The 61831-nt window shown below is 49.9% G+C and overlaps 3 protein-coding genes, 1 long non-coding RNA gene and 1 pseudogene across 4 annotated transcripts; 1 reads left to right on the top strand and 4 right to left on the bottom strand.

The window, feature by feature from the left end:
• Nucleotides 1-8412: 8412 nt before the first annotated feature.
• LOC133757898 (uncharacterized) lies at nt 8413-14958 on the bottom strand. The gene is made up of 3 exons (XR_009865746.1): nt 14891-14958; nt 8868-9135; nt 8413-8778 (listed from the first exon to the last, which is right to left on the bottom strand). It is a non-coding gene; the product is annotated as an uncharacterized LOC133757898 (long non-coding RNA).
• Nucleotides 14959-15222: 264 nt separating this feature from the next.
• Nucleotides 15223-28212, top strand: GM2A (ganglioside GM2 activator). The gene is made up of 4 exons (XM_062188812.1): nt 15223-15393; nt 20539-20709; nt 26045-26227; nt 26594-28212. The coding sequence occupies exons 1-4, from the start codon at nt 15304-15306 to the stop codon at nt 26747-26749; spliced, it is 600 nt and encodes a 199-aa protein (XP_062044796.1). The 5' UTR covers nt 15223-15303; the 3' UTR covers nt 26750-28212.
• LOC133758942 (U6 spliceosomal RNA) lies at nt 25117-25216 on the bottom strand (annotated as a pseudogene).
• A 3220-nt stretch (nt 28213-31432) lies between the features above and the next one.
• LOC133758769 (proton-coupled amino acid transporter 3) lies at nt 31433-48127 on the bottom strand (the record flags this gene model as incomplete). Its single annotated transcript, XM_062189917.1, has 7 exons — nt 31433-33447; nt 38209-38378; nt 42846-43012; nt 43680-43778; nt 45663-45881; nt 46928-47012; nt 48099-48127. Coding segments are annotated over 7 exons (1038 nt in total), but the record flags the coding sequence as incomplete, so codon positions are not given.
• Nucleotides 47632-58024, bottom strand: LOC133758768 (proton-coupled amino acid transporter 3-like). Its single transcript, XM_062189916.1, has 4 exons — nt 57885-58024; nt 55144-55234; nt 53186-53274; nt 47632-48234 (listed from the first exon to the last, which is right to left on the bottom strand). Exons 1-4 carry the CDS (start codon nt 58022-58024, stop codon nt 48132-48134), a joined length of 423 nt encoding a protein of 140 aa, XP_062045900.1. The 3' UTR covers nt 47632-48131.
• Nucleotides 58025-61831: the final 3807 nt, after the last annotated feature.

Genomic DNA, 61831 nt, shown 5'->3' with positions numbered 1-61831 from the left:
CTTGCAATGGTGGTTCTACATCTCTGGGCACACGTGGCAGCTCCCCTCCCAGTTACACCTGCTTGCGTGCTCCGTGTGTTCTCCCTAAATGACCAAGGGTTACACAGCCCTGTCTTCTTCCTCCTCACCCCAGCCCACCCCACCTGGCACGTAGCAGGCAGGGGCCGGGACTGCCAGTCGCCTTACTCAGCTGCCTTTCTTCTCTCTTCCTTCCTTACAGAATCCTCACACTCTGTGGGACTGCGGAGCACTGGGCTAATGTGCTCCTGACCCAGAATCCCTTGCACAGAGGCCACTGATAACACAAGGGGAACTGCTGGGTGGGGCAGCCAGGAAAACTGTTTTCATTTAAAGATCAAATATTTAAAATTTTTTGTTTAATATTTCATTGTATTTGAGAGAGGGGTGGGAGGGAGAGATTTTTCGTCTACTGGTTCATTTCCCAAAAGCCCATAGCAGCTGAGACTGGGCCAGGCCAAAGCCAGGAGCCCGGACCTCCATGTGGGTCTCCTGCGTGGGTGGCCAGGACTCAAGTCCTTGAGCCATCACCTGCTGTGTCCCAAGGTATGCATCAGCAAGAGGCTGGAGCCTGAAGCAAGCTGGGACTTGAAGGCAAGGCACTCTGATACGAGATGTGGGTGTCCAAAGTGGCGGCTTAACCACTGTGCCAAAGCCCGCCCCCAGGAACACTTTTAATAGGGGAATGATTTAGCTGGAAGCAGGCCCCCCCCCCCCCTTCTTTCTGGTCCCTCCTTTTCCCTACCTGGAACAGAGACATGATGGTTAAATCCAGAAGCCATCTTATCACCTTGAACAAAATGATAGCAGGAGCCTTGATCTTTATGGAACCCAATATCAGCCTTGAGCAACTACTTCCAAACTTTTTTACACACTGGAATAAACAACAATGAGATTCTGTCACTAGCAGCACAATGCAATTTCTATCCAATAGAACCATTCATTAAGGTTTGTTATACTGGGGGCCAGCACACACCGTGAGTGAAGCCGCTGCCTGCAATACCAGCATCCCATATGGGCACTGGTTCCAGTTCCTGCTAATGCACCTGGGAAAGCAGCAGAACACGGCCACAAGTATCTGGGCCTCTGACATTCACGTAGGAGACCCAGATGCAATTTCAGGCTCCTGGCTTTGGCCTGGACTAGCCCCAGCTGTTGCTGCCATTTGGGGAGTGAACCATTGGATGGAAGACCTCTCTCTATATCTCTCCCTCTCTCTCTGAAACTCTGTGGAAGATCTGTTACACTGACTTTAGGTAGATCAGCCTCTGTTAGGGACACTGTGTGAAGTGCCAGCTACAGTTCCGGAGCAGGGGAACGAGGGGCTGCCGAGAACGGTCCCCCGGAGTTTCTAGACCTGACAGAAAGGTTGGTTTTGACAGGTTCTTTTTGGAATACACTTAAAGGAAAGAAATCAGAGAAAAGCTGGAATGGCTGGGTCCGGAAGCTCCTGTTGGAACATGTCTCAAGGTCTGGGTATGTTTGCTTCAGCAGCCTCTGGGGCAGGTTGTGAAAATCCGCCTCCCCCCCAGCTCCCTCTTTGCCCTATCCAGGGACCCAGGACCCGAGGACCGCGTCAGAGCAATGCTTGGGCCTCGCTGCTCTGCAGGTGCTGGTCACTCACCGGGAAGTCGCCCTGCGACACTGGTTGGGTTGGACCCGGGTGGGCTGAATTCAGGGCTGAATCCTGGAGAAGGAGAATTGAGTGTGAGTGGTGCTAATGAGCAGGCCGCCACGGCTGCCCTATTCCCCTGGAGGACTGTGGTTTGGGACTTGGGGCTGTCCCAGGAGAGGCGACGAGATTCACTTTACCACTTCCCTCACTGGGGGTCCGCTGGGGCCAGTCGTCACCAGGGAGTGCTCCCTCTGTGCAGTCAGCTCCAGACGGGGTCCTCAAGGGCTGCTGTGGCAGCAGGAGGGGTGCGGGACGTGGCTGCCAGGAATTCTCCAGGGAAACTGCCCCCCTCCCAACTCCTTCCTTGAGCTCTAGGGGCTGGTGGCTCTGGAAGGAACCGGAGAGGACACTGCTCTCCCTCGGAGGTCCTCCAAATGCAGCCCCAGGACCCACGGCGTCAACGTCTCCTGGAGACTCTCAGAAAAGCACTAGAAAATTTCACTGGAAAGTCTGGGGATGCGTGCAGCTGTCTGTGCCTTCCCAAGTCCTGCCCAGAATTCAGATGGGAGCTGGTGCTCCAGAATCTCTGCTTTAGTCCTTCATGCCTTCCTCCCTTAGCCTTTCGGTGGGCTCAGACGTGAGGCACAGAGTCAGATGGGAGCCTCAGCTGGTCTGTGGGCAAGCGCTGTTTTCTGTGTGTGAGACGTCCTTGGTGGGGTTGGGGGCTGGGGACTGGGCCACCCTGACCTGCACTGTCGGGTGAAGTGCAGGGGACTATGAGCTTGTCCTTGAGCCATCCCATGTCTCGGTTAAAGGGCTCTTGCTTTGGAGGTCCTGAAGCTCCGTTGATTCCCACAGGAATGAGTGAGCAGGACTCCAACATGAGCTTGGCTCTTCTGGGACTCGGAGTGAAGCTGGATATTGGCTGGCCTGCCAACACCTGTAATGCACCTGCCCTCCTTACCTGCCTCCTTCAAGGTGCCCCGCAACAGAGCACTATCCGCACATTCTCGTGGTCCCACCTGGCACAGAACTCTCAGCTCCATCCCATTTCAGAGCCCTAACTGCAGACCCCGGGACACGGGAGTTTCCAGCAGCTCACCCCATTTTTCCATTTGAAAAAAATGACAACTCCTCAACCTATGCCATCTGCTATGCAACCACAGTGTAAGTAACCCTTTTCCAATAGACAACATGCCTCAGCCCCTCCCTTCTGGAAAAGCCAGTGTTTCCCAGCCCTTGTTCCACCACCATGGGAGAGGCATACCCACATCAAACACCGAGAAGGGACAGGTGGAGGGTGGTGGGAACAGGTGCTGGCTGCAGCACACGATTTAGCAAAGGAATTCTGTGACTTACTTGTATTTGTGTTGATGGGATTCTATTTGCATAATGCTGTTTGCCAGAACATTGGAATTTCTGGAACATTCTGGTCCAGGAGATAGAATAATGATTGTAAATGGAAGGTTTGATCTAGGTCTGCAGCTTAAAACCCAAATGCCTCCAGGGCTGGGTGGGTGGGTAACCGGGAAGAGGGCAGCTTCAGATGGGGGACAGGGAGCAAACCAGGGCTCATGGACTCATCTTGAACGAGCTTGGTGGTTTTGTGGCAGTGGGTCAATGACAGAAGGAAACGGAGGCCCAGATGCACCTGACCTTCTGCTATGGTTGGGATGTTGTTTGTCCTACAAGGCTTCGGGAGCTGTAAGTTGGGTTCCCAGTGTGGCCACGTTGCGAGGAGGTGGGGCCTTTAAGAGGTGGAGCCAGGTGCAGCAAGGTCAAGGTCACCGGCAGGTCACTGGGGGTGCTGCCCTCAGAGGACCCTGGCTGGTTCTCCGGAGAGTGAGTTGTTAGGGAAGACGGAGCTGTCCCAACACCTTGCCAGCTCCCTGTCTTGTTGCGTGATGCTGTGTGCCGTGAGGCGCTTACCAGAGGCTAAACAGAGAGGGCTTTCCACCTCCCAAAACCGTGAGCTAAAGAAACTTCTTCCCAGAGCGCCCAGCCTCAGGCATCTTGTTACAGCCGTAATATGCTATGCAATGTTTTGAGAGAAACTAGAAACCTTTTTCTCGTTGTTAAGATAGCATCTTTCAGGCGAGCCTGCTGGTGCAGTGGGCTAAGCCCCGGCCTGGGACACCTGTGTCCCATGTTGCTGTGCCAGGTTCTAGTCCCGGCTACTCAGCACTTCCATTCCCGCTGCCTGCTAACACGCCTGGGAAGCAGTGGAGGATGACCCAAGGGCTTGGGTTCCCTGCCATCCACCTGGGAGACCCAGACGAAGTTCCTGGCTCCTGGCTTTGACCTGTCCTGGCCCTGGATGTTGTAGGCATTTGGGGAGTGAAGCAGCAGATGGGAGAGAGAGCGAGAGCGAGCTTTTCAAATAAATAAATAAATCTTAAAAATATAATAAAATTTCTCTCTCTTAAACACACGCACACACACACACAAATCACTATGCAGACTACACAAAATATTTGTAGGAGGCTGCATCCCCTCTGGGTCAGGTAGACAAGGGGTATGGAAAATCACCACAATGCAAAAGGAGTGACTAATTCCAGCGGGGGGAGTGGAGGTCAGGGAAGGCCTCACCGGGGACGTGATGTTTGGGCTGGGCTGCATGGATCAAGCATGGGTTCTTGTCAACCAAGTGGGACCAGTGTTTCCTGTGCGGTGTCACCTGCAGTGTAGTGTGGCGTTCCCAGGGCCCCTGGGGGCTGGCGTGCTGGGTGAACAGAGGGAGTTGGGGAGACACAGATAGCCAGGGAGCTCCTTGGGGCCTGGCCAAGACATTTTTACTTTATCTTGTGGGCAATGGGACTGGCATGGTCAGATTGCGGCTTTACAAGGCCACTGTGGGGCTGCAGGGGAGGAAGGACAGAGAGTGCCGGCCCAGAGCTGTCACGCATCTGCTGGAATGGCTCACCGGAGAGAGCTGGCACGGAGCCAGCCGCCACCCCCACCCCCCACCCCCAGGAACGCAGCCCCGAGGTGCAGCTCCGGGCCTGCCCTTGCTAGCTCCCAGCCTGCTATAATATGGTAACTACGGCCCAGGGCGGAGGGCAGGGTGTCTGAGATAGGCGGGGAGCGGCTTCCTCTACTCAGCCTGGGAGGCTGCAGCTAGCAGCAGGCAGTGTTGTGGTTACCAGGGCCTTGGGTTACAACACATGTTTGTTTTTAAAAAACGTTGCAATACCTTTTAAATCAGAGCCCTGGATAGGAGCCAAGGACAGTAGCAGGAACCAGCCCCCATGGCACTTCTTAAAGAAGCAGCTGCAGAGCGATGGAGGCTTGGGAATCTGGCTTGCTTTCCACCCTGGGTGTAGGCTTGGAGCTGGGGCAGGGCTGGCAGGAGCTGCAGCCTCCAGGTCGCCCCGATCGCCCCCTTCCTCCTTCGAGGCACCTTCAGGAGTGTAGAACATGAGCTGTCATCCAAGATGTCTTAGAAAGCTGGGAGCAGCGGTGGAGGCACCCAGGAAGGTGAGGCTCAGCTCCCTGGTCAAAGATTCGGGGGACTGGCTTGACAGGGAGTGAGTGCCCTGTCGCAGGAGGCATACAAGGGTCTGCTGAGGGTGGGGTTCTGCGGGAATGGAGGCCAGCTCTATTTTGGCTGGGACTGGAAGAGATCTTCATCACAGTTCCTTTTCAGAGGCGCAAGTTATTTCTTAAAGGAGTCAGGACTGGGCTTCAAGAGAATCCCATCCTTGTGCACGGTCAACAGGAATGCAGGCTGGTACAGCCAGTGCTGCCCCGGAAAAAGTAGAAGTGGAATCTCTACGTGGTCCAGCAATCACACTTCGAGATATATCTATCCAAAGGCACTGAGGCAGGGCCTTGAAGAGACACCTCAGCACCCACGATCACACAGCACATTTGCTCCAGCTAAGGTGTGACGTACAAGCTCATCAGGAGCTCCACGGATGAGGGAAACAGGATACACACACAAGGCAACCTGTGATTCAGCCCCTTCGACGGAGGCAGCTCTACCACCTGCAACAACACAGGTGGCCCTGGGGACAGCAGGCTAAGTGAGATGAGCCTGTCGTTCTCCAACTTATGGGTGATACCTACAACAGTGAGGCTCAGAGCAGCACAGGACAGAAGGGTGGCTGCCAAGGGTGGCTGCCAAAGATGGAGGGGAGGGTGGGCGGCGCAAGGGTGGCTGGGGGGTGTGACTGACAGTTGTGCAAAGGGAGTGCATTCTTAAGATGCGATGTACAACGCAGCGCCTATGGTTGCTAGTGCTTTATTGGGCACTTACAAATTTGTTAAGAGGATAGATCTCATATTGAGTATTCTTACCACGAAAAACAAAAAACGGAAGGGAAGAGCACCAGGAAGCTTCAGGAGGTGACAGACACGCGTGTGCCTTGATGATGGTGGCCTTTGCGGCCAACTGGGGAGTGAACCAGCGGACGGAAGACACCCCCCCCCCCCGTGCCTCTGCCTCTCTGTAACTCTGCCTGTTTGCCTTCCAAATAAATAAAATAAATATTTAAAAAAAGATAAGCTGGGGATGGCGCTGTGGCGTAGTGGGTAAAGCCACCACCTGCAGTGCCAGCATCCCGTATGGGCGCCGGTTCAAGTCCCAGCTGCTCCACTTCCAATCCAGCTCTCTGCTATGGCCTAGGAAAGCAGTAGAAGATGGCCCCAGTCCTTGGGCCCCTGCACCCACACGTGCGTCCTGGAAGAAGCACCTGGTTTCAGATGGGTGCAGCTCCGGCCATTGTGGCCAACTGCGGAGTAAATCAGCAGGTGGAAGACCTCTCTCTCTCTCTCTCTCTCACTCTCTCTTTCTCTCTCCCCCTCTCCTTTTCTCTGTGTAACTCTGACTCTCAAATAAATAAATAATTTTTTTAAAAAAGATAAGCTTACTTTGGTACAAAAACTTGAAATCCATACACAGTTTTTTCATGCTATGCATTTCCTGAAGTTTTTGAAGACCCTTACATGGTCCAAGTTTATCAAATTCTATATATTAACTACATGTAGTTGTCTGCTATATCAACTATTCTACAGTAAAACTTTTTGATCCTTGGTTTGCATCGTAGCCTTGGTTCATTCACACACGGCCCCTTCTTTGTCTTCACATCGCCCACCCCAGCTCTCATCAGCTAAGCTCTAACAAAAATTTGCCCGACAAACAGACACTGGATGAATTAGCTGGGGTCAGAAGCTGGACTGAGATCAGAGGGCTTCAGAGGGGCTCAGGGACTCCCCAGATTGCATTCTCAGAGGGTCTCGGGGTCTCCCCAGATTGCATTCACAGTTACGTGTGAAAGAACAATTCTACTTTGGAGCTGGGTAGGTCTAACGCTGTCACTGCCTTTGCCATCACCCATTCAGGATGTATCAGGATGTGCTGATACATCCACACATTGTCTCCTTTCCCTCCAGCAGGGGCCAGGCTCAAGGGCCAAGTGATGGTTACCCTTCCCAGTGTCCTAAACACAGAAGCTCGGGTCGCTTGCCCAGGGTCACACTCAGGGCTTAGAACCCTGGTCTTGGGCCCTGCACAGCCTGCCTGTCACCACCACAGGGGATGACCTCAGTCTCTCTAAGAGATCTGTGCCCCCAAAGGGGAAGGGAACACCTCCTGGTTTCTATTTCTCTGCGGGACCGCGGGGGAATGGGCAGCAAGGGAGCAGGTGGAGGAGACAGCCAGTCAGTGGGGACAGCGCCCACGCCAGCAGGGGCTGCTATTTAGAGCGGCCCCCGAAGCCCCCAGGGAGGATGACCAGGGGCGGGCCGGGAAGAGCGGCTGTAAGAGGAGCCCGGGCGGGGGAGGGGGCGCCTCCTCCCCGCGCCTGCTGCCCGCAGCGCACCCTGTCGCCTGATGTCTAAATAAGGCTTCCAGGCACACGCTAGCGGCTAAAAATAAACTCCCGCTCCCCCTCCTGCCCTCAGGCTCTGGCGACCTCCGCAGCCCCCTCGGGGCTCCCCTGGGCTGGACTCCCTCCCGAGCCGCGCCCTCTGACAGGGGCACCCCAGGCGGGAAGACCTGGCTCAGGAGTCAGGGCGCTCGGGGCCTCCTCTCGGGCTGGGCCCTGACAAACACAGGCAAGCCCCTGCTCCCCAGGACTCTGTAAGATGAGGACTTGAGATAAACGATGCACATGCCCTGATAGGAAGCCAAGACCCCCACATTCCTGGGGTCAGATTCATCAGTTTGCCCACTCAGGTGCATCTGTTCTGCACACCCATTTTTAGCTCACACAGAGGTTTTTTAAAAATATAAATTTCTGAATTAGCTGCCCACCCTTAAAGATTCGGACGGTTTTTTTAAGCGTCTAGATTTGCAGTGTTCCTTGAAAATTAAGATCTGCGTTAGGCTTTATCCAGCGCGTGCAGGACACCCCTGGGCCCACATCAGGCAGCGGCCTCCCCCTGCCGGCGACACGCATGTACTACAGTGTTTGCCCAGCCCTGCCGTCTGCATTGTGTGCGGCGCCCGGAGTGACGACAGCGAGTCCAGGAAGGAGTTTATGACCATGGCGCTGCTCAGCTGAAATGTGCTGCCCGTCCCTGTCCTGGAATCCAGGTCCCAATCCCAAAGAAGGGACAAGATTCTCACACTGTCACCGCCGCCCCCCAGACCAAACCCCCGTGGGAGTCACCAAACAATTAAAGTTCCCTTAGGCACTGTCTGCTGCATCTCCCAAGAGACCAAGGGGGATTGTCCTGAGTTGGAAAACTGCTGCACGAACAGCCTTGAGAGCCACTCAGATGCCTGCAGAGGGGCAGGAAAGGAAGGAGATCCCGCCTCTTCAACAAGACAGGAGCATAACAATTTATTTAGCCTAAGTTTCATGAGACACAGGAGTCTGCACTTGGAAGGCTGAAAGGCCCCGGGGCGAGCTGTCCATTTTTCCTCGGGCATTCAGCGAAGAATGCACAGTGGTGTAGAGCTGTGATTGGGCAGAGGGCTGTGACCTCATGACGATGGGCTTGGAGAGAGCAGCAGAACCCTCCACGGGTTCTCCTGGGCCAACCTGTGCAGCCTCCTTTCTTTTGCAGGGATAGGATTGAGGGCCTGCATCACACAAGGTACGGCAGAGACTTTATGGTCAGCTCGCGGAATGGTAAAGAAGTATTTCTGGGTTTCATGGCTGGCCTTGGGGGACATGGCTTCTGGATTCTATGACCAGCTTTGAGAAGAAGAGTTTTTGTTAATTAATTAATTAATTTGAAAGAGTTATAGAAAGAAAGGGGGAGTGAGAGAGAGAGAGAGAGGTACCTTCCATCCACTGGTTCACTCCCCAAATGGCCGCAACAGTTGGGGCTGGGTCAGGAGCTTCTTCTGGGTCTCCCACGTGGGCGTCAGGGGCCCCAAACACTTGGGTCATCTTCTGCTGCTTTTTCAGGTGCATTAGCAGGGAGCTCGATCCAAAGTGGAGCAGCCAGGACTTGAACCGGCGCCCATAAGGGATGCCAGCAGCTTAACCCGCTGTACCACAATAACCAGCCCTAAGGGGCAGGAGGAATTCTTCATTTCTACTTGTTGCCTGGGGGAAGAGAAAGGGGCAGAGAAGGTCAGATACTTTGTTTCTGAGGCCCCTTCAGCTTCCCACAGTTGAAGGCACTTAGCACATGAGAGGGCCACCCTTTAGGGTATTATTTCTGAGCCCCAACACTACTGACATTGCACGGTGCTCAGACCGGCAGCATCGGCCTCTAGGGAGCTAGCTGGCAATGTGACGTCTCAGGCTCCAAGCAGGTTCGCTGAATCACCGTCTGCATTCTTGCGAGATCCCAGGCGTTTTGCAAGCACGTGTGTTACTACTTTAGAACTGTGGGTCTCATGTCGCTTGCACCAGCGTCCTCTGGAGGATCTTTAGAAACGCCGATGGCTGTGTGCCAGCCTGGGTGCAGTCTCGGCACAGGGATTGAGTAAAGCTCTGCGGGGGAGTCCAGCGTCACCAGCCCCGAGAAGCTCAGCTCTCCGGTGAAGCCCTCATGAGAGGAGAATCTTAGGTCAAAGCGATGCCTGCATGCACAGAGGCCTCCTGTTTTGGGCTGGTGGAGGGGGTGGGGGCTGCACCCAAGGCACCTTGGCGGCCCTGTCTGGCCTGCCCGACCAGTCCAACCCTCGGGCCTCCAGGCGTGTGCTCAGGTTCCCGACTGGTGAGATGAGAAGGTATGGTTCTCCTTTCAGAGGTGTGGTTCTCAACTGGGAGACCAGAAACAGGGACCCTCGTTCTCCCCCATCCCTGCTGGGTAGCCTTGAGCAAGGCAATTTCCCTCTCTGAGCTTCAATTTCTTTCTGTCTAAAACAGGATCATCAGAGGCGATTCCACTGAAGTAAGGCCCAGGGTTCCCACGTACACCCAGATGCTCAGGGCTGCAGGGGCCCTTGGAGAGGATCTCGTTTGCTCACCTTCTCACAGTGGGAAAACAAACCCAGGGAGGTTAGAGACTTTGTCCACAGTCAGAACACGATCAGGGCATAGGGAAAATCGGGGGCTCTGGACTTCCCATCGCCTATGATGTGGTAGATAACTCACGCTGATGAACAATAACTTTTGCCTATAGTTATCTATAGGCAAAATCTCTGTTCTGAGCAGTTGGAACTGACGCCGTTTTCTTGCTATAGAAAGGCCAGTTTGGGCTCTGTGTGCGCATGTATCTCATTATTTCTGATGGGTAGCTGTGTTTGTTCTCTGAATTCTCCTTATACTGACTGTAGCATCGTACAGGTTCCCTCACAGAATGAGTCAAATAAAATCTTTAAGGAGTCATTTTATATCTTTATGAGAATTTTGATTCTCCTTTCCCATTTGTCTTTGAATAATAGGTATACCCAGAATTTAAGATTGGATTCCTTACTAAACTGGGGGTTGAAATCTCACAGGGACCAAGTGATAACGAAAGTGGGAGATGCAAATCGTACATGGACTGTGGAGGCTGGAGAGCCAGGCCCCACCTTAAGGATAGGTGGTAGCTCAGCTGCCGTGGACTGCTGTCCCATGGGAATGCAGGCCAGTGATCTTGAACCTCTTATATCTCAGGGAGTGTAAAGTAGCATGTTCTAACAAGCAGCACACAAATGAGTGAATCATGACGGAAGCTGGCATCACCTGTCTGTAAGCCCTGCACCTGACCCCCAGCCTGCCGCCCCAGCACGTGAGGGGGCAGGTACCATGCATGCATGCACATTAGCCTTTAGATCCACGCTTGCTCGGAACTCCTCCTGCTGGGCCGTGTTACCCCAAGGCCCAGGCTCACTTACTCCTGCCCAAAGCTCACTGTCATTGATGTTAGTAAGCCGGCACCCATTTACAGCTTCCCATCACTCCTAGAATGTGCGTTCCTCAAAGGTTGGAGCCATGTCTTTTAATAATTGCCACTTTTGTGTAGGTGTGCACCACTATGCATGCTGGGTGCTCTACATCCCTATGCCAACCTTGGCTGCACACTGGAGTCAACTGGAATTTTAAAAATTAATTGGTTAATTGAAAAGGCAGAGTGACCCCCCCCCCCAACACACACACACACACACACACACAGAGAGAGAGAGAGAGAGAGAGAGATCTTTCACCCACTGGTTCACTCCCCAAAAGCCACAACAGCCAGAGCTGGGCCAGGCTGAAGCCGGGAACCAGGTGGTCTAGCAGGAGCTCCCACATGGGCGGCAGGGACCCGGGTATTTGAGCATCATCAGCCACCTCCTGGAGCTGCAGATGAGCAGGAAGCTGGATCAGAAGCAAAGCGGGATTCGGTCCCGGACACTCCAGTGTGGGATGTGGGCATCCCAGGCCGCAGCTTAACCTGCCGCGTCACAACACCTGCGCCCACCTGAAATGTTTTAAAAAGCGCCTATGGTTAGGACTTGCCTCTAGGGGTTCAGATGTCTGCAGTGTGGCTCAGGGGCCGTGGTTTAATATAAAGCTCCCAGAGGACTGCAGCGGCCAGCCCTGGCTAGCAACCACGGCCTGAGGCTCTTGACCATGTTGAATCTTCAGGTTGGCTGTTCCACCAAATGTTTCCCACTTATCTCAAGGGCGGGGAAAGCCCACCTCCTCAGAGTCCCTATCAGAGGCAAACGCAGGCCACCCCCACTTGGTATCACTCGACCCTAGTTTTTCATCTTTTGGTATGAATACTTGATGCTAAATCTTTTATTTCTTTCTGATTGCTCTTCAGTAAGACTACAGTTATAGTGGGTTGGGGGTGTGCCCATGGGGTGGAGACAAGGCCTTCGGTCTGTTCAATTACTGGTGAATAGCTTATCACTGAGAGGTAGTTTCATTCTTATTTTTTAAAAAATGAGGAAGCTGAAGCCACAGAGGTTGAGGTCCTTGTCCAGGCTCTCACAGCAGCAGGTGTCAGGGCAGGGTACAAACCTGGGGTCTGTCTGACACGGAGAAACCATTCTGTCCGGCCACTGTGCCATCCCTCCTGCCACCTTGGTTACATCTTACTTTCCAGACACTGGGCCTGTGGACTCCAAGTCCTTCATCTGCACCTGCCAGGTCCCCTCAGCTGCTCACAGAGAAGTCCTCTAAGGCAGCTGGGGGAAGCCACCTTCTCCTGCCCAAGGTCATGGTCCTCTTGGGCGATGATGGAGAGTGGGTCTAAGACTCAGAGAAGTGGGTAATGGGGTGTAGAGGACTTGGCTGCTACAAAGATGGAGAAGGCCTGATGTCGGGGGGTGTGGGGAGTCTGTCCAGCCCCCTTCCTGTCTCCCAGTGAGGCTCCAGGGCCTACGAATGTTGACACTGTGCACCCCACAGGCACAGGGAGCAGACGCACAAAGGCATCTCATCCGGTCTCTGGATCAGCCTCAGGAGCAAGGGCTTCTAGCTTCTCTTCTGCTAGCAGCGTGACACTGGGCAAAGTCTGTGAACCTCAGTACACTGTGGGTAATGAGGGACCGGGCTAGATGGGAGGGGAAGAGCTTGCCGCAATGGGAAGGTCATTAATTGGGAGCTTAGTGACCATTACTGTGTCAACGCTGGGTTCTTAGTTTTGTGTTTCAGATTGCCACAACGTTTTCATTAATATCCAACTGCTAGCGACAGCCTTCCTTAGCCGGGTGCAGAGTGATCCACACTTAAGGATTCCTGACAACCCATCACCCACCACTGCTCTGTCTAGACACCGCACTTGGCAACACCTTCACGAGGACTTTTTCCAGTAACACAGAGCCGCCAGAGCCACTAGTGACGCCCTAGGCCACCTGAGACCCACAGGTGGGGCTCACAAAAGGAGGAGGCAGAGGTGCTGTCTCTGACGCTTGGATACTTCGCTCTTTTTACCTGCACTTTTGTCTTCTTTGACCTGAACATGAAGTGGGACTGAGCTGGACTCCGAAGCAGCAGGCGGCAGGAAGCCACCGCAGCGCCATCTGGTGGGGCGCCCGAGCTCCGCCCGGCCTCCGGGCTGCCACTCTCTCCTCCGGCACACAGCCATTCCCCTCAACCCCTTCTGCCCAGGGATGCCACGGGGATCTCCAAACTGGCCACTGGGAGGCCCAGAGCCTGCGCGGTCAGAGAGCGCTGAGCTGCTGGCCCTGGAGGCAACCAGGAAATGGTGCCATGCCCTGTATTTGGGATCTTTCCTGTGGGAAGCATCAGGGTCTGCGAGGACGGAGCCCTAGGGTTTGTCTGCATCAGGACCATGCAGTGCAAAGCTGGCTGGGGTGTTCCTGACCCGGATGGGCATCAGCACCTGGCCAGCTCCTCCGCCACCACCACGCTGCTCCGCCACTTGCCGCAGACTCAAGGCCAGGAACATTTGCTGGGGTCTGCGTGGCGTGGCGGGGCAGAGCGGGGTGATCCATGTGGGCGCCATGGGAGGGTGGGGCTGCAGCTCAGGTTCCTAGCGGCCTGCAAACTGGCCAGGAGGCAGCGTAGGTTCTCAGCTGTAGCCACACAAAACACATCGGCCTTTTCACCTGGTGGACAAAAGCCAGACTTGTGTCTCATGACAGTGTCTGTCCAATTCGACAGGCAAATAATGCCTGCCGGAGAATTCCAGGAGCTGGCCTGGAGACAGCCGGCTGAAGTTGCCAAGTAACTTGGGGCAGCTCAGTCAGCCCGACCTGAGCTTGGACTGTGACTGGGGCTGAGTCCCCACCGCGATGCCACCCAGCCCCTTCCCACCGGCCGGAGACCCCCGTGCAGCTGGCCCTGTCCAGCGTTCCCACGACGGCAGTCAGGCAGTTAAATCTGTATTTCCTCATATAAATTTCAGTTCTCTCTCCTTATGGGAAAGGATGCATGATGCCCAGGCAATAGCATGCCGCCTCCCCCAATGGCTAGGAGCCTGCACAGACTTGTCTGTTTGCTTCCAGTCCTTGTCCCCTGAATTACTAGGTTCTCTTGTGAGAAGTACCACACTTGGGTTCCATAACAGTACCTGTTGTGATGTTAGCAACAGGGGAGACTGGAGGAGTTCTGTACTACTTTTGCAACTTTTCTGTAAACCTAAAATTAATTCAAAAATTAAAAGTTTGTTTAAAAAAAAAAAAAAGATGATTACAGGGCTGGCGCTGTGGCGAGGTGGGTTAAGCCTCGCCTTGCAGCGCCGGCATCCCATATGGGTGCTGGTTCAAGTCCTGGCTGCTCCTCTTCTGATCCAGCTCTCTGCTATGGCCTGGGAAAGTGGTGGAAGATGGCCCAAGTGCTTGGGTCCCTGCACCCGTGTGGGAAACCTGGAAGAAGCTCCTGGCTTCGGATCAGCTCAGCTCTAGCTGTTGCGGCCATTTGGGGAGTCTCTCTCTCTCTGTGTCTGTAATTCTACCTCTCAAATAAATAGATAAAATCTTTTTTAAAAATAAAGATGAATAGATGAGTTTTAAATTCTGCTCACACATTCGTTTGTTCACAGCCATTGGGTGCCTGCTACATGCCCAACACTGGGAATCTGTTAGACTCAAGTCCGCGGACACACCTCTTGCAGAAGTTAGTCTGGTGGTAACTCTGTCCAAATCCCTTAAAAACACAATCCAGCCTCAGCTAACGCAGTCACTAACCAAGTGCCGGCTGATGGTGTGCATAATCTCGGCCTTGCTCTACCTTCTCCCAGCTGCGTGGCCCTGGCAGAGCTAACACTGTGTATCAGATGCCTAGTGCTAACACAGGCAAAACAACCTGGGTCCTTTCAAAAGACAGTACTTACGGCTAGCTCTTGTAATAATTATCAGGCAGCGCTTCCTCACATGGATGAGGAAGCTAATGTCAACACGCGGCTGACATTTTTGTCAAGAAAGACTTGGTTGCGCAAACACTGAGCTCGTGGGTTCCTAGAAGTGCTTACCGCGGTCACGGTCGCTGAGCGAGGCTCGGAAAACGCCGCTCGGCTGCTTCCTGGCCCGGCGCTCCGCTCCGCCCCTCCTCCGCGCTCAGCCCCGCCCCACCCGGGGCTCCTCCTCCCTAGCCTTGCCGAGCCCCGCCCCTTCTCGGCGCTCCCCGCCTCTCTCCGCCCTTTCCCCACCTCCGCCCGGGAGAAGGACCTGGACTCCCATGCTGGGAGGGGCTCAAGGGGGCGGAGCCGGGAGACTTCCGTCCCACTCCGGGCTCGTCCGGGAGGAGCGGGGCGACCCCGCGAGTGGCTGGGCTCTGCTTTGCATAGCAATACCCAGCTTTGCATCATCCGTGCAGGCAGGCATTTAAAGGCGCAGCCGCCGCCGCAGACCTTGCAGTGAGCGTGGCGCGGAACCGCCCTTCGCGATGCACTCTCGGATGCAGGCTGCTCTCCTGGTCGCCCTGGGCTTGCTCCTCGCCCGCCCCGCGTCCCCTGCGCACCTTCTCCAGAACCAGGTGAGTGCCTCCTACTTTAGGAGTTTGCAAGCAGCCTGCCCGCCCCCCGGGTGTGTGCGGCTCCGAGTGGGTTGAAGGGGTGGCCACTGTTCCTAGAGTTGCTTCTCCGCCGTCGGGGCCCCAAACCGCTAATTCTGGGACTCTGGTCCTTCAGCTGGCCTCCAAGGCCCTGTTCAGCCCCCCGGCTTGTTTGCAGGGGTTCATCTCACTTCTGCTCTCCTGCTCTTTTCTGAGCGCAAAACGAAGGCGCCAATCCCAGGCCCAGAGATTCTGCCCTGTTGCCCTGCTCTCTGCCCGCTTCCCACGCGGTGACTTCAAGTCACTCCAGGATAAGGCCTGGCACCCCGTCCCTCCGCCTGTTCCAGTGCTCCGGGTTTTCCTGAAGTGGGTGGATTTGAGAGCCTTGCAGGCCAGAGGGTCCATGCCGGCCCATCTGGTGACAAAGATCCGGCCCTGAGACCCCCCTGCTCCTTGTCGTGAGACACCACGAGGCCAACCCCAACTCCGCACCGCGCCTCTCGCCCCGCACCACTTCCAGCTTCCCTGTTCACTCCATAGCACCTCATGCTGCAGACCCCTGAGAGAGGGAAGTGCTATCATTTTGAGAACTAAGCAGCTCACTCCCATGTCCTCTTTGCTGCATAGCGTTGGGCAAGACACATCTCTGGAGCAGAGGAGTCTGCTCTAGATCGCTTCCCTCCCTGTACCCTGGGAAGCTTTGAGAGCTAGGAACAGTGCCAGACGTGTGACCCTTTCTCTGCCCCAGTCCATGGAATGCATGCACCTTGCTCTCATCAGTAAGATGGGTGTGATGCCAACCTGCTTCTTAGAGAGTTGTGAATGAAGGGAGAGGCTTTTGTGAATGAGAGCTCTAAAATTGTAAGTAAAGTGATAGAAGCCAGCGGGCTTGGCCTCACCGTGCCTGGGTGGCAGGCTGGCTGTTCTGCCTACTTAATGAAGGAGCAGGGGCCTGAGTGTAGGTTGAGCTTGTTTCTCTTGGCTCCAGGTCAGTCCACCATGAGGTGGGGTTTGCATGCAGGCCCTGCCCTTGCTCCTCTGTGACCTGGCTACGGATGCCATGGCACTCTAGAGGGTCTCCTGCTGGCAGTTTAAGAGAGGTACTGGAGACCCCCACCTCACCCAGGCCCACGGGAACTCAACCAAGCTTCCATAGGAAGTGGCACTTTCTATCCTTCTGTTGTAATCTGTAGTCTTCTCTGGGCTCACATGATTCAGAGCTCTGATCCTGAGACTGTGGGTAGGGGTTAGAGTTTGAGCATCCGGAAACCTGGATTCCAGTTCCTCCTCTAGCTTTTTTTTTTTTTTTTTTTTTTTAAGGAGAGAGAGGTCTTTTATCCGCTGGTCCACTCCCCAAATTGCTGCAATGGATCAAGCTAAACCAATCTGAAGCCAGGAGCCAGGAGCTTCTTCTAGGTCTCCCACATGGGTGCAGGGGCCCAAGGACTTAGGCCACCCTTCACTGCTTTCCCAGGCGCATTGTCAAGGAACTGGATCAGAAGTAGAGCAGCCAGGACTTGAACTGGCACCATATGGGATGCCAGTGCTGTAGGCTGGGGTTTTAACCACCTGCTAGCTTTAACCGGTCTTGTGGCCCGGGCCTGTGCCGAGTGTTAGTTAACAGGGGAGAATGTTTAGCTTCAGGCTGGACATGGAGTACATGCTTAATAGACTCTTTGATATGGTGCTGTATAGTGCATATCATTTAGTGCCACATGCTATATGACGTTCACTGAGCCACGTGCTTTTTTTCCTAGTAAACTTTTAATTTGGGAATAATTTCAGACTTAGAGAAAAATTGCAGAGATATTGTGGCTTCTCTGTAAGACCCCTCACCCATGTTAGTGTTTTTTTTTTTATTTTTTGTTTTGTTTTGTTGTTTTTTTTTTTGACAGGCAGAGTAGACAGCGAGAGAAAGAGACAGAGAGGAAGGTCTTCCTTTGCCGTTGGTTCACCCTCCAATGGCTGTCGCGGCTGGCACACTGCAGCCGGCGCACTGCGCTGATTTGAAGCCAGGAGCCAGGTGCTTCTCCTGGTCTCTCATGCGGGTGCAGGGCCCAAGGACTTGGGCTATCCTCCACTGCACTCCCGGGCCACAGCAGAGAGCTGGACTGGAAGAGGGGCAACCGGGACAGAATCTGGCGCCCCGAGTGGGACTAGAACCCGGTGTGCCGGCGCCGCAGGCGGAGGATTAGCCTATTGAGCCATGGCGCTGGCCCATGTTAGTGTCTTAAATTGTCATTGTGCATTTGTCAAAACTAAGACTCCAAAATCAATGCATGACTATTAGTTCTAGATTTTAGTTGGATTTCCTCAGTTGTCTTTTTTCATTTTTAGCAAGGGTTTAATTATTTAAAATGCAAAGCACAGAGAGACGGAGAGAGAGAGGGAGAACAAGAGATCTGTCATCCACTGGTTATTCCCTACATACTTGCAACAGCTGGGGCTGGGCCAGGCTGAAGCCAGGAGTCTGGAACTCCATCCAGATATCTCACATGGGTGCAAGGCCCCACGTTCTTGAGCCACCATCTGCTGCCTCCCAGCATACGCATTAGCAGGAAACTAGGTCTGAACTAGAGGAGCTGGGACTTGAACCAGCCACTCTGATATAGGAGGCAGGCATCTCAAGTGGTGGCTTAATCCGCTGTGCCACAACTCCCATCCCACTGCCAGTTTTCTGTTAACATACTCTTTCTGTTCCAGGACTCAGTGTAGGAAATCCTGTTGCCATTGTTGTCATGACTCCCGCTCCAGTGGCCAATGAGTTTCTCAGTCTTTCTTTGTTTTTCATGAGCTTAGCAGTCTGGAGGAGTTTGCTTTGTACCTTTTGTGTATGGAATTTTAACCCTCCCATTAGCCCTGTGAGAAGATATAATTACTGCCACTTAGGAAATGAGGACTTGGAGCCACAAGGGGTTAACTTGCGCGTGGTCTCCGCTAGTGAGAGTGGCTGAACTGTCATTTTAGTCTGCTTCTGTGATCTCTATCTGTAAGACCGCCTCCAGAGCTGTACTTCCTCCCACAGGTTGGCCTAGGCTGGAGGTGGCAAATACACTGTGCCGGGCCTGGCCCTTGGTGGCCTTGATGGCTAATCCATCACCCCTCTTCCCATGAGCCTTGACCTAACCGTGAAACTTGTATTGCTGCAGAGATAGCTGGGTGGGCACTGCCATGCGGGAAGCCAGCTGGTTATGAGCCCTCAGGGCCTGGGGAGGTCATTCAGCCTGCTGGGAGGTCTGGCTTTAGTGACTCTGCCACCCCTGCAACCTCAGCTGGCCCCCGTCCAACACACATAGCCCAGTGGCCTCATAGTGCCCCCAGCCGCTCAGCTCCGCCCCGTCACAGCCTGTGTTCTACCTGGCAGGTGATTCCTCTGCACACTCACATGGCTCACTCCTCCTCTTACACGGGTCTTAGTGGAGCATCGCTTCCCCACCACTCTGCTTAAGTGAGTCCCTCCTGTCCGTTTCCTTGATGGCACTCACAAATCCTAGTGGGCAGGGACCGTGTCTAATTGTTTACCACCAGGGACACAGTGCCTAGCCCAGGGCTTGTTGCTCCATGAATATTTGCAGGATGAATGTGGAAGGAAGCATTTACTGGTGTCTACCCTGTCCTGCCTTCCTTAGTCATGGCATGACTTCCCATTCCAAAGAATGGAAACCCATTCTTAGACGCTCAAGTAAAGGGGAAGTTCATTACAGGTACACAAGGAATTTCATGGAACCAATGGCAGGAAGTGGAGGCTGAGATGTCTCATGGCTGTCATTTAGTGAGCCAAGTCATGCTTTGTGCCCGGCCTTGGGTTATGAACCATGTGTATCAGCTCCTTGGACCGGGCCTGGGAGGAAGGGGTAAACTGGCTTATACAGTGAAGTTACGAGACTGGACTATGGTCTTAGCCCAGGTGTGTTTGACCGATGCTCCATTAACTCACCTGTCAGTCCAAAGCCACGCCCCTCGTGCTACCTTGTCCTGCTTTTGTAGGTAGGATAGGGCGACTTCATCTGCTTCCTGTCCCATAGACCTGCAGAGCCCTTCATTCTTGTCTCTTTCAGTGCCATCCTCAGTCTCAGGTCTGGGTGCTCTGGCCCAACTCAAAATTCATGACCCAAGACACCAAGCCCCCGTCCTTGGGTGGCTCAGCCTCTTGTGTCTCGTTTCCAGAACCGGGCAGAGAGAGCCTAGCTGGGGTTCTGTGTTCCTTCTTGGTTCAGTTGCCTGTGGGTGTCTCGAAGACAGAAGTCAACTTGGACCTGTGGGACTGGCGGGTTTTGTTTCCCAAGACAGGGTGTGGGTGGGTGGTGGGAGTGCTGGTGGTCCCTTGGTGGGCAAGGTGTGAGTAGGTGGGAGAGAGTCTGCACAGTGTGGGAGGTGTTGGGTATCCGGAGGCAGGTGGACAGGCTGCTGAGGAGTGCAGAGTGAGTGGCTGGCCAGAGTTGCCCAAGACAGGGATGCAGACGGGAGACCTGGGAGATGTGGAGGGAGAACGGGGGCATTTCTTGGGGACGGTGGAGGGTGACTAATTGGGGGTGCGGTGTGAGTCACAGAGGGTGGTCAGCGAGGCCTGGCGAGGCTTGGGGTTGTTCATCAAGCACGGGGCTCTTGTCATGTGTTCGTGTGAGTCCTGTTCCCCCCAGGTTCATGACACGCCTCCTGAGGGTGGGGTTTTGGTGCTGTACTGCCTCCCACTGTGTTTTGCGTTTCCTGGTCCTGGATTGGAATGATGTGAATGGGGTCTCGGGCAGGGGCTGCAATGGTGACTCCACCAGGACCTTGCCCTGTATTGGTTTTCCAGGGCTGGCTGGAGAGCAGCGGGGAGCAGGGAGGTGGGGGATGGGAGAAGGTAGTGGGCAGAGAAAGATTCCAGGTTCCATGTTTGCCGTGTTGTGCTTTATACTTTACAGCGTACTTTTAGGGGAGTTTCTGTCTTCTGAGTCTTTTAATTTTAGCCTTGCCTATAACACGGTTAGGACTGGCGTTGTCCCAAGGTTCACTGTGAAGTTTGAGGTTCCGGAGGAGGAGGTGCCCCGCCCATGGTCACACGGGAGTCCTTCTGTTGATTCTTCTTATCTGTGGCAGTTCCTTTTGTCCACCTAACCTTTCCTCCCCTTTCTTTCTTGCCAGATTGTGTCGCTGAGCCAGCTCAGTAGCTTTTCCTGGGATAACTGCGATGAAGGGAAGGACCCCGCAGTGATCAAGAGCCTGACGCTGGAGCCTGACCCCATCGTCATTCCCGGGAATGTGACCATCAGCATCGAGGGCAAGACCAGTGTATGCCTCGATTCTCCTCTGAAGGTGAGCGCGGGGGGGTCGGCCGGCAGGGCCCCGCAGGGCACCACTTCGGGGAGCTCGGAAGGGTTTTGGGATCCCAGAGTCCCAGAGCAGCAGAGCACCCCCAGATCCAGAGGCTTCCTCAGGATCACAGGACTGACAGGAATCTCTGATGTCAGCCCCCCACTTCCTACAGACGGCTGACCCCAGTGGCTGACGGCTCTCGTTGGGTAGCTGAGCTTTGTAGTTATTTATGGGACAGACACATCAATTAGTCAGTGATATTTAGTCACTGTGGATAACACAACTGGCTGAAAGAGCAAGAAAATAAACCAATCCCCGGAAATCTTACTGCCGAGTGATAAAGCACAGAGAAGTACTTTTAACATTCTGTAGGATATTCTTTGCCTCTTTTCCCCACAAAATCTTGTTAGCATGTATGTTTATTTTTAATGCATATATATGAAATCAGCAGTGTTCCTTGTCAGTGTCTTCAAGTTCACTCCTCAAGAGATAGTCATTGGTAGCTTTTTATTTATTCTGTGAGATGGTTTAATGCAATTGTAAATATACATACATTTATACTAGTGAGATTATCTTCTGACGCCTGCTTTGAGGTTGGCTTTTTGTTTGCATCATACTATATATTCCATACTCTATGGCGTTGGTCCTAGGTTTACCTAACCATTAAACACTAAATGTTTATTTATTTATTCTCATCTACTTGAAAGACAGAGTGACAGAAAGAGACAGCGACAGCAAGAGATCGTCCGTTCGCTAATTCGTTCCTCAAATGCCCACAGCAGCCAGATAGAGCCAGGAGAGCACCGCATGGGTGGGGGCCACTGTCTGCTGCTTCCCAGGATGACCTAGCAGGAAGCCGGGTTGGAAGCAGAGTAGCCAGGCTTTGATCCAAGGGGAGGCTTAACTAGCTGCATCGCAATGCCAGCCCCAATTCAGTAATTTTTTTACATTAAAAAAATGATATTTACTTGGAAACATTCCGAGTGTCAACAAAACAGCTGCAATTTTTTTTTTGCACTCACAGAGTGATATTCAGTTAACAGATCAACAATTATTTTGTATAAGCTACATTTGGAGACAACTGAAGATGAAAACGCTCTCTTCCCCATATGAAACTGATTTTTGTGAGCACCAGGGAGAATCTACTTTAAATTTCCATGCCAGTTTACAATCCCCAGTGTTCCAGGCAAGGATCGTGGCTATTGAAAACACCACCAGGAAAGGGCTATCTGAAGACACATTAGGTCGTGTGCTACCTGTACCCTGCCCCCTGCCAAGAAAAATAAAATAATATTGTACTTTTTTTTTTCTTTTTAAGATTTATTTATTTGATAGAGCTACAGAGAGAGGAGAGGCAGGGCAGGGGGGAGAGGGTGTCTTCCATCTGTTGGTTCACTCCCCAATTGGCCACAATGGCCGGAGCTGCACCAATCTGAAGCCAGGAGCCAGGAGCTTCTTCCAGGTCTCCCATGTGGACGCAGGGGCCCAAGGACTTGGGCCATCCTCCACTGCTTTCCCAGGCCACAGCAGAGAGCTGGATCGGAAGTGGAGCAGCCGGGACTTGAACCGGCACCCATATGGGATGTCGGTGCTTCAGGCCAGGGCGTTAACCCACTGCGCCACAGCGCCGGCCTCAGAATATTACACGGTTTAAAAGCAGATCTCACACAGCCTTATGATTCCTTTTTTTTTCCTTTAAAAAGAGTGACTTGTGTGTGCTAGAACCATCTTACTCATCATCATCATCTCTTTCATCTTCATCCCTGTCTTCCTCCTCTTCCTCTTTCTCCTGCTCTGATTTGCAGCCTGGACGTTTCCCTCGCTCGCTGCACCAGGCTTCCCTGCAGCTCACCATGCAGCAGGTTCTTTGCATTTCCCTCTCAGCTGAGCGACCTGCTTGTCCCGAGGCAGCCTGTCATTGGCCCCGTTTCTCTGCAGTGTCACCGGGGGATGGCCCGCAGTGTTCTCCCTTGATTTTTGGGAGATACTCGGAACAGAAAGCAGAAGTCCGGAGGAGGCCTTTTGGCTGCACGCGATCCTTGAAGTTCTCTTTTTTGGTTTCCCCTTTGGGAGGGATTGAGGTTCTCATTCCTCTTCCATAGCAAGCTGCAGCTGCCTTTGCCATGTCTTCAACTTTTCATCTCTGTAGCAGCCAGGGACTTCCCCTCTCTGAGCAGTTCTTGGCAAACCGAGAAATTGGCAGAAGCTTCTGGGTGCTGCTTCTTGTGCTCGACCTGGCCAATTTGCACAAAGGCTGACGCTTGCCTCTCAGCTTGTCAGGATCTTCCTTGTTCCTGCCTGGTTACGTGTCCTTGCTGGACACAGGGTTGCCCGGAGCCTGTCTGGCTCTGCCTTGTCTCTGTGAAGCTCAGTGTGCCGTGATGGCTGTCAGTCTCCTTAATTGCCAGAATATTCTGTTGTGCCTCTCTCAAAGTTTATGTACAACAAATCTGTTGTTGACCTTTGCTTTGTTTCCAGGGCAGTTTTTATTTATTTATTTTGCTATTATAAACAGTTTAATAGAAATTATCCTTATCCCCTCACCCTTATAATGCCTCCTTTTATGCTTTTCTGATGGCCTAGGTACAAACGTTTTAAGTCTTCCACTATTGCCAAAGTGCCTCCAAATATTTAAATCAAATTATCCCTAAGCAGCAAGGATATTTACCTTTGTTTTGTACATTTATTGACACTGAGCATTGTCTGAAAATCTCTGCCAGTCTTTGAAATGTAAGTTTATTTACCTTTTGTAATTGCTTTGGGAGGGAGCAGTTTGTCCCTCTTCATCGCCTGCCTTGGGGGTGGGTGTGTGCATAGTTGCTTTCAGAACAATAAAAGTTTTTTTATCCACTCACTCAGGTCTGCATATTCTGCATCCACGTTTTCAACCAACTACAGGTTGGAAACATTATGAGCAGAGGCTTCTTACCTGGTTATTTCCTACACGTGCAGTGCAAGGACTCCTTCTGTAACATTTACATTGTTTGGGTATTGTAATAGCCTAGAGCTGACTTAGAGTACACAGGGAGATATGCATGCATTGTCTGTGATAAGGCCATTTTATGCAAGTAAAGGAGTAGGACATCTGAGGATGCTGGTACCCTGGGGCTCCTGGGGTGTGGATACCCAGGGACAATCGTGTGTCCACTGCAGAACCATTACTGCCGTGCTGCACTCCAGTTTGAATTCCCACCACGCTGTCCTGTGCTTATGTGCCCTGCAGTCTGGTCCTGGTCCATGTCAGTTCTGGGACCGGTTTTGTTTGAGAGCTTCTTGATTTGAATGTGTGTCCCCATAACACCGTTAGACCTGGCTTCAGCACAGTCCTTGTCATGGAGGTTTTTCTTGAGCAATAACTGAGTTAATCAGTGAGTGTGGAAGGAGCTTTGCACAGGGCCTGCTCAGTGCATGCATGTGGTTCGGGAAAGGAGAGCAGAGTCAGATCCGGTTGTTAGTGTCTGCCACAGGCCCAGGAGGAGGTAACCCTGGGGCATGTGCCACCATCGTGTCATTGCTGGGTCACAGTATCTCTGGGATTCTGCAGCAGAGAATCTCCAAAAATTCTGTGATGAAACTTGTTGTTGAATTCACCCAAGTTTTTCGATTTACATATCACTATTTTAATATTTTTATTTTTAAAAATGTAACAGGCATATAAAAATTGTGCATATTGGTTGGTTACTACGTGTACATTCTGTGATATCTAATCAGGGTTAAAAAAAATCCATTCAGGGTAACTATATTTATCCTTTCTAGTATTTAATATTATAGTAAAAGCATCCAAAAATCCTATTTTTTAGTTTTTTTTTAAGATTTATTTATTTGAGAGGCAGAGTTGCAGACAGAGAGAGGTAGAGACAGACAGAGGTCTTCTATCTGCTGCTTCATTCCCTAAATGGTTGCAATTGCCAAAGCCTAGCTTATCTGAAGCCAGGAACCTGGAGCTTCTTCCGAGTCTCTCACATGGGTGCAGAGAGGCCCAAGCACTTGGGCCATCCTCCGCTGCTTTCTCAGGCCATTACCAGTGAGCTGGATCTGAAGTGGAGCAGCTGTGACTCAAACCAGTGCCCCTTTGGGAGGCTGGCACCACAGGCGAGGCTTAATCTACTATGCCACAGCGCTGGCCCCTCTAGTGTTTGTTAAACAGAGAAATATATAGCATGTTAGTGTTATCTATAGTTATGCTGCTGTGCAGCAGAACCCCAAAACTTCTTACTGCTTTCTAGCTGTAACCTAGTACCCCTCAACCAACCTTTCTTCATTTCTTCCCGCTTCCCCGTCCAGCCTCCGGTAACCAACATCATATCTTTAACTACTATGAGATCACTTATTTTTCAGACTCCACGTATGAGTGAGCTCATTAACACTTATCTTTCTGTGCTTGGCTTACATCATGTAATGACCTCCAAAAACATGGAACAACCCACGAATTTGTGTGTCATTCTGGTGCAGGTGCCATTCTAAACTTCTCTGTCCCATTCCAGTTCTTTCTCTCCCTGTAAATAAGTAAATAAAAGATAAATAACAGTTCTGTGATTAAAATGTAATGCTGACCATTATTGAGATAGCAGGGCTGGTGTGTTTTGCCCTGGATTTTGCACATGGGGCAGGCAGTGTGGCTCAGCGGGTTAAGCTGCTGCTTGGGATGCCTGCATCCCTAAGGGTCCCAGCTACTCAGCTTCTGGTCTAGCTCCCTGCCAATATGCTGCTGGGGGGGGGGGGGAGGAGTGATGGCTCAGGTACTTGAGTTCATACTACCCACGTGGGAGACCCGGATGGAGTTTCAGGGCGCCGACTTCAGCCTGGATCAGACCTGGCTGTTGCAGGAATTTGGGGAGTGAACCGGCAGATGGAAGATTCTTCTGTGTCTCTGTCACTCTGCCTTTTGAATAAATATATAAATCTTAATTTCTAATTTATTTTTAAAATTTTTTAAAAGATTTTATCTTATTTATTTGAAAGACAGACTTACAGAGAGGTCGAAACAGAGAGAGAGGTCTTCCATCCACTAGTTCACTCCCCAAATGGCCGCAACAGCCGGAGCTGCGCCGATCCAAAGCCAGGAGTCAGGAGCTTCTTCCAGGTCTCCCACGCAGGTGCAGGGGCCCAGGAACTTGGGTCATCTTCTACTGCTTTCCCAGGCCGTAGCAGAGAGCTGGATTGGAAGGGGAGCAGCTGGGACTAGAACCAGTGCCCCTATGGGATGCCGGCACTTCAGGCCAGGGCTTTAACCTGCTGCACCGCAGCGCCGCAGCGCCGGCCCCATAAACAAATCTTAAAACAGCGACAGAAAACAATAGGAACTTGTAACTTCTTTCAAACTCTTTCTTGCCAGGTGACATTAACTGTGGAGAAGGAAGTGGCAGGTTTGTGGATCAAGGTCCCCTGTGTGGAACAGCTCGGCAGCTGCACCTATGAAGACGTCTGTAATATGCTGGCTACGCTCATTCCCCCTGGGGAGTCCTGTCCAGAGCCCCTGTATACCTATGGACTTCCCTGCCACTGCCCCTTCAAAGAAGTGAGTACTCAGGCAGGAGGAGCATTGCCCTGTGGCCAAAGAGAGAGGGTTCGCACAGGAGGGTCCTCCCCAGCAGATCTGGATGTCCATGGATGTGGAAGTCGGTATGACCTATGTGGAATTGCTTGTCTCTTGGGGGCCTCAGTTTTTCCATCTGTGAAATAGGAGACTTGAATTTAGAGGTTATCTCCAGCACCCGTAAACCATAAATAAGCCTTAGTCTGCAGTGCTTGGGCAGTCTCCTAGCACGTGTGGCCCTCAGCAGACTGGGAGGGGTGGCTCAGGGCTCCATCCTAGAGATGGTTCCAGGGAAGAGTGTCCCCACCCTGGGCTGCCACTGACCTCTGGTCCCCTGCTTTCCCACAGGGCACCTACTCACTGCCCAAGAGCGAGTTCACCATACCCGATCTGGAGCTGCCCAGCTGGCTCAGCACCGGCAACTACCGCGTTGAGGGGGTCCTCACCAGAGACCAGGATCGGCTGGCCTGCGTCAAGATCGCTGCCTCCCTGAAGGGCAAATAGCGTGGCATGGCCACAGCACGTGAAGGGGGAGGAGCAAGGTGTCCCTCTTCCTCCATCTTGTGTTTACCAAGGCTCAATTCCAACCCTCTGCCCCGTTTCTAGCCCCTCTCTGCAATGATTGCACTACCCTTACTGAAAATCATTTTGTGCCACTTGGGTTTTTGCTGGCACAATCTGCCCTAGCCCGGGGAGGGTGCGTTGGGCAGTTCCCGGTGGCTCAGGAACCTGCTGGGCTGGCCACCTCATGGTCTGGCCCACCCTGTGGCTTTCCAAGAACCTCATTCATTTCCAAAGCAGTCATGGGCTGGGAACCCGTGAGTCTGGGGAAACTCAGTTCAGACTGACCCAGGCTGGCCTCCTGAAACCCCTTGGTGACTTTCTCCCTTTTTTTTTAAAGTCACTGACTTAAAAGCAGAGAGAGCATATTAACATTTTTCGTTCTACTCTAAACCATTCTTACAATGAAGGGGCTAAAGTAGTAGCTCTTAGTCTCCTCCTCGCTTCATTTCTGCGGTTAACATCCTTTCTGAGTTTGTCCAGTTAACACTGGGGCTTGGTGTATCCTGGAGAAGACAGCAGGTGGGGCGGGGAATCCCTCAGGGGAGACAATTGGGAATGCTGGACGTTGGAGATCATTTACAAACACAGGTTCCTGTAGGGCCAAGCAAGGGAATTCAATGGGTGACAAGGACCACTGGGAACATGGTGCATTGAGACCCGACTTCCATTTCTCCTTTTTGGATAAAGCCTAGACCTCCATTATGACACATTCTTGTGATACTCCATACAACACACCAGCACATACATGGGGATCCAAGGCCGCTGAGGCCCCGTCTCCGCTGGGGATGCTGGCAGAACAACACCTCCAGTCCATGGGGAGCACTAGCTCTCCAGCTCTACTCAGTGCCATAGAAGAACACTGTGTGCCCAGCCAGTATTGCCAGAGAGTCTCAACTTTTTGCCATTGGAGAGGCCCCAAATCCAGATTTTTATATGAAATCTTACCTTTTAAAATATTAGCAATTATTATTATTTTTTAAAAAGTGTACAGCCCCAGGGGCCAAATGGATGTTTGCAAAATGCAGTTTGCAACCTTGGGTCTAATTGTATGGCTTTGTTCGTTAGTCTCAAAGCACATCCTGTGGCACCATTTCTTCCCTCAGAGGGGTCCAAACTCACAGTGTGTGGCCCCAAGGAGAAGGCTCATCCAGTGCTGGCGGAGGTGCGGGCTGCGTCTCAGAGCCCTGAGCTTCAGGGATCACACGACTGCCTGCTTCAGCCTCAGAGATCCACCGGGGACTGGGGCAGCTGCCGAAGAGTTGGCGCCAGCAGCAGCTGCTCTGTGGAGAAGGGTGCGGCAAAGAGGCAGACCCGGGTGAGGCTGCCCTTGGCACCCACCGCCGCACTGCACCACCGTGACAACTTGCTGAAACCTAGAATGGCAATAAACCTTTTGTACTTGCTGGGAAGTCCTCCTTGGCCTTTGTGCACGTTGCCGGTCACCCCGCAGGGTTTCAGAAGTTTGGGTGCAGTGGGTGGTCAGAGGCCTTGTTGCAGTGCACCAATGAGCTGATGCAGTCCTGGGGATGCGCTTTTTGGTCTCGTGAGTTGCTCGTTAGCTCTGCTTCATCCTGTTAATCACCTTGAGTCTTTGGTTTGCTCTTCTGTTTTTCCCTTATGTGAAGTACAGTCTTTTTCCCCTCTATTGGATCTTCTAGCCTTGCTTCACATTTGTTTCTTTAATGATTATTTATTAGAGAGGGGGAGGGGTTGGGGACTCCCATCCACCTGTTCACCTCTAAAATGCCTGCAGTGGCTACGGCCAAAGCCAGGAGCCACGAACTCAATCCAGATCTTCCTTGTGGGTGATAGGAAACCAATCACTTGAGCATCCCTGCTGCCTCTCAGGGTCCGCAATAGCAGGAAGCTGGATCAGGAGCCGGAGGATGACATCCAGGCTCTCTGGTGTGGGATGCAGGCATTTTAATCACTGGGCCAGACGCCCACCCCTCAGAGTTGTTTTTGGGTTCACATTCTTGGAGGGAACTTCATCAGCTCAATTAATCTTCGTATGCCTGCCATGCCAGGCGTGACTTTTGGCAGCCATTGCACTGCCGGCAATTACCCTTGAAGACATGGGTAATTTGTCCAGCAAGACGAAAATGCACACGCACAAGGTTAGCCGTAGTAGCACTGTGCTTACAAATATTGAAAAGAATGTAAATGGTCATATGGGAAAAACATGGCTGAATAACCCATTTGGCTTAACCACAGGCTGGAGTACTATTTAGCTCTAAAAAAGGAATGAGGAAGAACTCTACCCGCTGATACTCAGCATTAGCAGAAAGGCCAGGACACAGTTCGGGAGTGCTCAGCAGTGCGCACGCCCGGGGCCCCCTGGACTGAGGAGGAGAGGGTCTCGGACAAGGATAGGCTGGAGAATTGCTTTGTAGCCAGCTCAAGACAGAAAGGTTGGGGGAGATCAGAGTTTCTCTGACTCATTTTGGGGAAGAGAAATTCCAGTTCCTTTGGCTTGCCTTGGGAGTGGAGATAGGAGCCAAGAACCATGGATGAAAACCAATACCTTCTAAATGATTAAATTCAACCAGGATATGAAGAGAAATCAAAATGAAGTGCAAACAGTGGAAAATGAGTGAACTGTATATCAAATAAATAATGCGACCACACTGGAGAGATGGGATACTATACAGCTGAAAACAAACGAACTGCAGTTAAATACTGTAGTCTAGTTAGTCAATTTGTTTCCACAGGAGTAGGAGTTAGCATTCTACACACCTAGTGGAATTACTTAGGGTAATGAGAGCATGAGAGGCATATTGAAAGATTGTTAGCCAAATCTTGGGCAGTTTTAGCAATAAAATAAATAGTAACAGTAATGGGATATAATCTGTTGAATAAAAATACACAATTGAACTCCATATGAAACAGAATTTCAATTAAATGTAGCAGGAATTACAGAAAAAAGTCACCATTAGGCAAACACCATAGGGATAATTGCTACAGACAAGAAACATCTGTGGATGCTAAAAGCAAAAGGAGAAACAGAATTTCGCAGGATCGCACAAGATACTAGGTGGGGGAAATAGTCACTTTAGAGCATAGAAACCTGTAGCCACCACCTTAACCAAGTGGTCGTGTTAATGTCACCAGTAACAAGCCATGCTGATGTTGAGTACCTCCTGAGAGGAGCACGAGCATCTGCAAGGTATTCTTGTTAAAAATGTGTCATCTTTGGGCTGGCATTGTGATGCAGTAGGGTAAGCCATCACCTGCAATGCTGTCATCCCATCTCAGAGCATGCATTCAAGTCCTGGCTGCTCCACTTCCAATCCAGATTCCTGCCAATGTGCCTGAAAAGCAGTGAAAAATAACCCAAGTGCTTAAGCTCCTGCCACACACATAGAAGACCAGGATGGAGTTCCTGGCTCCTCCATTTGAGGAGTGAATCAGTATATGGAAGATCTGTTTTCTTTTTCCATCTGTATCTCCATCATTCTGCCTTTGAAATAAATAAAAAATCTTTTAAAAAAGTATCATCTCACTGTAATCATGAGAAAGGATCAGACAAGCCCAAATGGATCCTTTGCAAGTACCAAGGTCACAAACAATAAGCAAAGATGGAGGGGCAGCCACAGGCTGGAAGGGAACAAAGAAATAGGATCAATGAGTGCACTGTGAGATCCTGATGTGGATGCCGGATTAGAAAAAGGACCAGAAATGGGATTTCATTGCTGTTACTTGGTTTGATCACTAAACTGTGGTATATAAAATGTTAACAGATGAAACTACATAGAAACATTTTTACTGCTGGCTATGGTTTGGATACAGCTTGTCTCCTCCAGATACATGTTGTTCCCAAGGTGACAGTGTTGAGAGACAGTAAGGCCTTTCAGAGGGGATGAGGTCATCCGTGCAGCTCCGGTAGGACTGGATTGGATATGTGGCTGGCCTTGTCCTGTCTCTTCTGCAAGCACCCACCTGCCCTTCCACCAGGAGGCCCTCATTAGAACCCAAGCAGCGCTGGCTCCAGGCTCTGGGCTTCCCATCTCCAGAGCTGCAGGCCAAAACAAACCTGGATTCCTCACAAGTCACTCAACCTCAGGAAATCTGTCATAGCAACAGAAAACGGATACATTTTTGCAACATTAGGGGTATCATACTATTTTCTGGATAAATTATGATTTTTTAACATGATATGGGAAGTTTGTTTCTCATGATTAGAAATGATACAGACTTGGGACTGGCGGTATGGCGCAGTGGGTTAAAGCTCTGGCCTGCAGCGCAGGAGTCCCATATGGTCGCCAGTTTGAGTCCCAGCTGCTCCACTTCTGATCCAAGTCTCTGCTATGGCTTGGGAACACAGTGGAAGATGGCCCAAGTCCTTGGGCCTCTACACCCACCTGGGAGACCCCGAAGAGGCTCCTGGCTCCTGGCTCCTGGCTTCAGATAGGCCCAGCTCTGGCTGTTGAGGCCATTTGGGGAGTGAACCAGCAGATGGAAGATCTCTCTCCCTCTGTCTCTTCATCTCTGTAACTCTTTCAAATAAATAAATAAATAAATCTTTTAAAAAAATATACAAACTCTCCTTTTGCATTCATCTTTGCAAATACAAAAGATTGTTAGGATAAATTCCAGAAGTGAAATTGGTAGATTAGAGGGTTATAGTTTTTAAAAAAAGATTTATTTATTTATTTATCTGAAAGGCAGAAATAGAGAGAAAGAAAGGGAGGAGGGGAGGGAGGGAGAGAGGGAGAGAGAGAGGGAGAGAGGGAAAGAGGGAGAGAGAAAGAGAGAGAACAAGCTTTCATCTTCATCTCCCAGGTCGAAGCCAGGAGCCTCTTCCAGTCAGGTGGGTGCAGGGGCCTAAGTACTTTGAGGCCATCCTCCACTGCTTTCCCAGGCTCTTTAGCAGGGAGCTGGATTGGAAGTGGAACAGCTGGGACTCAAACCAGAATCCATATGGTATGCCAGCACTGCAGACCAAAGCTTAACCTTCAATGCCACAGTGCCAGCCCCGAGGGTTACACATTTTAAGACTTACATTTTATAAAACGGTCTTTAAGAAAAGCCATAGCAAAAGGGACACCTTTGTTTGCAGAGTTTAAGGCTGTTTTCAAAATTCTTTCCAAGACTAAACCAGTATTTAAAGATGCAGATCAACAGTCTTTGCACATGACTACAGAATCCTTCTGCTCGTCCCCATCAGCCTAAATTAGCTCTAAGTGGCTTTAAGATATCAAAGAAGCAAAAAGCAAAAAGGAATGTTATCTCCTCCCAGAGAAGAAAGTCACTTCTGGAGGTACTAACAGGATTCTAGGTGTCCCTGCCAGACACACATGGAATGGAAGATTACTAGGAAATACACTGTTATCCCTCAGCCAGCTGCTACCTCCAGGGCAACAGAGAACTAGCTGATGGGAAACTTGTTTGTTTTTAGAGGAAAAATTAACTTCTATTTTTCACTTGCAGAGTGTCAGAGTGGAAAGAATTCCTAATAATCAATTAATGCAACTCTTCACTTCACAGCCAGGATGACTAAGACTGAGACTCTGGGGAAATTGCCCATTGCCCGGAGGAAATCAGCCCGGAGCTCGAGTCTGGACAAACAACTGCTCAGTTCTGGTTCTGCTCTGTGACTCTTCCTATCAGAATAGCTGAACCAACGCCTGCTTCCCTCAATGTATACTCTTCCGTATCTGACGCTTGAATGGTAGCCCTGGCACTAGAAAGTAAACAATTTCTGTTGCATTTATGCTTGGTCAGTTTCTAGGATATTGGGACAAATGACATTTTTAAAAAAGATTTATTTATTTGAAAGGCAGAGTTAACAGAGAGGGGGGAAGAAACCATGTGCTGGTTCACTCCCCAAATGCTGCCAAAGCTAGGGCAGGGCCAAGCCGAAGAAATGCATTCAGCTCTCCCACGTGGGTGACAGGGGCCTGGAAATCCATTCAGCTCTCCCATGTGGGTGACAGGGGCCCAAGCACTTGGGCCAACTTCCACTGATACTCCAGGTGCATGAACAGGGAGCTGGATTGGAAGTGGAGCATCTGGGAGTTGAACTGATGCTCACATGGGATGCTGCCATCACAGGCGATGGCGAAACCCACCGTGCCACAATGCTGGCCCCTCAGTGACACTTTTCTCCCAAATGAAGCTGATAATAAGAATGGTTGAATCTGATTTTGGATCAGAGGTACAAAGGCCACAGAAAAAATCCAAGACCAATACAGGTGTATCTTGAGAGGCATCCATCCTAACCTACGTCTTTTAAATTTTTTTCTTGGAAAGATAAACAAGTCACTAATTAAGATAGAGATGTTGGGGTTTGATGATTATATATAGCATCCACATGGCAGTCAAACTGGGATGGGAGGTAGGGAGTGCTGTTAGAATAAAAATAGAGAATTATGCATAGACACCTGTGGAGTTGGCTATGGAATGGTTGACAGGTTGGATCAAATCATAGAGGGCTTGGTATGTCCCGAATATGCACCCCAAAAAGCCTAGGATGCTGATCATGATGTCCTTTGCAATGGTGGCGCAGCTCAGATCCTCAGAGTAAAAGGTGATGATCTCTAGGAGGGGTGGGATGATGAGGGCCAGGGCGCTGCTGCTCACGGAGCCCACCAGGGAGATGACCAGGTCCAGGCGGGGGATGAGGATGGCGGAGACACCTGAAGAAGAACTTAGGGTCACTGAGGGTTCCTGCAAGAGAGCTCAGAAACCATTGCTTTGGAGCCCTAAATTTCCATATAAGCCTGAGAGCCTGGGCAGCAGGTCAGGCACTGTGGCTTTACACTGCCACCACCCCACTCTTGTTTTTCTTTCTTTTAAAAAAAAAAGACTTATTCATTTGAAAGGAAGAATGAGAGATAGGGAGAGAGGGAGATGGGGAGAATAGGAGGGAGAGATGGAAAGAGGGAGATGGGGAGGGGAGAGAAGGCGGGGAGAGAGGGATAGAGATTGTTCATGCATTGATTCATTTCCCAAATGGCTGCAATGGAACTGCATAGGGGTCTCCCATGTAAACTGTAGGGGCTCAAGCTCTTGGGCTGTCCTCTGTGTTTTCCCAGGCACATTAGCAGGGAGCCATATCAGAAATGGAGCAGCTGGGACATGAACTGGCGCTCTGATATGGGATGCCAGTGTTGCATGCATCCTCTCCCCTGCTCCAACTACCAAAACAGATGCTCTTCCTTTCCTACTTCCTAGTGGATTTTACCCATGAACTACTTGCTGGGAGGCTCCTCTACCACTCAGCAGTTTTAGCCTCTTCACTGTAGATGGGGGAATCCGAAGCTCTGGAGGGCACTGGACTTGCCTACTGTCACTCAGGGCTGAGAGGAGAATCCCCTGGGATGCCTGACCTAAATCCTCTCCAGTGTAGCCCTTCGTGTACAGTGAACAACTTGCCATGCCATAGCAAATCAACAAACGCTTGCTCCTTATGTAAACACTGAATTGAACTTTGTTCTCTCTGTATCATAAACTTTCTTAGACAAAAGGATGGATGAAAAACAGCAGATGATTCTGTTCCTGATGGGATCTCAACTACTAATTGTCCTAGATTTAAAAGGATCCTAGTAATTAAGCAGGACATAAAATAGGAAGCCTGAGACAGGCATTTGGCCTAGCGATTAAGCCTGGGTTAACCACACAGGAGTGTGTGGGTTCGAATCCTAGCTCCAGCTCCTGATTCCAGGTTCCTGCTATGGTGGACCCTGGAAGGTAGCAGAGTTGGCTCAAGTGATTGGGCTCCTGCCACACATGTGGGAGACATGGATGTGTTCCAAGTTCCTGGCCTCAGCCACCCTGATCCTGACCATGGTGGGCAATCTGGGGAATGAGTTCACTTTCTTTGCACATCCCAAATAAAAATTAATTAAATAAAGTTGCATACTCCCCATCTTTTCTATAAACACTCTTAAATCTCCATCTCTTATATATACTGTGAACACATTCCCTTAGGAAATCCATGATTTTGATAATGTTTGAATGAATCCATACATGATATAATTTTATACAACCCTGTGGTTTTTCTATGGACAAGATGGAGGAAACATGCTCTAGAAAGCATCCATACCAGTTTTCTGGGTCTTTAAGAAGGCATCACCTCCTTCTGAATTACTCTGAAATACCCCATCAGAGCAGAAGGGACACTCACACTCTCACAGTTGGGGCAGCTGTCTGTCCACAGCTTTCCTCCATCAGTGGATTAAGAAGCTGCTTACCCAAGGAGGTACAGACGGACGTCAGCATCTGTCCTCCTGGAGGGCCCACACGGAGGGGACAGGGAAGACATTCAGGGATAACTATAATGCAAGGTGGCCCAGAGCGGTACCCAACGGGGTCTGGTTCTGGCCATAACAGCCTACCCCCAAGAGCCCTGCCACAGCTCCCCATGGCCAAGACTCCTTGGGAGCTGGCCATTCTGCACACTCTGGGACCTCACCTCTCATCTCTATGCTTTTAGTTCTCCAAAGGGGCCAGAGGGCCGGTGCTGTGGCACAGTGGGTTAAAGCCCTGGCCTGAAGTGCTGGCATCCCACATGGGCACCGGTAATAGTCCCAGCTGCTCCTCTTCCGATCCAGCTCTCTGCTGTGGCCTGGGAAAGCAGCAGAAGATGGCCCAGATCCTTGGGCCCCTGCACCCACATGGGAGATCTGGAAGAAGCTCCTGGCTCCTGGCTTCGGATCAGTGCAGCTCTGGCCATTGCGGCCGTCTGGGGAGTGAACCAGCAGATGGAAGACCCCTCTCTCTGTCTCTACTTCTCTCTGTACTCTGTCTTTCTAATAAATAAGTCTTAAAAAAAAACACAAAAGGGCCAGAGACAAAGATTTGCTTCAGATCTGGCGCAGCTTGCTTCCTACACATGGTGTATTCGTTACTGCTCTGTCTACCTCCTGCTCATCTTTTAGTTCTGGGCAGGACTCCCTGACCTGGCCCCAGCTGTTACAGGACGCTGTGACACGAAGAGCATTCCCTGCACTCGTGACCTTAGTCTCTGTGTAGTGCCACGGCAGATTTCATCAGACCATGCTGTGATTTTCTTTCCTTGCACACATCTGCCACCGAGTGATAAACTCTATGACAACAGGACCGGTATGCTCTGCATTGTGCATTATTGTAGCTCTCATGTCCAGCACAAGGCCAGGCATATTTAGGTGCTCAACAACCAACTGCTGAATGAACGAAGGGTAGCAGAATTGATGGATGAATGAAGGATGAGGCAGAGTTCTCTCATAATATTGGAAGTGGGGGGCCAGCACTGTGGCATAGCAGGTAAAGCCACCGCCTGCAGTGCCGGCATCCCATATGGGTGCCGGTATGAGTCTCAGCTGCTCTACTTCTGATCCAGCTCTCTGCTGTGGCCTGGGAAAGCAGTAGAAGATGGCCCAAGTCCTTGGGCCTCTGTACCCGTGTGGGAGACCTGGAAGAAGCTCCTGGCTCCTGCTTTGGATTGGCACAGCTCTGGCCATTGTGGCCAATTGGGGAGTGAACCAGCAAATGGAAGGACCCCCCACCCCCACCCCGCATCTCCTTCTCTCTCTGTGTAACTCTGACTTTCAAATAAATAAATAAATAAATATTTTTAAAAAATATCAGAAGTGGGTCATGGCATTAAAAGGTCAGCTTCTATAACCACACTGTGCCTGATCGTCTGTGGCCTGAACCACTCCGTCTTGCTCTTTAGCCAACACCCTTTATTTTAGGAATCATTTCTATTAGGTACCTGGTATCTTGGTAGGGATCAGGAACTCCCTTTAAAACCTCAAACCAGGCAGGTGTGCTGTTTCTGCCAGCAATTAGCTCTGATCCCACTATCCAATAACCCATTATTTTGCTAGACACCTCCAAAGTTACATGGTTTTTCCTGACCTCGTTCTGAGACTCGATTCTCTTGACTTGAAACTCTGACTCCTGGAACTTCTAAGACTGAATTTGCTTTCCTCCTTGTCCGATAATCCCACAGGCATTCAAGCACCAATATAAAGATCCTCAGGGCTTTTGCTTCTCCATAGGAAACATCCCTACTCCTTTTGTTCATTACTCATAGGGCACCTTTTCCGATCCTCTTCTTCTGGACGTGCTCTAGAGAAAGAATTCCCTAGTCCCCTTGACGATGCTTCCCAAACACCTACAGCCACCAATGAGGGAATGAATGGATGGGAGAACGCAGAAAGGGAGGGAATAAGAGAGAAGAAAAGAATGCACCACGGGCCAGTGCTGTGGCACAGTGGGTTAAAGCTACCACCTGTGGTGCTGACATCTCATATGGGCACTGGTTTGAGTCCCAGCTGCTCCAATTCTGATCCAGCTCCCTGCTAATGGTCTGGGAAAAATAGCAAAAGATGGCCCAAGGGTTTAGGCCCCTGCCACCCATGTGGGAGACCAGATGAAGCTCTGGGCTCTTGACTTTGGCTTGGCTCAGCCCTGGCTGTTGTGGCCATCAGGGGGGTGAGCCAGTGGATGGAAGATCTCTCTTTCTGTCTCTCCCTCTTTCTCTGTAATTCTGCCTTTCAACAAAATAAATCAATAAATCTTTTTTCTTTTTTTTGACAGGCAGAGTTAGACAGTGAGAGAGAGAGACAGAGAGAAAGGTCTTCCCTCCATTGGTTCACCCCCCAAATGGCTGCTACAGCTGGCGCACTGCGCTGATCCAAAACCAGGAGCCAGGTGCTTTCTCCTGGTCTCCCATGCAGGTGCAGGGCCCAATCACTTGGGCCATCCTCCACTGCCTTCCCTGGGCCACAGCAGAGAGCTGGGCTGGAAGAGGAGCAACCGGGACAGAATCTGGTGCCCCAACTGGCACTAGAACCCGGGGTGCCGGTGCTGCAGGCGGAGGATTAGCCAAGTGAGCCGCGGTGCCGGCCTGAATCAATAAATCTTTTTTTTTTTTTTTAAATGAACCCAAAACCTCAGCCTAATTCTTCAGCAAGTCGGCCTCCTGGGGTTTTTCCTAGAGTCAAACCCCAGTTTATTTACGATAGGAAGGAAAATGGTATGGTATGAGGGTAACAGGCTTTGGTGCTACACAACTCACGTTCGAATCCTGGCTCTGTCACTTAGCACTGACCTAACATATTATTCTCTCGGCACCACCATTCCTTCAATTGTTAATGTTACATTTCTAGTATTAGATCGTGTCAGCATAGTACATGGCATTTAGGAGGGCAACTGAACAAATGCTTCTTTCTCCCATAAATTAGCCAGTGTACACTTTTTATGTGCAGGCAGTGGAGATTACTGTAATCTTTACTAAGCCATAGTTCTACTAAGCCCATTTTTTCAGGCAGAAAGGTTGAGATTCAGAGGGATGAAGTACTTGCCCCAGATCACAGAGATGGCAAGGCAAAGCCAACGAGGGATGGTGAGATGCCACTGTGGCTCCCTGTCACAGCTCTGGGCAGAGGGTGTCCCCTTATCCTACTCACAGGTCAGGCAGACCAAGGCCGTGCGCACAGACAGGTCCACACACAGTGTCCAGCTCTCTGACACCTGGGAGATGGCGAACGGGATGATGATCTCGGCTGGGACGTGGAACTGGAGGGCATAGGTGAAGAAAATGCCAACAGAATACATCAGCTTGACCGACTGGTACAACCTGCGGACAAATCATCAAGAGGATGTGAAACGCAATGCAGCTCCCAGGGAGGGCCAAGGAGGACGCACTCGTGGCTTGGAAGCTGCTCACTGTCCCTGCGTTAAAGAACGGGCTGCTGACCAAGAACTCGGGCCCGACTGGCCTCAGGGAACCTGAAAAGCTCATTAACAGCACACATTCCTGGAGATTCTCAGTCAATAGGCCTGTGGCTCAGAAACCTATGTTTTCTAAAAAACAGTTTTTTTAAAAGGTCATAGCTGCTTAAAGTAGTAGAAGTCATGCAGGGAGTAGCATCCCTCCTGCCCCGACTCCCAGTCTCCAGTCCCCTTTCCATAGGAGGCCACTCAGAGTGGCCTTGTGGCCTTTCCAGCAGTAATCTGCATCTACACAAACCTGGAGGGCACAAGTGTCCGTGTGCACACACACATGTGCACAGGTACATACACGGGCATACTCAGTGGTATTCCTCTTACATACTGTTGAACTTTGTATTTTTTTCCCATCAAATATTTATTGGAGATTGTTACTTATCAGTGCCTATAGATCTGGCTCTTCTACTCGTATCTCATAGTTGATCAGTATTCTAACGGCATGGATATCCTGTAAATTTTTCTCAAGCTCACCATGTTTAGAATATTCCTGGTCTTGGCTGGCGCCATGGCTCAATAGGCTAATCCTTTGCCTTGAGGCTCCGGCACACCGGGTTCTAGTCCCGGTCGGGGCACCGGATTCTGTCCCAGGCCAGGTCTCTGCTGTGGCCCAGGAGTGCAGTGGAGGATGGCCCATGTCCTTGGGCCCTGCACCCCATGGGAGACCAGGATAAGTACCTGGCTCCTGCCTTCGGATCAGCGCGGTGTGCCGGCCGCAGCGCACCAGCTGCGGCGGCCATTGGAGGGTGAACCAACGGCAAAATGAAGACCTTTCTCTCTGTCTCTCTCTCTCACTATCCACTCTGCCTGTCAAAAAAAAAAAAAAAAAAAAAAGAATATTCCTGGTCTTTTGCCATGTAAATACTTTTGCAAAGAATACCCTTGGACATTTACCAGTGTAGATACAATATACAACCCCAGAAGTATAAATACTGTGGCAAAAATAATCTTAGAATACAAATAAAGTTAAAATATATTTTAAACTTTGATAGGTTATGCATGGTGCCCATTTGTTGCCCAAATGTTTGAAAGCAGCTGCTTGCCAAAACCACTTGTGAATGCATACTAGGCTTTGCTATTGTATTTTTTTAAAATATGCATTTTCATTATTCTTTCAAATAGGAAACGGCCATTTTTAAATATCTTTGCAAACTTTTTGATAATGCACTTTGCCCATCTGTTTCTGGGTTGTTGGTCTTTTCTTATTGGGAAGGGCTATTAATTTAAGCCTGCCCTGGAGATTCTGAGGACCAGTCAGGTTCACAAAACCCTGATGGAGCTCAATACCTACATTTCTTTTTATTAAGCTGGGGTCCCAGGTCTGAAAGGTACCCTGCCCAAGGCAGCTGGTGGCATGCTAGATTGCCCAAAGAAATAACAGTATATTAGGATGAAGCCTTACTTGAATAAAATGAGGCAGAATTGCAAAGATGTTCCCCATTTTATAGTCATCACCACAACACAGTGAGGTGGGTGGGGCTGGTGACATTTTCCCCCATTTTCTGGCTCCGTGCTACATGAGTGCTACAGCATTCCATTCATCTCAGAAAGACCAAGCTGGGTAAAGCCAATGCCTGCAGTGCCCGCATCTCGTATGGGCACCAGCTCAAGTCCTGGGTGTTCCACATCCAAGCCAACTCCCTGCTAATGTGCCTGGGAAAGCAGCAGAAAACAGATCAAGTCTTTGGGCCCCTGCACCCACATGGGAGACATGGAAGAAGTTCCAGGCTCTTGGCTTCTGATCAGCCCAGCTCCATCCTTTGTGGCCATTTTGGGGGTGAACCAGTGGATAAAGACCTCTCTCTCGGGGCTGGTGCTGTGGCAGTTAAAGCTGCCACCTGCAGTGCCGGTGCCCCACATGAGAGCCGGTTCAAGCCCTGGCTGCTCCACTTCCAATCCAGCTCTTTGTTATGGCCTGGGAAAGCAGTAGAAGAGCTGTTGCGGCCAACTGGGGAGTGAACCAGTGGATGGAAGACCTCTCTCTCCCTCTGCCTCTCTTTCTCTCTCTGTGTAACTCTGATTTTCAAATAAATAAATATTAAAAAAAAAAAAACTCTCTCTCTGTCTCTCTGCTTCTGCCTTTGCTTCTCTGTAACACTTTTAATTAAATAAACTTTTTTTAAAAAGACCAAGTTACAGGGATTCTTTACAGGGCAAATAGCAAACACATAATGACTCCTTCACAAGCACCAAGCCCTTCTCTAAGCACTTCTGTGTATCAAACGAGCCAATCCTCACCCTCCACGAGACAGGGCTACAGTCATGTCTGCAGTGCACCGCCTACTTACTGCTAGGCACGTGGCGGAATCGCACTTCCCTGGCTCTTTGGCATCTGCTGTGTCCACGTCACAGGCTTTGACTGCCCAATATACATCACTCCTAGATGAAGAATCCCCAGGTTTATGGTCACAGGTGTGACTCACGGTGCACTTGTCCACACTAACCAGCAACATTTTAGAGAGCGGCTGCTCCATCAAGGTTGGGTTCCAGCTCTCCTCTACAGGTTGTACAGCATGGGCATAGCAGAAAGCTCTGTGTGTTCAGTCACAGAGATTTGTGGAGTTATTTATTACTGGAGCATAACCTAGCCTACCCTGACTGATACGAGCAAGCATTCACATCTTATTCTACAGAGGGTAGAAATGAGGCTTGCAAGATTAGACAACTTGACCAAGCTCTCAAAAGAATCAGGATGCAAATCCCATTGGTTAGCTTTAGAGGCGGTACTGACAGCTTTGTTACTATGTCCCCAGTACTGCCATTGCAACAGGAACAGTTAATACTGGATGAGTGCCTGCTTCGTGCCTGCCCCCAAAATGTTTTCTGAATGGATGGATGAACCAATACAAGAAGTCTAGCAGGTTCCAACTGGAGCACAGCAACACCTGTAGGGCTATTTCTGGAATTGGGGGCCTGAGTTACGTCCACATGTGGGACTCCAGTCATTAGAGGTATACTTTTTGTTGTTGCTGTTTGTTTCCCAAACATTCTCAGATCATTCCTATTTCAGGGTCTTTGCACTGCAGAGTCTGACAGATTGGATTCAAGTTTCAGCGTCTCACAGCATGAGCCGGGAAAGTCACTTACAGCCTGTCTGAACATGAGCTCCCTAATCTATTAAACAGAGTTAGTAACAATAATACAAACTCATAGGGCACAGGGCAGTGGAAGACTCCAAGGAGGCTTTGTCACGTACGTGGTGTAAGTCAGTGAAGCAACGTCTAGAACCGTATACCAAACAGTAGGACTTCCACACAACTTTTACACTGTCTCTATATTAACTTCCACAAAGGAGGGAAAACATGTGCTATTTGTCTTTCTGGGTCTGGCTTATTTCACTTAGCATAATGAGCTCCAGATCCTGCCATTTTGTTGCAAATTCTTTGTGTTTGTGTGTGTGTGTGTGTGTATACCACATTTTCTTTATCCAATCATAAGTTGATGGACATCTAGATTGATTCCATATCTTTGCTGTTGTGAATTGGGCTGCTATAAACATGGAGTCAGCTATCTCTTTCATATGCTGATTTCACGTCTTTTGCATATACTCCCAGGAGTGGGATAGCTGGGTCACAGGGTAGATCCATTTTTGATAACATACCCTACCTACTTTCCTCACATCGTCATCATCATTGTCATGAATCCTTCATTCTGCGATATGAATGTCCCTGTTTTCAACAAAAAATAGAGGCCAGCGCCGTGGCTCACTAGGCTAATCCTCTGCCTAGCGGCACCGGCACACCGGGTTCTAGTCCCGGTCGGGGTGCCGGATTCTGTCCCGGTTGCCCCTCTTCCAGGCCAGCTCTCTGCTGTGGCCCGGGAGTGCAGTGGAGGATGGCCCAAGTGCTTGGGCCCCGCACCCCATGGGAGACCAGGAGAAGCACCTGGCTCCTGCCTTCGGATCAGTGCGGTGCACAGGCTGCAGCGGGCTGGCCACGGCGGCCATTGGAGGGTGAACCAATGGCAAAGGAAGACCTTTCTCTCTGTCTCTCTCTCTCTCTCACTGTTCACTCTGCCTGTCAAAAAAGAAAAAAAAAATAGTACATATGTCTATGTATATAAAATCTAATGTGAGGTGAATATGGCAATATCTTTAAAAATATTCAATCTTAAACCTAAAAAGATAAATTTATATAAAAAGAATTCAGTGAGGTAGTGCACAGTGCCTGGATTATGACACGGACCTATTTTTGTAATTAATACTCATGTTAACAGTTAATATTTGTTGTTAATAACAGCTCAATGGCATGCCCCCTTCCAATACTCACTCTCAGATCCCAAGCCTCTCCCACCCTCACTGAGATGGATAGGGACATACCAGCAGTTGGGCAAGTTGAGGGTGATGCTGGCCTGCGTGTCTGCCCCAAACTTCATGTAGCCCAGTGTCCCCAAGAAGATGTAGAGGATGATGACCAGGGACATGCCCACGTACAGAACAAAGGAAAACTGCTGTGGATTCTTCATCTGGTTCTTGAGAGGTAGAACCTGGAGGTGAGAAAAGTTTGGGAATGAAAAGGTAGACAGAGATGCAGCGCTGTGTGAGGGGCTGGGTTCCCCTGCAAGCACTGATCACTGATGGCATCCTCTGGGCTGGCCAGAAGGGGCTACTCCACGGGGCCCCAATCCCTTTTTTTTCACCAGGAATGCCTACGAAATCAGGCTGGTTGGTGAGCTCCCATGGGTTCCCCGAGTGTGGGCAGTGACTTGCCCTTGGTCAGGAGGAGGCCATATTCTGCGCCTTTCTTTTTCCTTTTCTTTCTTTTTTTTTTTGACAGGTAGAGTTATAGACAGTGAGTAGAGAGACAGAGAAAAAGGTCTTCCTTCCACTGGTTCACCCCCCAAATGGCTGCTATGGCGCCGATCCGAGGGCAGGAGCAGGTGCTTCCTCCTGGTCTCCCATGCAAGTGCAGGGCCCAATCACTTGGGCCATCCTCCACTGCCTTCCTGGGCCACAGCAGAGAGCTGGACTGGAAGAGAAGCAACTGGGACTAGAACCAGGTGACTATATGGGATGCCAGCGCCACAGGGGGAGGATTAACCAAGTGAGCCATGGTGCCGGCCCCTACATTCTGTGCCTTTCATAAGACCTGTGCATTCAGACAACTGGAAGGGCAACGGGCCACCCAGAGGAGCCCTGGGGGTTCAGTCTTACCATGCCGACACCCTCAAATGTGAAGAGTGCTGTGCCAAAGAACAGCAAGAAGGTCTCCCAGTTGGCCATGAGGGGAAGGTCGCTGGGAAACGGGATCCCCTGGAAGAAAGCAGGAAAAGGGCGCTGGTCTCGCTCTGCTGTGGATGCTGTCCCAGGTCTCTGCCTGGGAGGAAGCCGGGTCACATCCATGTCGACCGAGGCCACCTGTGGTTGCAGCGCCCATCGAGATATCAGCCAATCTCCTCAAACAGCTACTCGTTTAGTCTTGTTGTGGCAAAAGGCACAATATATGAAATTTGCAATTTCAAGCATACAATTCACTGACGTTAAGTACGCTCACATTGTTACACACCCTTCACCATTATCCATCCCCAGCACTTTGCCATCATTCCCAATGGAAACTCTACGACTACTAAATAGTAACACCCACTGCCCAGCTCCTGGTACTGCCTGTTGCACTGTCTGTCTCCATAAATCTGGCCATTGTTGAAGGTATCTAATTGAAGTAGAATCATAACATCTCTCTGTGTCTTATTTTACTTACCTTAATGTCTTCGAGGTTCATCCACCTTCTGGTATGCACTGTCATCTCATTTCTTTTTAAGGCTGGATAGTGTATTCTATGTATACAGCACATTTTGTTTGTCCATTCCTCAGTCAGTGGACGGTTGGGTTGTTTGCACCTTTTGGTCTTGGGAGCCCTTTCATCCTTACATGTAGGGAAGCAAGAGAGAGGGAGGAGAAGGGACTCGCCCAAGGTCACTCTACAAGTTAGTGCAGAGGCCAGGTCTCCTGTTCCCCAGGCCTCCAATGCCTCTTTGCCATGCCTTCTCCCTGGGCTGTGCAGTCCATTGCCTGGTGCAGCAGCTACCTAGGATCTAGGAGGAATGGCTCCTTTAATAGACCTCAGGGTGGAGAGAGTAACAGCTCCCCAGTGATGCCCAGGACCTAATCCCTGGCACCTGAATATGTTCTGTTACATGGCAGGGGAAAAGTAAGTTTTCAGATGGGATGGAGCTCGCTAAAATTAGCTTGAAATGAGAATATCTGGAATTAACCAGTGCACAAGGGTCCTGAAAAGCAAAAGAGGGAATGAGAAAAGCCCTGAGGTGGCAGCATGAGAAAGGCTCTGACGTGGCCGATGTTGATGATGGAGGGGGCTTTGGGCCAGGCAGGCAGCCTCTAGAAGCCTCCAGAATCCAATTCCCCACTAACGCCTCTGGAGTGCAGCCCTGCGGGCACCTTGATTTTAGCCCAATGAGACCTCCAGAACTGTAAAACAAACCTGTGTTGTGTTAAAAGCCAATATATTTCTGACATCTTGTTATAGAAGCCCTAGGAAACTAATACAACCAAAGACTTTCAGACTCAAAGAAATGGAACAATAATGGTGGCATCTTAGGGCTTGGGAAGCAAACTTACTGGAGTTCATGGAAAAATGACTTTCTGTTTATCAGTTTCCTCTTCTGGACCTTGAAGATAAAGATAGGACTTCCAAAACCATAGTATGGTGAAGAGTCAATGAACTGACACAAAGAACTTGTCACCAAGTAAATCAAATCCTTTTATCATCGCATACCCTTTATCTACCACATGTACGACTTCTGCTGGTTATTTGTTTATTTCCCCGGGAGGATGCCACCTCCATGAAAGCGACTCCCTGTACTTATTTTTCACCACTGAATCCCTGGCCCCGTCAACACTGCCTGGATCACAGCATGTGTTCAGGAAATGCTTGCTGAATGACTCATCGTTATTCAAGGTGACAAGGACGATGAGGAGGAGGGTAAGGGTGTTGTTGCTGAGCTGCTGAGCTGACATAGCTGTGGGACACAAGTGTTCCCAATAGGTCACTGTGGCAGGGCTGCTCAGAGAAGGGGCTCGCCTGCCTCACCTTCGCCTGCCCACTGTGATAATTACCCTCCCAGGTGTCTCAGAGGCTCTGGCCCCTGGCCCCCTTCTGCCGTGGCTTCAGGCACAGACCTTTATGATATACTCAAAGATCAGAGCCATGCTCCCCAGGGTGGTGACGCTGGCCAATGTTGAGAAGATGGACAGCACCTTGAGGTTCTGGACAAACACCAGTAGGATCAGGAAGGGCAGGATTATAAGCATGTAGAACCGGATGTCCAAGATGGGCCTCAGCACCAGGATCTTCCTGGGTTGGCAGGTCCTGGAGGTCACATGGGCTTCTTCCGCTATCTGATACAGAGCACAGGAAAGGCAGTGCGGTTAGGCGAGTTGGCCTAAATACAGGGTACCCTGTTACATTTGATTTCAGGTGATTAGCTGTTAATTGTTTTAGATACATGTAGCCCCAATAATGCAAAGGATATTTTCATAGTAAAAAAAATTATTCACTTCTCTTCTGAAATTCCAATAAATGAGGTCATCTATTTTTTGGCAAATCTAACTGTAGTGCCTGTTGTTAAGCTAAAAATTGAAATGTCATATATTTGGTTACAGGCCTGAGGATGGAGGAAGGGAGAGATAAGAGAAGGTATTCAGCTAACACAGGCCAACCCTTCCCCTTCCCAAGCATAAAAAGCAGGGATGGGGGTCTAGCACTGTGGCATACTGGGTAAAGTCGCTGCCTGCAACACCAGCATCCCATATGGGCATCCAGTCCTGGCTGCTCCACAGTAGCTCCCTACTAATGGGCCTGGAAAAAGCAGTAGAAGACAGCCCATGTGGTTGGGCCCCTGCCACCCAGTGGGAGACCAGGAAGAAGCTCCTGGCTCCTGGCTTTGGACTGGCACAGTTCCAGCCACTGAGATAATCTGGGGAGTGACCCAGTGGACGGAACCAATGAGGAAGCAGCGAGGAATTGGTGCGGACTGCCTCCTACCGTGGAGGGGAAGGTGGCAGCTCTCATGCTTTGTTTAGTTAGGCAGCTTCTGCATGACAGCCCTGAGATACCGAAAACAGTTTTCAGCCTTCTCAGCGGCTCCTCTATGAGCCTTTTAAAATGTTGCTCCCGGGTGGGAGGGAAGTTATGGGGGGGGGGGGGGGGGAGCCATTGTAATCCATAAGCTGTGCTTTGGAAAATGATATTCATTAAGTAAAAGTTTAAAAAAAGAAAAAGAAAAAAAAAATGTCGCTCCCAGGGCTGACAGGACTTTCCTGTGTGGTCTGATGAGGGCGTGGCAGTCCCGCTGCCTCCCCCAGGGCCTGAACATGAGGTTTTACTAATGCAGCCCGCAGCCCGACAGCAGGAGCTCTGCTTTTCTCCCACCTGCCCAGGATACCTGCTGCAAGTTGTCTGCCATAAACATAAAATAAACGCTGCAGAAGCCCAGCTGCGTGATGATTAATAAGAAGCTGACAATGTACCTGGGGAAGAAAAGAACAGGCAGAGGGAGAAGAGAGCCATGAATGTGGTTTTAGCAGAATGTGCTCATTTTTGAAGCAATCATTTCTACTGCTACTTGCCCCCATTTTTAAAAATTTTGAAATATTTCAGGCCTACAGGGAAAGTTGAAAGAATAGTATTATTAATGTGTTTATGCCCTTTCAGTAAATATTCCAATTGCTAATTTTTGGTCTCAAATTACGTTATGTATGTATGTATCCATATGCACATACACTCACACTCTTGCATTTTTTTCAGAACCATTTGAAACTCAGCTACAGATACAACACAATATCCAGAAAGTCCATTGGCCATTTTAAAACTATTATTGATTTCCTAGATATCATAAGTTGTTTTTATTTCTACAAGCCTTGCTCACTTCATAGTTCCAGGACAATGAAATCCCATTCTGCCTGATTAGAGGAGCTAAGATATAGAAAACCATTTTGGACACACTAACTTTTTACCAAGCATGGAAACACCATGAGGGGAATGATCAAATAAAATGATGCTTTATATCCATGCTGGGGGCGGGGGGAATTGTGAGCCTCAAAAGTGTAAGTCGATTATGGGCCCCAACATGGACAAAAATCAGAGAAAGAAAAGGCTTCCAAAAATTATTCTAAGTAATGTACAAGAAAATGCAAAGCCAACGCTAGATTTCCATTGGCACACATGTACCGAGGTACACGGACAGTACACAAAGTGTGGACGACTGTTTACCGGCTAGTGGAGGGGCTGCTGGGAAATTCTCTAGATCATTTCATAGTCTCCAGTGAGAACATTTCCATCAGAGACCCGTGCAGCTAGAAACTGAGGAGAGCAGGTGCGGACAGTTCCTGGTCATCACTGCTGCCGCCAGGGTCACAGCCTTCTCCACGCGGACTGGGCCCTCAGCCAGGGGTCAGTACCTTCCCCACGTGGAATGGGCTCTCAGCCAGGGTCAGTACCTTCCCCACGCGGACTGGGCCCTCAGCCAGGGTCAGTACCTTCCCCACGCGGACTGGGCCCTCAGCCAGGGTCACAGCCTTCCCCACGCGGAGTGGGCCCTCAGCCAGGGTCAGTACCTTCCCCACGCGGAGTGGGCCCTCAGCCAGGGGTCAGTACCTTCCCCATGCGGAGTGGGCCCTCAGCCAGGGGTTCGCACAGGTTTCCAGGCTGTACATCATGGCCTCGCCGTAGTTCACAAAAGTCTTGTGCAGTCTAAAGGGAAAGGATGAACAGGCACCATCTGAAGGATGTTGTCAAAGGTGGCATTTACTCCCAAAGGGAGCACTGCTGTGGCTTTGTGCGCAAGAGGGAAGCTTTCTCTTGATTTCCTAGCAATACAATACTTAACACTTGAAAGACTTTTTGCTTTCTCTCTAGTTATCATATTTTGAAAGTCAGAGTTGGCTGGTGCTGCAACTCAATAGGCTAATCCTTGGCCTGTGGCACCGGCACCCTGGGTTCCAGTCCCGGTCAGGGCGCCGGTTCTGTCACGGTTGCTCCTCTTCCAGTCCAGCTCTCTGCTGTGGCCCAGGGAAGGCAGTGGAGGATGGCCCAGGTCCTTGGGCCCTGAACCCGCATGGGAGACCAGGAGAAGCACCTGGCTCCTGGCTTCAGATCAGCACAGTGCGCCGGCCGCAACGCGCCAGTCGTGGTGGCCACTTGAGGGGTGAACCAATGGAAAAAGGAAGACCTTTCTCTCTGTCTCTCTCTCACTGTCTAACTCTGCCTGTAAAAAAAAAAAAAAAAAAAAAAAGAGTTACAGAGAGACACAGAGAGAGAATATCTTCCATTTGCTGATTCACTTCCCAGGTGGCTGTATGCAGGATCGTCCAGGTCTCCCACACGGGTGAAGGGGCCCAAACACTTGGGCCACCTTCCCCTGCTTTTCCCAGGCTATCAGCAGGGAGCGGGATTGGAAGCAGAACCGCCAGGGCACGAATGTGAGCCCATCCAGGATGCTGGTGTTGCAGGCGGCGGCCCTACCCACCACGCCTCAGCACTGGCACCTCTAGTTATCACTTTAAACGTGAAGATGTTAGTGTTATTTATTTTTTTGTATACAGAGTAGCTGTGCATTGACTTAGGTTTGCAAAGCAGGAAAGAGGGAGGATGGTGAGGGAAGGTGTTGGGGAGAGGCCGTGTGGGTGGACTGGATTCTGTGTCTTCCACATCTACCCTCCCCCATTCCCACTGCTGCGGGGTTGGCCAGAGCTCAGACTCAGAGGGGATGCTGAGGCTGCTGCCCAGCACCTCGTAGGACGCGACACTCAAGTCCCAGCCACCCCCTCCTCCTGTCCCTCTGCCCTGAGGGTGGGGCAGGCCCTCATCTCTGTCTTTGGCAGGAGCAGGTGAGAGCCTCAGCAGGTTGCAGACACTCTGGATGCTCAGTGTTAATTGCAGAAGGGAGAGGAGCAGCTGGGAGACAGAATGAGCCCCGGACCTGTTAGGAAACCAGGATTTAAATCTCAGTGTGCCCCTCAGGTGGCTGGTGACCTTGAACAAGGCTCTTTGGATTTCTAAGCGTCAGATTCTTCACATGCAGTCTGGGGTGAGGGGAGGCAACAGACAGAGATGGGGCTGAGTCGCGAGCAGGCATGACCCTTCTGGTTCTTTTGTTTGTTTTGTTTTGTTTTGTTTTACAGGCAGAGTGGACAGTGAGAGAGAGAGACAAAGGTCTTCCTTTTTCCGTTGGTTCACCCCTCAAGTGGTTGCCATGGCTGGTGCGCTGCGCTGATCCGAAGCCAGGAGCCAGGTGCTTCCTCCTGGTCTCCCATGCAGGTGCAGGGCTCAAGCACTTGGGCATCCTCCACTGCCCTCCCAGACCACAGCAGAGAGCTGGACTGGAAGAGGAGCAACTGGGACAGAATCCAGCACCCCGACCAGGACTAGAACCCAGGGTGCCAGCGCCACAGGTGGAGGATTAGCCTAGTGAGCTGTGGTGCCGGCCTGACCCTTCTGTTTTGATTCTTTTTACCTGTGATTGACATTTGCAATGGAAGCAAGGTCCCACTGCCCGGGAGTGGCACATATATGGGTCTGAGGGTTGCAACTTTGAAAGTTACGGGGATCTGACAGGTATAGGTGCTAGTGAGACAATGGGTGCAGGACAGGAAGTGAGTAGGGAAGTCGGAGACAAACCCGGAAGTATACATTCAGTTCTCAAAGGGCCTGACTGCAGAATGAGGGTGACGTGACAGCCCAGAGGCAGATGCTCTAAGGAGAAGGTGGATTTGTTTTTTTAAATGTGAAATCTCCAGGTTTTCAAATAAAGAATAGCCAAAAGCCATGGAAGTCTACAAACATACTTGAAGGCCATAGTCAGCTCTGAGGCCATCACCGTGAAACCTCGGTATGATGAAAAACTAAAGCTAAGTCATCAGAAAAAGTCGGGGAAAGGCTGTCATCAATGTGCACACGTCACAATCCTACCAAGGAGGCCGGCGCTGTGGCACAGTGGGTTAAGCCACCATTGGGGACGCTGATATCTCATATGGGCCCTGGCTCATGTCCCAGCTGCTCCACTTCTGATCCAGCTCCCTGCTAATGCACCTGGGAAAGTAGCAGAGGATGGCCAAGTCCTTGGGCCCTTGTACCCACGTGGGAGACCCAGATGAAGCTCCTGGCTCCTGCATTTGGCCTGGCCTGGCCCAGCCATGGCTGTTGGCGGCTATCTGGGCCAGGGGTGGGGGAAGTGACTCAGCAGATAGAAGATATCTCTCTCTTTCATATAAAATAAATCTTAAAAAAGCCTACCTAGTGATGTAATGATCCCTGGAGGTACAGAATTTTGCAAAATGGCTAAGAATACTTCTGAGCTGTGTGACCCTGAGCAAGGCATGCAAGGTTCAGTTACTTATCTATAAAATGTCAATAAAAATAGTGCCTGCCATGGAGGCTGACTGTAAGGAGTAAAGAAGACTTGGAGACCTTTGGCATGGTAACCAGGCACATTGTAGTTCCACAATAAATTTAACTGCTGAGTAAATGCTCATAAAAGGATTTTGTGAGCTGGGAAGTGCCCCACATGTGAGGTGTGGCTGATACCTACTCCAGATCCACCTTGGCTTTGGAAGCATTTTGTTGAGTATGTTCCTACTTTGACCCATGAAGCCTTTCTTCATAGTTATAAGGACCTAGTAAGATCTGTAAGCCTTGAAAGCAGCTGAGCTCTCAGCTGGGGATCTCAGTATTATTGCTTTTCATTGCTTTTGTCTTTTCTTTCAGGTTTTGTGTTAAAGTTTCAAATATGTAAGACTTGAATACTGTAGTGTTTGCAGTCTTTGCAAACCATTCATTTCACTATTCACTAGGTGTTTATTAATTTCCCCTGAAAGGGATTTGTTTAGGACAAATTACCCTGACAAGATGTGTGAGTTGCAGGGGGAGACCAAAAGGAGAAGACGTCTGTGAGTGTCTCATCTATCAATCCATCATCTAGGCAGCGACGTATCCATGCATGGATCTAGCCATCCATCCATGCAGATAGCTAGAGTTAAGTATGTATGTGCAGATGCTTATACAGTGCTTTCGCAAGTTTTATCACTTGTGATGCTTCCAGGGAAGGACAGTCAGGCTCAGAGGGACGCAGGAACCTGCCTAAGTGGCCCAGCTCCTGAGCTGTAGAGTTAGGTCTGAGTCTCCAGGAGAAATTCTTTCTCGCCCCTCTACCACCTCTGTAGAACCCAGAGCAGCATTCTAACTGCTGTGCCAAGCAAGACCCCTACCTCACACCTTACACAAAAATCCACTCAAAATGGATCAAAGACCTAAATATGTCCTGATACCACTAAATCCTAAAGAACATGGGGGAAACTCTGCAAGATGCTGGCATAGGCAAAGACTTCTTGGACAAGACCCCAGAGGCACAGGCCATCAAAGCCCAAACTGACAAATGGGATTACATCAAGCTGAGAAGCTTCTGCACTGCAAAAGAAGCGCTCAGCATAGTGAAGAAACAACCGATAGAATCGGAGAAAATATTTGCAATCTATGCATTGATAAACAATTAACATTCAGAAGGTATAAAGAAATTCAGTAACAACAAAACAAACAATCCAGTGAAGAAATGGGCCAAGGACATGAACAGGCATTTTTCAAGAGAGGAAATTCAGATGGCCAACAGACACATGAAAAAATGCTCAGGATCACTGGCCATCAGGGAAATGCAAGTCAAAACCACAGTGAGGTTTCACCTCACCCCAGTTAGAATGGCTCTCATACAGAAATTAACAAATGACAAATGATGCTAAGGATGTTGAGAAAAAGGTACCCTGGTCCACTGTTGGTGGGAATGCAAACTGATGCAGCCACCATGGAAAACAGTATGGAGATATCGCAGAACTCTGAGTATAGACCTACCATATGATCCAGTCATCCTACTCCCATTCCAGGGAATTTACCCAAAGGAAATCAGTATATCAAAGAGTTATCTGTACCCCCATGTTCATTGCAGCACAATTTACAATAGCAAAGATATGGAATCAACCCAGATGTCCATCAACTGTGACTGGATAAATAAATTATGGTATATATACACAATGGAGTACTATTCAGCTGTAAAAAAAATGAAATCCAGTCTTAAAACAAGGTGGTAGCAACTAGAAACCATTACACTTAGTGAAATAAGCCAGTCTCCAAAGGACAGATATCATATATTTTCCCTGATTCAATATAACTAATCGAATACCTGAAATGTATTGGGGTGAAACAGACATTTTGAGAGTAGATGACTGTTCATAGCCCAGCTATTCCATTGAGGAACAGTGTTATGTTTTGCTTTCTTTTCTTTCTCTTTGTACTATGTGTTGAACTTCTTTAACTTAGAGTAGTGTTAACTATAATCATTAAGAATATTGAAAATAGATCATTATAAAAATTAAGAACAGGAATCCAAGAGGGAGAGGGGAAGAAGAGTTGAAGTGTGGGTGGGTGGGAGGGAGAGTAGGGGGGGGATATCCCACTATGCTCCTAAATTTGCATATATGAAATATACAAAACTTGTAGAACTTAAATAAAATTTTTTAAAAAACCACAAAGAATCCAGAGCGGCAGGGGTGGTGGCCTGATAAGTGACCCAGTTAATGGGATCAGCGGTTAAAACAAACCCCACCCCACCCCCCAACACTGTGGCCGGTGCGGGCTGAGGGAGAGGCGCGACTCTCACCTCTGCGTGAGGTGATGAGCGCAGTTCAGCAGGATGACCATGCAGTGCACGGTGAGGACGCCGATGGCCAGCAGGCTGAAAGGACCCACCTGTGGGGAGAGGAGAGGCAGGTCAGTGAGCTGCAAGCCAATCACGCCCACACCCCGACTCCTCACTGAACCACACCATCTCTGCAAGGACAGGTCCTGCCTGAACGGCCTTGTGCCCCCAGGCACTCGGCACGACTGCAAAGTGGCTCCCAGCTCTGCCTGGAACTTGCAGCAGCAGAGCTCACCGCCTCCACACTCGGCACATGCCTCTCGTGTCTGCTTCAAGGTCTACCGTGCGGGATCCCTCCTGCTAAGTTTAGTTCTGCTCGCTAGACCTGACCCTCGCCTCTGCCAACCCATTTAAAGATCAAGGTTCCTCTTGGAACTCAGTTCTCTTCCTCTAGTCAGCAAGGGACACAGGTGCCATCTTGAATTGGTCAGCAAGGGGCACTGTTGCCATCTGTCCATGGATGATTCTCTGTTGTAAATGATGGTTCTATTAATAGGCTGTTCAGTAGCATCTTTGGACCTCTACCGTCTAGGAGTCATTGACCCCCTCCCCAGGTTGACACAACCAAAAATGTCACTACACATTATAAATGTCTTTGGTGCTGGTGGCGGGGAGCAAGGCAAAAATGATCCTCAGTTGAGAATCAGTGCTCTGGTGTATCTAAGTTAGCAATATTCCTTTTCCAAAGCAGGACCAAAGACGAATCCTCTCCTTGCAGAAGGACGTAGAAACTCTGACCTCCTGTGTTTCCGACACCTGTGCTTGTGAACTAACACTAGAAATAAAGCAGGGCTCAGCAGCACCACCAGGCTCCACTAGAGGGCAGCCTTCATGGAGAGGAGACTTTCTTGTCTTATTTCTAAACCTCTTGGGCCTTAGAATGCACATAACAGGTGCTCAACAAAGATTTCCCCAATGACTCCTGGGCAGAGGTTTTGTGGGGAGAAAGAGGGTAAAGCAGCCGTCTAGTGGTTCTTAAGAACAAACAATCAAAGGATAAAAACGTTGCCTTAAAAAGCACACCCACACTGGCCAACAACGAGAACCCAGAGAGTTCCAAAGGGTAGAGTCCACCTCTGGTTTGGAATCACTGCAGAACAGAAGTCATTTCAGAAGAAGCAAGGGTCTTGGTGTGTCTTCTGTAGACCCTGGGCCACTTCCCTGGCCTGGAATGAAGGGAAAATTCACAGCAGCTGAAGGGAAGTTATGTATTTTGTATCAGTTCAATTCAATTCACCCTAATAGGATTTCCTGGTGTCAGTCTCAACAGCAGGTGCTTTGTGAGGTGAAAAGGGAGATCAGACAGTTCTTGCCTCCAGAGTTTTTGACTAAGTGAGGAAGATAGGCCCTAAAAAATAAATGTATCTTAGTTTTATAAGTGCTTTCAGAATTCCAGATGAGGTAGATATAAATTATAGAAAAACATAGGGTGAGAATGGCATTAATTTTAATGGGACAAGATAAAATTTTAGAAAGGAAGCAAATTTGAAATGACAAAGTCAGAGGAGCAGGAACAGTACATGCCAAGAGGGAGGGTGGGGATTCGGGAGGTCTCCTGGTCCTCATACCCACGACACTTTCTCACAAATCAGCAAATGGTTTGAGACGGGATTCGCCTGCTCAAATGCCTGTGGGGACCAGGCTGTCCGTGTGAATGAGCTCAGTGGGCTGCGTGCAACTCCGGGGGAGGGGAGGATGGGCAAGTGCAGCCTGTGTGGGGACGGTAGGGCTTTCTGCATATGGCCCATCCTCTCCAGGGAGACACGTCACCCTCTAGGGAACTGACACCACCAGGCACATTTCCTATTGCAGAGAGTCTCTCCAAATTGCCCAGCAAAAAACCATGCAAAGGCCTGTGGATCTTTCATCCCCTCCCCTACATCAGTGAAGCTGGTTTCCATCCCACAGATGCCTCTTACCAGTAAGCCAGCATTTTTTATGGCCAGAGGAAGCCCCAGGAGCCCTGTGCCAACGTTGCATTTCAACAGGTGGATCAAGGTTTGCACCATCCTGTGGTGGGGACAATAGGGAGACAACAGGGTGCTGTTGGGGGGTGGCAAGGACCTCCAAAGCTCACCTTCTTCCCGTAGCTCTGGCTGCACCTGTTGGGAACAGGGACAAACCCAGACCAAGTGGACCCCGGTGCATCCCTCAGTTCCAGGATCTGTGCAGAAATGTGTGATCCAGGGCTAGTGCCGTTTCAGGCTCCAAAGAAAAAGTAAATGTAATCACTGACATTCTGGATAACTCCCTGGTACCAGTTGGTTTATTAATCTACCCAGTGATTTATTCACTCAGGTAGTATTTATTGAGACCTACTACACATCTATCATGCACTTAAGAAAAAAAAACAAGTAATAACTGTCTGTACTTACAGAGTATTAAGTAGCTGTGTATGCATAAATGTATGTATATGAGGGGCAGAGAGAAAGCGAGAGAGAGCTCCAGTCTGCTGATACAGTCCCCAAGCACCTGCAATGGCTGGGTCTGGGCTGGGCCAAAACCTGGAACTGGGAATGGAATACCTGTCTCCCACATAGACAGCAGAAGTCCAGTCATTTGAGCCATGACCCCTGCCTCCCAGGGTCTGTTTCAGCAGGAAGCTGAAATTAGGAGGTGGAGCGAGGTGACCCAGGTACTCCCAGTCTTAACCATTAGGCTACTTTCCTGCTCCAGTTCACGAGTGTGTATTAGCACCAGGTCACCTATCAACTCACTCACTGGAGAAAAGCATCATTTCCTACCCACGTGGCTCATGCGCTGGTTCAGGTTCTCTCCTCCACTTACACGACCAGATTCACTGGGAACATGGATTGTTTATGGAAAACAGAATTAGAATGTTATTTTATTTTGGTGCAAAAATGTTGAAATTCATTCATAGTTTTTTTTTTTTCCCCCCCACACAATACACTTCTTACATGAACTTAAAAAAAAAAAAGTGCTTAAAAAGTTTCTGATTGGGGCCAGCACTGTGGCATAGCAGGTAAAGCCACCACCTGAAGCATCGGCATTCCATATGGGCGCCAGTCCGAGTCCCAGCTGCTCCTCTTCCGATCCAGCTCTCTGCTATGGCCTGAGAAAGCAGTAGAAGATGGCTCAAGTCCTTGGGCCCCTGTACCCACATGGGAGACCTGGAAGAAGCTCCTGGCTCCTGGCTTTGCATAGGCCCAGCTCTGGCTGATGTGACCATCTGGGGAGTGAACCAGTGGATGGAAGACCTCTCTCTCTGCCTCTGACTCTCTGTATCTCTTTCAAATAAATAATCTTTAAAAAAATGCTGTGCATTTATATGCTATTATTTCTTTAGAAAAAAAAATCTTCTACAAAGGAAATATTTCTATTTTAGCAACAGCAAAGAATTTATGCATATCCATAATTCATTTCTTTATTAAATTTAGTCGTTTTTTTTAGCTTCCCACCAATGGTCTGGGAGAAGCAGCGGAAGATGGCCTAAGTGTTTGGGCCCCTGCCACCCACATGGGAAACCTGGGTGAAGCTCCTGACTACTGGCTTCAGCCTGGCCCAGCCGTGGCCATTGCGGCCATCTGGGGAGTGAACCAGAGTATAGAAAATCAATTTTCTTTCTCTTTAACTCGGACTTTCACATAAGTAAAAAAAAGCCTTAAAATAAATGTAAAAAAAAATTCTTCTAGAAGTGGTATTATTACTTGTAGATGTACAAGGAGCCTTCCAAGGATTCAAAGTAAATGTGTATTACAAGAAAAATGAGTGAATTTCAAAATTTTTCCACCAAAAAGCATATCTTTTAATCCCATTTTCCTACAGACATTTGAAGTACTGGCATATTTATTTATATTTCATTATACTTTTAACAACTAGGTAGTAACAGCCTGAAATTCAAAAAGTAAAACATAACTCAACCAAAAAACCCTAATGCTTGTAATGCTCTCTCCTGGCTCTCTGTCTCTCAGTTCTCTTTCTCAGAGGTAGCCATAGCAGCCAGCTGTGTGTGCATATACACACACTTTTAAAGACAGAATGTGCCAAGTAAGTAAGTGTTTTATACAAAGGCCATTTTAGGACTTGACATACACAGAAACATCACTATGCAGAACGGTATCTGTTTACTTCTTTGCAAAAAGATGTGAGAGAGGGTATTTCCTGGTATCCTTATCAACAATGGGCATGGCCATTTACATCCCACGATAGCCAATGCTATTATTTGGCCCGATTATTAGCTAATGTTTCTTGTGGGCAGTGAAGTCCTAGAGAGAAAGTTCTAGATGTGTGAGTTTGGTGTGTAAAAGGTAGGGGCATGGTGACATTTTGTTTCTTGAGGATTTGTAGAAAGATGAGAGAGAGAGAGAGAAGAGGAGAGGAGAGGAGAGTCAGAGGGTTCAACGAGAGGAAAACAGCATGAAACTGTGGCAGAAAGAAAGGACAAGCAGCCAGCCTAAGACAGAAAATTTCTCCTGGAGTCCCCAGCTCATGTTCAGGTCAGCAGCTCTGTCTCACCGAAGGCTGGGAGGCAGGGAGGAACCCGGAGCCCCAGGAATCCACCTTGGTGGATCTGCACGATTCACGCCTGCTCGATCTACACACCTCCGTTTCAGGGGTGGCCATGGCCGCAAGAAGAGGGAAGTAGGAAGGCGTGGCCCGAGCTTGGCCCAAGGTCTGGAAGGGCAGTGGGGCCACTTACGAGAGTCCGGCAGCCTCCCCTGCAGGCTGCCCTTTGTCCGGAGTGAGGCTGTGGCTGCTCGCCGAGGAGGACTTTGAGCCGACAGCTGAGGAGCTCGGCTCACCGCTGCACTCCTTTCCCGCCAGTGACGTCTCCAACATGGCAGGAAGGTGATGGTGCCAGGGCTCAATCAGCCTCCCATGGGTCTCTCCAGAGATGCCATGGCCAGGGACCCGAGGTGCTGGCTCCCGGTCCCGGTGCCTGGTCTGGCTGAAGCCCAGAGTGGGAGGATCAGGGGAACGATGGTTGCAGGAAAGGCTGATGCTGGTTAAGGAGCCTCACCTGGCTCCAGGGGGCCGGGCGAGGGGCTGCTGCTGCTGACCCTCAGTCCCGCTGCCACCTGCCAGGCCTCACCGTGGCTCTTGGCCTCTCCCAGTGCAGCCCTGGCTTTTGTAGGGCCAAGTGAACAGTGTGACTGGGAGGAAGAAGGCACCATTGGACTGCAGGTCCTGGTGCCTGGATGTGTGGCTCAGAGCTTGTCTGCCTGTAGCAGGGAGGAAACCAGGGCTACCTCACAATGGAGGCTGCCCAGCCAATAAACTGGCAAAGTCCCCGGCTGCAGGTGTGGCTCGGCACAGCAGAATCCACCTCCACGGGGGAGGTCAAGAGTGGTTCAGAAGGTCCGGTTCAGATACCACCTGTTCCAAATCTCTGTGCAGGAAGGAGGTAGGGACTGGGACTTACCCGGGAGAAAACATGAAAACTTTGGAAAGTTTTCAGGGACATTTGAAAACAAATCATTTGCTTAATAGTGTTAATTTAGCACCTAATATGTGCGGGGAACTTTTCTGCGTGTTGGGAATACATTAAATCTCCAGTCAGCTCTGTTCTCATGGAACTCATAGTGTGGTGGGGCTGGCTAAGGAGACAGCCGAGGAGCACAGCCAATGTCAAGTGTGCTATATAAGTGTGCTAATAAGTGGATAATGGTGCTGGAGAGAGGAACGACGCAGGGGAGGGGTGCAGAGTGGTGGCCAGGGGGATGGAGAGGGGCCTCACTGAGCAAGTGGCATTTGGGCCAAGAGCTGCACAAAGAGTCCCATGGACACCTTGGATAAGGGACATCAAGCTCAGGGAACAAGAAGCGCAAAGGTGCTGAGGAAGCAGCGTGCCTGGCGGTATTTGAGCAGCAGCAGTGAGGGCACGTGGCTGCTCAGCGTGTGCAGAGGAGAAGGTGGAAGAGTAGAGGGGACTGTGTCTGGTTTGCCTGGGATTTTCCTGGTGTGCATCTCTTGCCCTGGCGTAATTATTACTGGTGCCTCCTTTCACTCTCAGAAGTGTCCTGGTGTGGAGGATAAATTTTAATTACATGGGATGCAGCGGGAGAGGTAATGGGCAAGGCAGGCAGTGGGGTGGGCAGGACCTTGTTGGCCGCTGCGATGCCTTTGGTTTTGGGCAGTAAGGCCCTCGAGGAAAAGTTCTCTGAGTTTGGCGCAGTAAAGGGAGGGGTGTGGGGTTAGCAGGTGACCTTTATAGGAGGGGTGGGGAGGGAATCAGACGGTTAGAGGAAAGGAAATCATGGAGGGTTTTGAGCAGGGCAGTGATGTCACTTCCAAGCTTAATGGGATCTCTCTGGCCGTTTTGTTGGGAGAAGACAGAAAGGGAGCCAAGGGCAAAGGCAAGGAGACCAGTAAGGGGGTGGTTACAGGAAGCTCCTGCAAGGACCCGGAGAGAGGCAGCAGCTGATACATTCCATTTCTACAGTCTAGCCTTCTCCGGAATGTCACCGGACATTTGTTCTTCTATTTGTTCTTCTATAAATCGCCTACTTGTATTTTTTGCCTACTTTTGTATGGTTGCATTTAAATTTCTATGTATATTTAGATATTTGAAAAGCAGAGGAGAGAGAGAGAGAGAGACAGAGGGAGAGATGGAGGGAGAGAGAGGACTCCCATCTAGTGGTTCATTCTCTAATTGTCTGTGACAGATGGGGCAGGGCCAGGCCAAAGCTGGGACGGGAACTCGTTCAGATCTCCCATGTGGTGGCAGCCATCGCCTACTGCCTCTCAGGCTGGTCCCTAAAGCTAAGATTTTCTTTGAAAAGTTGGACTGTAGCATGAAATTCTATTAATGCTTTTTCTCAGAATCTGTCTGTCAATGACCCCTTTTTCTTCCCCATCCTGCTTGCTATCTATGGTAATGGATTGGTTTCTGTTGAGTTACTTCTGCATTCATGGAGAATGCCCCAGGCTGTAGTGTTCTTTTAAATGCTGGGGAGATTCATATCCACATGGGGTCCCAGTGTTCATGCTTTGTCAGGTTTTGCTGTCAGAATCAGGACTCCTCTGTATGACTCTGTATGACTTTCTTCTCTCTCTGCCCCGGAAGCCTCGCCTCGCTTCCGCTGGGCCTGGCCCTGGCTGTTGCGGCCTTTGGAGGAGTAAATCAGCGGATGGAAGATCTTTCTCTCTCTGTCACTCTGCCTTTCAAATAAAAGAATAATTTTTTAACAGACAGTTGGGTTTTTAATTTTTAAAAGTTCGTTGTCTATTGGAGCAAGTATGTAACTAATGGGCTAAGCAGCCAATTGGAACTCCTGCATCCTGTATCGTCTGGTTTGGGTACCAGCTACTTCACACTTCCAATCCAGCTTCCTGCTTATGCATCTGCTTATGCAGCAGATGATGGTTCAAGTGCTTGGGTCACTGACACTCATGTGGGAGACCTGGATGGACTTCCAGGCTTCTGGTTTCAGCCTAGCCCAGGCACTGTCTGTTTCAGGCTCGTAGGGAGTGAACTAGTGGATAGAGGTGATCTTTCTGTCTCTCCACCTTTCAAATAGATGAAAATAAAATCAATATTAAAATTTTGTAGTTTACTGGATTTTTTTCTGTTTTTCACTTTGACCACTACTGTTCCAAGGCCTCTTTAGGGCTTTACAATGCATGGGGCTTGGATATAGACATGTTTGGGCCTTGGATCTAGCTGTCACTATATGTTTGATCTTCAGCAAGTTATTTAATATCTCTGAATTAGTTTCCTTATCTGAAGCTGGAGACAATGACAGTATATGCCTCAGAAAGTTAAGAATTACATGAGATAATCCTATGCGAAATACCTAGGAAGTACTCAGTGAGAGAAAGGAAAAAAGGCTTCCTATGATCCTGGACTCCATAGCAAGCTCCAGAAGTTCAAGCAGCAGTAGTTAAATTTTTCTTTTTTTTTTTTTTTTTTGGGGGGGGGGGATTGGAGTGTGAGGATGTGCATTATAAAATGCCAGCACTGAGGTCAGCTGTGGCATAGTGGGCTAAGCCTCTGCCTGCAGTGCTGGCATACCACGTGGGTGCTGGTTCTAGTCCCAGCTGCTCCTCTTCTGATCCAGCTCTCTGCTGTGGCCTGGGAAAGCAGTAGAAGATAGCCCAAGTGGGAGACCCAAAAGAAGCTACTGGCTTTGGATCGGCTCAGCTCTGGCCATTGTGGTCATTTGGGGAGTGAACCAGTAGATGGAAGACCTTTCTCTCTGTCTCTCCCTGTCTGTAACTCTGTTTGTTAAATAAATAAATAAATCTTTTAAAAAACAGCACAAAACACATTAAAATTTTAATATCTTCACCACTCAAGTACAATGCTGACACTTGATAGTCTTTGGTGTTGGAATTACTCATTAGCCTTCCCAGCTTGCTTTCATAAGCGACATCAATGTTGCCAAATTTTTTCTTTCCAGTATTTTACTGTAGCCAGATTTGTCTAAATGATAAGATTAAACCCCTCTCTCACAGGGCTATGGCTCTGCCTTCAGCAGCCATGCTGCTGTATAGATGTTTCCCCAGTTCACTAACTTTGGTGTGCAGGGAGAGGGCAGTCACTCCCAGGCAGTTGAGGCAGAGTATCAGGTCGACTGAGGCAGTTTCAGGTTGACTGATGCCCCTGGCTGACATCAGACATGAGCACCGGTCCTGGGAGCCCAG

This window comes from Lepus europaeus, chromosome 4 (assembly GCF_033115175.1).
Source record: "Lepus europaeus isolate LE1 chromosome 4, mLepTim1.pri, whole genome shotgun sequence".
NCBI lineage: Eukaryota > Metazoa > Chordata > Mammalia > Lagomorpha > Leporidae > Lepus > Lepus europaeus.
The sequence above is the reverse complement of the archived record's forward strand: the minus strand, read 5'-3'. Positions and strand labels throughout refer to the sequence as shown.

Coding starts and splice junctions, on each gene's coding strand:
- GM2A (XM_062188812.1), top strand. CDS start 15,304: ATGCACTCTCGGATGCAGGCTGCTCTCCTGGTCGCCCTGGGCTTGCTC. Junction 15,394..20,538: donor CGCACCTTCTCCAGAACCAG/GTGAGTGCCTCC, acceptor CTTTCTTGCCAG/ATTGTGTCGCTGAGCCAGCT. Junction 20,710..26,044: donor GCCTCGATTCTCCTCTGAAG/GTGAGCGCGGGG, acceptor CTTTCTTGCCAG/GTGACATTAACTGTGGAGAA.
- LOC133758768 (XM_062189916.1), bottom strand. CDS start 58,024: ATGTTGGAGACGTCACTGGCGGGAAAGGAGTGCAGCGGTGAGCCGAGC. Junction 55,235..57,884: donor GGGGAGGCTGCCGGACTCTC/GTAAGTGGCCCC, acceptor TCCCCACCACAG/GATGGTGCAAACCTTGATCC. Junction 48,235..53,185: donor GCTCATCACCTCACGCAGAG/GTGAGAGTCGCG, acceptor CTTTCCCTTTAG/ACTGCACAAGACTTTTGTGA.